Genomic DNA, 58,853 nt, shown 5'->3' with positions numbered 1-58,853 from the left:
TGACATGATAGCCGCGTTAGATATGGATATTGAACTTACCGGGCACAGTTCCTTCAGTCGACCAGATTTATCCATTGCCTCATTTGCATCAAAATTACAGTGCTGACATATTAGTCCAGCTATTAAGCACAAACGAATTAGGCGAGTTGACGCCGTAATTGGCTGAAGTTGTATAACACTGTTCTTGTCTTGACGGAGTTTTCCTAATAAAAGACATACTCAGTGGCCGCAGGCGGGTAAACTCAATCCATTGTTGATGCTTACCTAAACAGTTGTACATAATGCTTGCTAACTTGTCATAATTTTTGGTCAGCTTGTGAGCTATTGTAGACAGACATGATACAGCGGCTGTCAAAACCTGGGTCACCAAACAAGGTGTTGTTCAGTTAGTAACGACATAAGGTATAGCGAAACAACGTCTAGGGTAATTGAACTCACCATAGCAGGGCAACCGATCAAAAGCTTTGTCAGGGTAAGTTCTGAGTCGGCCAGGAACATTGGATCTGGTCGTTTCATAGCAGGAAGGACGGTATCGTAGATTTTGATTGCGTGATATAATGCTCTGTGGTCGCTAGTCTCACTAGATTTCAGGTAAGGTTCTAACATGGTCATGAGGGTTTGAGTAAAGAGATGTGGAGATGATCTGGCGAACGAGTGAATGAGGCCGATGCAGTTGGTTATGGATGTATTGTCACCTGCATCCTCTAGTAGAAGCAGTTCTGAAAATAGGCAGTCGATGATGAGCTTGAACATGTTGTTGATATTTACACGATTTTTGTCGTCCAAGTTTTCGATTATCTACCGAGGTAAGTGTTAGTTTTAGCCATTTCAGTACGTTACTCTATAGCTACTTACCAAGAGAAGAAGTGTTTCAACACTGGAACTGCAGCCCACTTTATCCAGACTGGAAAATATTTGCAACAAAATATTGCATCTTTGAATAATCTCTTGCTTGAAATCTGGTGGAAGGTATTCGAATTCAGCATATCCGTTTTTATGGTGGCGCGTGTAAGAAGAAGCCCATGGCCGGAATACTGTTTCCATGGAGATCTTCACTGCCGTATCTCGAACGGCTGTTATTTCGTCTGCCACTCGCTCTATAATCCTAGTTCCTATGTCTACCCAGATCATCACATCGCTGGTATTGACATAAACATTCTTCAGAATACGCATTACGCGTTTACGCACACTGATACTTGTATCCTAATAATTTTGTTAGCATTCACCTAAGCCGACCAAGACGAAAATACAACCAGAAATTACCATTATTCGTTCACTGATAGCAGTTAGATACTTCTGAGTTCCTTCAGGGTGTGATGCAAGGTAGTTTCCGGCTAGTTGTATTGCAGCATCACGAACTGACGGAGATATGTCCTGCATTCTCCTAATAATGGCCATTTTCACTTGTTGCTGTGGGGGCCCTTTGTGAATTTCCAACACGCTTCTTTGTATACATTTCTATAGACATACCTTTTCCATGAATGAAACATTTTTTGATGACAGATTAATCAGCGCACGTAAAGCTACTGCTCTACTTGACACTGATTCAATGTCAAGCGATGAGAAAATCCGCGACAGCATCGCTTGATAGCTTTGATACAGTGGTCTCTCCAACAATAAGGTGTTCACGGCAGCCTTTATGTCTTGTATGTCGTGCAAACTTTCAGAACACCGTTAGCTTCAGATTGTCAAATACCTACAATTTCCAGATATTTCTTTATATACCTCTTCTCCAGTACAGTTCCTGTCCGCCTTTCTTCAAGCAATAGGTCCCATATGAACTTCGTATGTTGGTAGACCATACTCTGTGTTTCTCCTCGTCCTTGGGAATGATCTGCATCATTCTCGTCCAACTTTTTGTTCATTTTTTTCCACAAAGAGGCGAAAGCATATCCCCACTGACAAAAGTAATAATGGATAGCCATCTGGTGTATGTTATGATTAGTTGGTACGTTATGAAATAGGGCACAGAAGCATCTACATAAATGACCAAATATGAACACTAACCGTAGAGATAGTATCAGTTTCAACGCGACTTTCCAAGTAGTCAATGATCATCTTATGATACTGGGCAATTTCCAAACTTCGATCTGGCTTAATGTGGCTGGTATTGATCTATGAAATGCATTAGCAATCGTCAAGGGCTTTCTATTCATTTAAAAGTTAGCTTACCTCATCGTCTAGTAAAGGAAAGTCGGTCTCAGAGCGATTTGTTGGAAAGTGCTCGTAAACGTCGTCTTCGGCAGTTGCATGACTGTAAACATGTCCTGCTAGTACTCCTAAGTACTCAAGCGCAATGTTCCTCTTCTGAACATCCTTCGTCCCAGCATCAATATAATTAATCTAATGGAATCAATATCAGAAATGGAAACTGCGAAAAATGTAGCTTATTAAGTAAGTAACGTACCAAAATCGTCGAAAACACTCGAGCAATTGCTTCCGCTGCTGGCCACTCCGGTTCATCTAATACTTTTAGGGAGTCCATAATGATCATATCCAAAATCTTTCTGTATTCCACCGATGACTGATCTTCAGACGGTTTTTTCACGCTCCTGTTGTGATGATGAATAAATGGATGAACGTTTGGCAGGGCTAGTTACATTTTATACTTACTTGTCCAATAATTGTTGTAATAGTGTGTGGCAGATATGTATGCACGCTTCGATTCCTGATGTGCTGGTTGCGAGAACCTAAAACCAAGCTAGGGATCAGTACTCCAATTCTTAGGTAGTTGCAGCTTATGATGTGGCATACCTTGTTTATGAAGGACTCCTCCAGTTTAGCTGATTTGTCGTTACTCTTTTGGTGCTTTAGTTCCCATTTTTGCGTCCAGCTTCTTTCATTGGATCGGTCAGTGTCGGTACAGCATTGAACAGTCTGTAACAAAAGCGCACTGATAGCATGTATGGATTTTCCGCTCGCTGTACGGTATCGATTTTTAAACTCTCCATCGGTCGAAACATGAATGATATTAGCCAAAATTTCATCGAGAATCCAGTTCCGGTGCCTAGGGTATTTGCTAAAGACGGAGTGCAGAACATCCATTGCACTAACTTTGATGGCATCTATGAAGTTGTCCTCGGTTTCCGCCTGCAACAGCGACATCCTACTTTCAATCGTGCTCTCCGTGTCAAAAAAGAAGGGGGGTATGCTTATATAGCTGATGGTAATAATCATATCCTCAGACAGGTCCTCTTGCTGTATAAAGCGATAAATTTGGCGATATATTGCGGACAAATGCAATGAAAACTTTGCGACCATTTGGCGGTGATGATCATGAGACTCGCAATGTTCATTGGAAGCTGTCCCAGCTGAAACGTAGTGTTGGTTCTATGGCTTATAAAAATAACATTCCGAGTATTCACTTACCAAAATCGTTATCGACATTATTCCAGCTATCATAAGCAGGGGAAACTATGTCCGTAAGTAATGCCTTGGTCAAAACTAAACATGATGTAATAACTTCTTCGGCATATAGCTGTAGACAATGTAAGTATGAGCGGTTTTTTATGTGTTGTAAGATGATATCCGAGATCAAGTATTATTCCTTACCTTCTTGTCCAGTTTGGTTGACGTCAGTATACTAAAGACAGACAAGGTGCAGTTGATGGCGTGCTCCAAGCTAGGAATGTCCAAGTCGTCCATATGTCTATAATGAACTTGTTCCTGGCTGGAATGATTTTCTGCTTGTAAAGACGTCCAGCCGATACGAACATTCTTCTCGAGTTTCTTTAGTATCCACCCTAAATCCTCGCCTTCGACATTTGGTAGCTGGTTGTGCTTATTTGCTCTTCGAACTAGTGTGGAAATTTTTCTAGTAGCGGCGACCGAGAGCAAAAGTTGGTCGCCTTCGCGTATGAAGTACGCGATATCTCCAAATGATGAATTTGTATCACTCAGAGAGATTGCAATGTCAGGATGTAAATCTTGCATTAGCTCGTTTTCTTTCCTCTGAAGGAAGCTTATGAAGTCGTTCAGATAGTTCAAGGCATCTGTGTACCAGAAGCAATAAGTAAGAAGCCCTTGCATGCATGTGTATCATATCAAATGGGTATAATACCTTGTCCTTGATCCTTCCAGGTTATCACATCATGCTCAGATATGATAATCTGATCTACCTCATTTGAAGTAGTATGATCAGTATGGCTTTCTTCCAAACCTTCATTATTGCTCTCGTCCATCATGGCCATTGTGGTTGGAGCCTTTGGAAAACTATCTTTCATTGTTTCTGTCGAGTCCTCGTTCAGCGTATTAGCGATGGTATCTACTTCGACAATCTCATGAGTTGTGAATGAATTCTCAGCTGGAACGCTGCTGGCCGGAGGAGATATAGGTTTATAATGCGAGCCGGCAGGTGGCTGAGTTGGATCCGCCTCTTCGGTCTCAAGGGCGACCAACGACTTCGCTTCGCTGACTTCATTCTTCTGTTGTTGGCTGGTATGGTCCTCCAATGACAAGTTCTTCTCACTATGTAGTGTTTCTTTTGCATTGATGGAGATAAACTCATTGTTATTGTTCAAAGAAGACATGTCTTTGTCTACTGGAGTTGCAGCAGTGTTGGTGTCATCATTGGGTATTTCCTGTGTATGAACACATTCTTCTGATATCATTACGCAGTCCATTTTTGAGTCGTCTTGTGCACTGATATCTTCGTCTAATTCTTTTGAAAAGGTAGGGGTGTCATCAGGCCTATTAGAGACAATGGCAGAAGGCGATGGGCAAGGATCCGGCACATCGTCTATAAGTTTGGCTGGTTCTTCTTGATCTTCGGCATCAATATCAGCCATTTCTACGTCAGCTTCTGACGGCCCAGCTGCATTAATATCATCGTATGACCGCTCCTCCATCTGAAGATCAGAGTGAATTAATTTTTTGAATCCATTAGGTTGTTTGATTTCGATGACGTTGTCACTTCCATCTTCAGCTTCTGTGACATCCAGGTTTCGATCAGCAAAGAGATTCTTCCTTTGAGACGAACTAGACGTTTTCTGCTTTTTCGATGACATAACATCGGTTTGCTGCAAGCTAAATAAGAAGTTATAAGAGAGTTATGCAGAACTTCCATCCAATTTAAATGGCACGAACGTACAACGCTGATATCTCCTTTCCCTCAATCTTTGATCGAAGCTCTAGTAGTCGGTGTTGGCTACTACTCAATTGCGTCGACCCATGGTATCCATTGAAGAGAAATGACTTTATTTCGTCATATTTCTTGGTATCAAATTGTTTTTCAGCTTCTTCTCTCTCAATGGTTAAAGGCGGAATGCAACTAGTTGCTGTGGTACAAAAAGACAAAGGTTAGTAAGATCATTAGAGAGAATGTTAGCGATGCGTTGCAATTACCATATGACGGCGCTATAACGGTTGACAATGCTGTGTGTTGTAAAGCTTTGCGTATTTTTTCCAACACATTCGTGGCTGGATCGTGAGCATTACTTGATCGAGTAGGCATGAGGACGACACGTCGCGGTCACCAGAAAAGCGAAAGTTTTCAACGCGAACTGTGAAATTGCCCAAAATTTCGGATCGGTATCAGTTTTTATCCTTTCCCGGGTTGTTCCCAAGGTTGCTGAGCTGCTTCAGAAAGAGAAAAAAAAAAAAGCCGACACTGCCGCATTGCTTATAGTACAAGAAATCAGTAATCTTATGCTTAAGACAACATCATTTGCCAGTGCTATCAAGTCATGCAACTCACTACGAACGTTTCCAATAAGAACGTTATCTTACCATCCCGCTTATCGACCCTTTTCTCTCCATCTTTCAACCCCACTCAGGAACACAAATAAATCAGCTCGAATCTCAACTGTAAACTATAGAAACTTCCATACAACAAGCCCACGGAATGTTCCAATTATCCCAATACCAGCAGCTATACTAGCCTTACTGAAGTCTGGAAAATTAGTCAGTTTTGTGTCTCTTTCGTCCAAGACCTCACTCACATTGCTACCACACTCTATCTTTCGACGATACAAATTCAGTACCAAGGTGTTCGCTAGCGTACCCCTTATTGGTATTGCTCTCTTACTTACTGTGGGGCTGGATCAGGTAAGTTGAGTAGAATTGAGTAGGGCTAGACAAGCTACAATCTTCTAATTCTGATGTGAGCAGGCTCCAAACACCGACCGACTGCGTCTTGTATACCTTAGTGAAGAAGAAGAAATGGAAGTGGTCACTTTGGAAGTGGATCAGCTTCTTGGATCGCAATCAGGATTGATAGCTCCCAAGGAAAACGAATATGTACAGTGGCTTCAGAACATCGCTGATAATATTGCTCGAGTTTCAGTTGATGATATCAGGGATCCTGTCCGAGAATATGATCCACAGGATCCGAAAATCAAGAGCTATGACGTTAATATCATATGCGACAGTTCAACTCTCAATGCTATGTGTGCTGGAAATAAGATTTTGGTATACGATTTGATGATTTCTTATCTTGGTTTCGACACTGATATGATGGCGGTAATCATGTCACATGAAATAGCGCATTCGATCCAGCGGCACTTTGTTGAGACCCACGGCATTGCCAGCTTTATGCTAATGCTTGGAGATATAAGTAGAGGACTCCTATGGACTGTTACTGAAAGTCTAGGACCGTAAGTATCTGTTCTCTATAGACTGTCATACTGGGAGCTGTCTACTCACTTCTGCTATAGTTATGTCAATCAAAAGTTGAATGAATGGATATCAGGCTTTATCACCATGGAAACAGAAACAACCTATAATAGAGGACTTGAGAAAGAGGTGAGATTCAGAAGGAATTCGGCTTGACTAAGGCCATGGAAATTGTGCATTAATCACCTGATTTTAGGCGGACTTGGTTGGCTTAATGTTGATGGCTAAAGCAGGGTATGATCCTAGAACAGCATTGACAGTTTGGGCTAAGGTTCGTTTATTTTGTCGTTTATACATTTATTGAATCACACTGATAGTAACTGGTCGTTATGTCAGATGGCCGAGTTAGATAAACAGAGTGATTCAGATTCGGCAATTGCTGGGCAAGTTGCAAAGGAGAAAATCGAGTTCAACTCTGATGAGATAAAACAATCAGTGGCGGAAGTGACTCAACAGCAACGCCAAGGAGCCTATGACGACCTCAACCTGTCCGTCAAAGAGTTTGTTGAACGGCTTCTAAGCTCATGGTTTGGGTCAACACATCCTCCCAGCGCAGAGCGAGTGGACTATATGCGAGAACATCTACCTGCCGCTATCGAAATTTATGAGCACTCGATAGCGATTAATGGAAAGCCTATCGGTTATGAGGCACCGAAGGAAGAAGCACCAAGGGAAGAACCAAACCGCAAAAATTCCTACTTAGATAACACATTTATCCAGTGGCTCACTGGTTATTTTGTTCATAACGGTAACCAGACTGCTGAAACATAGATGATATCAGGTGTGAATGAGCATGTACTTGAGTAATACACCTCCAGCTCCGTCCTTTGTATGTAGGTATAGACAAGCCAATACAGTATATACAGTCTTTCTCAAAATAATTGGCGCAGATCCTTTGATTTGTATACGCAAACTTTAGCTATATTTTGCCTAGGTAGCCTTAAATGCGAATTCAGGTTTTCATAGAAAATTGAATATACGGACTATGAGCCCTTACATAGTGAGCATATGACATGGAAAACAGTAATATCGCATTTATTGAAGGCGAAAACATGATCTTGTGTGAAGCTGATAACTCTACCTCTACAGAGTCCACCATGCAAAATGAGGAGACTATGATGGAAAAACCAAATCAACCGATGGATATCGAGGAGGAAAGGCGGAAATGACGATGACGTTCTGGTACCGTTGAGAACTTTGATGGATATTGATATGGTGGGACCGGACCACACGCTATCCACAGAAACGGCTTCACCCACCTAAAAGTTCTACAGATGATATATCCACTTTTGCTGAATATTCCAATCAATGCATTCATCCAAAGTGAGAACAAAAGTGTGGGACTTCCCTTAACCTCAAAACGGAAATTCGCAAATAACTCTATGTAAAACTCTCGAGCACAATTCGACGTAACATTCAATTCTAGACAGCAATTCCCTTGGTTCTCATTCTTTCATTCATGAAATAAAAAAGTCTGATTGTCTGCTAATTTGTTGAGTACCACGTTGGATCCGTAAGGTATTGATTTATACATGTAACACAACTGTATATTCTAGCCGTAGTAATCCGATCAACGTTGTTTATATTGTCAATAACTCTGACCATGCGATGAATGACATACGGTAAGTAGGTGATACCCAGCCTCATTAACGGAGCATAAACAAATTTGGATATTGGGCGGCGAAACGATACTCGTTATCACAAAGAACAAAGCAGGAGCAGCCAAATACTGACATCTACCACGAGTGAAACGCTAAAGTTCGGTAATGGAATATAGCAATTTTCAGGCATCTTTTGGCGAATATCACCATGTCATAAAGGAGAGAGCACATGAAAGTAAGTGCTCTGCTTCAACACCAATTGGGTCTTAGGGACAGTAACCTTGGTGTAACTACAGGCGTACAGATCCCAATTTCACCAAGAAAGCGCTGCACAAATTAAAGTACCGAAGATGTCAAAGGGGAGATCTTTTACGGCGACACATCAACGATAGTAAGTTATAAGGTAATAGAAATACTAAACGTAAAGTCAGCATCTGATCAAGGAAATTAGATTGCATAACCAAGAGTCGTTTGATGCGAATATTCATTTTACGAGTGGATATTCGTTGACAACAAACCATGTTTAGAATGACAGTTTACCATCTCAACCCTTTTTGAGGAAGGTCTTTTGAAAAAAAAAAAACCACCCCTTTATCGTAAAACCACCACCTTGATTGATTAGGAACGGGCGGCGTAACGGCTATGGACTCGTTAAGGGATGCAATGGGAAATCATGCATTCTCACGCCCGAGATTTGGTGAGAGTAACAAGTTTAGAAGCTGGACATCAAGCTGCACCTCCTCAAGAGTATCCATTACAAATCTCTGCTATCAATTTCCCAAACTCTTCATGGCCTCCAACTCTGTCACCGTTTCTCAAGTCCTCCCAAAGTCCTCCCAAGTCTCCCAAGTCCCAAGTTCCTCCGAAGTATCCAGGGTTGTACAAAGAAGACGGCCGTATAAGTAAGTCATGGTAGAGAAAGTTGCAACGCTAAATTCATTGACCAGTAACATAAATTGCTCTTGTAGGCTCTCAAGCTACTATACCTGTAAGGTCGTCTAACCCGCCGGGATAGTTACCGCTATCCCACCCTTGGATACTTCGGGTAGGTTTGATTTGGAACAAGATTGTAACGAGACTATAGAATCGCTGAACTAACTTCGTCATCCATTTGACCAAATTAAATATACACTTGACGTAAAATTTATTCTAATAAAACAGTATAAGTACAAACAATATTATGTAGATGCCTGAATTTGTCAGCTTTGAAAGTTCAAGCAGGTAATGAAAGAAAATAAAAACAAAGGTATACAACAATTATTATCTACACGTTCCCTTCTTTTTGAGTCGCCAAAACAGATCGAAGAATGTTTGAAGCATTCGTCAATCCAAGAAGTAGACCAGCATCTTGTTCAGTAACCTCGTCTCCCTCCCAAAATGAATGTGCAAAGTCTATAAGTCTAATGGAATACAACTTGGCCGGTTGCTCATCTTCGTCCTCTTCATTCTCAGAGTCATCATCTGCAGCTTGGTTATCCTTTGCCTGTTGTGATGCTCGTTCTTCTTGCAGCCGATCTTCCTCCAACATTTTCTCCCATCCATTTAAAAATGCACTCTGATCGCCTTCGTAAACAATAAGGAGGGATGCTCCGTACATGCGTACATTCGGACAGTTCGCCACAGTTTCCAGAATTTCTTCAATGTCTTCAATCAAACTTCGTATGATCCATCGCATTTTTGCTGCTGGAATTCGACTTCCTTCTAATGGAAGATGTAATCGCTCACGACCTTCGACTATGGCGTGCCCGACTTCGCTGTGTGGAAAAAAGAACGACATAAAGGCGTTCAGTAAACTTGATTCGGTAATTTGCTTGATATATGTCTTTGAGTGCACTATGTGCTGATTTGTAGATGCATCAAACATCTGTGGAATATGAATGATGGGCAGTCAGCTTGTGCGCTTCAGCTAAAAGTGATGGAATTGAAATGAATTACGTACTTGCATGCCGCATATCTTTATCCCCAGCTTGCCAGAAGTCGTCTCATTGGCTTTTTTAATCATTTTTGCTCGCTTTGACGGTGTAGCATCAGGACCATACAATTGTGTGCCTAGCTTGATATCCATAACACATGGTTGTGTAAATCCATACAACAAGTTCTCTATACATATATGGTGTGCAAAGGAATCAAGTCATTCGTGCTACTATCATACCATGTGCACAAGCAAGCAATAACATTTCAAGTAGTAAAAAGGATATCATCTAACTCGGCAGGGTTGAAAGATTCGGTTGGCTCATTAAGTGAAATGGATTTGACGCCGTCTGCAATGTCTTGAGCTTCTGCAATGGTTTGTCGTTCTATCTCAGTCGCAATATGAAGGCTGCCATAGCATTCTGGTATCCATTGAAGAAACTCGGGATGTTGCTGGGAATCCTGATAAAACCTTTGTTCCGTTTGATTGCAAGGTTTGACCACCATGATATCAGACGCCGGGTGTTGTAAGAGGCGATCGTGCCCAGCAACCTGATACTCAAATCGAGTAAAGGATCCGGATGATGCCGATGTTGAAATCGAATCGTTTGATCTCGGCATCGACAGGAGCTAACGGCTTGTAGATTAGTTGAAGGAACAAGGCAAGTGGTAAATAAAAAATTTAAAATTGTCATTTACCGCAATTATAAGTCATTTAAGGCACAAATTGGACGTGTCTTATGAAAGACACCGCAGTGAAAGCTACAGCTCCCTTCCGGACAATAGCTTAAACCAAGCAATTAGTGTGTATATGTAGGATGCGGTATGGTAAAATATAACTTTATACATATATAACTTCAACAGTAATTCTCTCTATTAACGACTAAAATTTAGTCCAATAGACGTTTGACTTGTACGTGTTGTCTCGTTTTGATTTTTAGACTGCTTCAGCCATGGACGACACTGAGAAGACTTACGTTGTGCTTCCCCTCGCAGACCATACACATACGGTTATCTTATTACATGGCCGCGACAGCACGGCCGCCGAATTCGCTGAAGAATTCTTCGAAAGTCAAGCGTCTGATAGACGAACACTATGCGAGATCTTCCCCAACTTCAAATGGGTATTTCCAAATTCAGGGCAACGAAATTCAACTCGGTTCGAGATGGAAATGGCGCAATGGTTCGACATTTGGTCAGTTGAAGAACCAGAAAATCGGAAAGAGTTACAAGTCGCTGGCTTGACAGAAAGCGTTGCTTTCATTCTCAATATCATTCGCGATGAAGCATCTTCCGTTCCACCAGAGCATATTTTCCTTGGAGGTATAAGCCAAGGTTGTGCCACGGCAATTCATGCTTTAATGCATTGTGATATTCAGCTCAATGGGTTTATTGGGTTCTGTGGATGGCTTCCATTTCAAGAAGAAATTGAAACAATCACAAAAAATACAACAACTGCTGGCTCTCTGCAAGAAATTCGAAGTATATTGAAGCCTACATCCAGCGATTCTTATATCTCAGCTCGCGGACAGCCGTACGGGAAATCAAAATCGGCCTTATCGACCCCTGTGTTTCTTTCTCACTCGTTAGACGATCCCATCGTGCCAGTGTCCAATGGAAAAAAATTATATCAAGACTTGAATTGTTTGGGCATGACCGTCATATGGAAAGCATATGAGGACGGAGGCCACTGGATCAATGAACCGCAGGGTGTGGATGATATGGTTGATTTTCTGCAAAACATTGTAACCGTTTAAAACCGTTTGAAGTATACAAATACCAGCAGTCTTGATCCGTACCGTCGACGATTTAGCTTTGACAGATAGCTAGTGGTTACTCACCCTACGTAAATTCATACCCCATCATAAGTAAAGTTAACTTGAGCTTTCGAGAGTGTTTCCGGATCTCCTTTTTCGTTTAAGGGAAGTCAGATTTTATTCGTTGTCATGTTCATGTAAACGGCAAACGTCGACAACTAGCAGATGGCGAATGATTTTGCGGCGGAGACGTCTAGATGAAGTCACTTCCAGTTCACTACTGTGTCTTCTATCTGACCTGGAAGCACTTCTTCATGACAAAGAAAGGCAGTCGCTAACGTCTCTATGATTTTTTTTGGGTTGCCCCTGTTGACACAATTGCAGCACTGGATCCTAAGCTGTGTTTGGAAAGTCGCATCATTGACGTCAATAGTCAAAGCCCGTCACACCAATCATCCGTAATTTTAGATCAGGATTTTTTGCCCTTTTGCCCGTCTTGGCAGCAACTAATGCTAATATAACACAATGCCTTCTAATTTCAATCCAATACGACAAGGAAAACAGCAACAACGACTTCCTCAATACCGATATAGAAAACCAGCAAGAAATGGCAACGAAAGCACGATGAAAAGGCGCGCTATAATTCGAATGTGCTTTATTGCATTTGTGTGCATGTTATTATTACATCAGTTATACTTGATGGTAGAAGCCATAATAGACATCCCTAATACCACTACGCCTGAGAAGGTAGTTTCATCTAATCAAGATATATCAGACACTGTACCTGTGGAGCAAGATGTCCCACCAGAAATTATCACAGCTTTACAAGCCAAACTTGAACCAATGACACAAACCAAGATACCAAAGATTGTTCATTTTGTATACGGTATGAAAGACCGCAACCCAGAACTAGACCTAATACAATACCTCTCCATCAAATCTGCACAAGAAGTCATCAAACCAGAAAAAATTTTATTCCACTATCACTATCTGCCCACCGGCGAATGGTTTGAGCTTATCCGACCCCATCTGACACTTCGACAAGTGGATATTCCAACCAAAGTATTCGGCAACCGTGTCGACCATTACGCACATCGTGCAGATGTTGTTCGATTAGACGCTTTGAAGGAGTTTGGTGGCATATACCTAGATTTGGATGTCATCATGATGAAGAGCTTGGACCATCTTTTGGACGAAGAATTTGCCATGGGCCATGAAGGAGTTGGTAAGTTTAGTACCTCTATTTCATATACTAAATGAAACGCAAACAGACAAACAAACTTAATTATAATCTTATTTTTTCCTTTTTTTTTTTGAAAAAAAAAAAAAAACCAGGTGGTTGGTCTGGCCTATGCAATGCTGTCATTCTATCGCGTGCCAATGCACCCTTTTTGCAGCGCTGGTATGAGACTTACAAGCATTTTGACCAGAGAAGATGGAATCACCACAGCGTTCTGTTACCTCGCCTTTTAGCTGCCAATTTTTCTGATGAGATTCGACAGCTGGAATACGACGCTTTCTTTTGGCCACTTTGGGATAAAGATGGCTTACGACAATTGTACTTGGAGAAAAGTTACGGTTTTGCGAACAATCTAGGTGTGCACCTTTGGGATTCAGCTGCCAACAAGCACTTAACCAAAGACATTACACCCCAAGTCATTCAAGAAGTTGACACGAGCATTAATTGTATGTTAAGAAAGTATCTACCCAATCAAGTAGAGGCAAGACCTGGCGCTTGCGACATTCACCCTTACCCAGTTGGCGAGAATGGTCAGGGTATGTATAGAGATGGTTATGATTAGCATTGTGTAACGGTTAGGGCTAATGAATTGCAAATGAAAATTTTTTATCAGCTGGCGATTGGCCTGTGATGCCACCCTCAAGCAAGCTTCCCGTGACAAACCCTCAAAGATTGGATGATGTTTCTGGCAACCACTTGAATGGTTTGGCACGCAACGCCGAATTCAAAGCCACTCCTGACAATGGCGAGACCATGCTTTATCTCAATGGAAAAGACAGCTACATTTTTCTCCCATTGCCTGCGGAAATGACATTGGATAATTTGACAGTATCCTGGTGGATGACGGTTCCAAAAGGATATCGGAAACGATCTGGAACGGCATTGATGGTCCAAAGTGATTTGTATAAAGTCTACGTTCAAACTCAAACAACCGTGCTCGACATGACACATAATGGAGTATACATATTGAACGGCATTATTCCTAATCTCTCCGAAGACCTTGGCTTAGGCGTGCGCACCATACCGACCGATTATCATTCCTCCAAAGACGAAGCTATCCGCAGTTATTTAAACGTTGACCCATCTCCTATCGAAGTGAGCGATGGCCTAGAACACCACTATACTTTAACCATTAATGTCAAAGAAGGCCGACTTGTCGTGTATCAAGATGGATACGTGCTGATGAGTAATACCCGATGGAGACCGGTCAGTGACGCCAATCATCCCAAGGATGTGCTACGAGGACTTTGGTTTGGCTCGCCTGAACCGGAAGATAGCAAATATCAAGACGCATGGGAGACGAAGCATAGTCTTGCAGGGTGGTGGCGGCGTATCCAAGTTTGGAACAAGGAGCTAACTCCGGAACAAGTTGGAGCTATCTCGCGAAATCCGACCCGGGCCCACGCATCAACAAACACGGAGCAATCAAGCGAGGAGACTGTCATCACTGTTGAAGGCGATAACATCGAAGATAGGTTGGAGGATATCAGCATAGACACCACTGTAGATGAAGAAGAGAACTTGGTTGCAGCCGAAAACGACCCCATAGAGCAAGTTGATGATTGGCTGTCGGAATAGGTGCTGTTGTCAAGTTTGCAAATAACGTATAAAAAAAAAATAACTGTTCAACAAACCCCATCATAATAAAGATCCCCTTTCCCTGTCGTTCTTGACTGAGCTCTTTTTCTTTCACAATGCTTTTCAGCTTGCCATCCTGGATAGCTCTAATTGCCACTTTACTTTGCACATTGCGAGCCATTTACCTCGATAAATGGGCTACAGCGGACCTTCAAGGCACTTCCGTGCACGAATCACCTCGACATGTAGAAGGCCCCAATCGGTGGACGATGAGCGACGGCAATGTGGTCATTGGCACAGAGCCCGACAACATCTTTTATTTTGTACAGGTACTACTTTTAATCCTGACCCCCACTTTACGGCGTGCTCTGTGGACGCCGATAACTAGGCTAATACAATGATTTTGACAGTTATCAGACCTGCACATATCACAATTCCAGTCAAAAGGATACACTATTCACTTCTTGCATTTTCTCAAGTCGGCTCTTCCAACCATCAGGTAGGGTGTGATGGATTCATGTGCCATCTTTTTTTTTTTTTTTTTTCAGCACCACGATGGTTTGAATTGACAAAATTTATTGGCTAGCCCTGAATTTGTCGTCGTAACCGGTGACCTGACAGATGCAAAAGATGCCCGCCGAATAACGTCGTCACAACACCTAGCGGAATGGAGGGTGTACGAGAAGGCACTTAGTGAAGCTGGCGTAGTGGATGGATGGTATGATCTTCGTGGTAACCATGATTGTTTCGACGTTCCCGGATGGTACGATGCTGCCAACATGTACAAGGACTATGCAGTCAGCAGCAGAAGATTGGAGGATGGCCAAGGTGTTTACGAATGGGAAATTTCAAAGGGAACTGGAAAGTACAAATTTGTTGCTTTTGATGCATGGTAAGGAGGTCACCCATTACAAACAATACAGCAGATAGAGAATAACAATTGGGTCCTTTAGCCCAAAACGCGGTCCGTCCAGACCGTTTAATTTCTTTGGCTATATGCCCTCATCAGGAATGAATCGTCTCGCCGATAGTATTATAGGATCCGAAGATAAGGAACCCTATAATCACACCATGGTGGTAAGTTACTAATCTGCCCTACTCTACAAACACGAATGACCAACGCTTACAATTGCGCATATGCTTTTAACATTTAGTTCGCACATTATCCTACCACCACCGTGGCCTTCGGTACCTCGGATGATGGATACACATATACTGATCTCGCCAACCAATTTTCTGTGTATTTCTGTGGCCATCTGCACAAATTACTAGGAGGTAAGTCCTTATCACATGATGCGAGTTCATAGGCTTCCGGTATCACTCACATTTATGCTCGCATGGTAGGTCTTGGAGATTCTCTCAAAGGTTATGACCCCAAGACACATTCGTTAGAACTAGAACTAGGAGACATGAAAGACCATGCTTCCTATAGAATCGTCGCCGTAGACCACGATCTTATTTCCTTCGTCGATGTCAACTTACCCTTACCTCAAATCCCATTTACGGCCCCGCATATACCCAAGGCTATTGACGGGGAATCTATCCTACCGGAATCCATTGACATGCCTCCTGTGGTTTTGATCACCAATCCAAAGGAAGCCAAATGGATCCTTCAATACAAGGAGCCGGTAGCACGTATTGCCCAGAGCGAAGCCCTTCGGTTTTTGGTCTTTACTCAAGAGCAAGATCCTGATTCACTTCGCGTTGAAATCACAATAGACGGCATACAACACCCCTACCCAGCTCAATACAAAGGTGTAGGCGACGCAAATGGTATTGGCCAAGGCTATACACCGTTGTGGATCAGTGAATGGGACCCACAAAGCTTTAATGACATGGAAGAACATACCCTTCGAATTACGGTGACCGACAGTGCTGGACGGCAAGGGGTGGATGAGAGCGTTTTCAAAGTCAATGGTGCTAGAATTGATATCAATGGGGGGCCTGGAGAATGGATCATCTGGACCAAGTTGTCACTCTCGGTAAGAACATGTCTTGTATCACTTTCGACCCCCCAATTTTGGTATGATCCATCCTAATTAGAAAATCAGCTCAAGCGATGCTGTATCTTGGTTATAGGCTCTATTCTTGCTATTCTGCTCATACCCAAGCTTTATAGTGATTATACACCCATTGGATCACCCAGGTACACGGCGGCTCGCGATCCCATTTTGAAGCGCATTCATACATTATCAAAGGAGCCACATACATTGGCGAACCGTACTCGCTATCATGTCTGGCTCTGGACTCTTCGCTGTATTGATATGCCTCGCAATATGCCCATTGTGTGGGCTGGCACCCTCATTTACACCTTGATGCTCATCTCCTTGCCGTGGTTCAAAGGGGAGTTCATTCCAGTGGCTCAGAAATCTGAAGACCGATATGGCCTCTTTTACCTTTTTGGCATCCGACTTTCAGACGAATGGGTACCACTGGCTGATACATGGATGTTTGCTTTATTCGAAGTTCCGTTTGGATTAGCCGCTTTTGTTGTGGTCTGGATATGGCGCGCCACTGATAGTGCTGATCTCCACTGCAGCGGAACAAGTCGTATTCGAACCCTGAATGAACGAGCGTGGTTCAAAGCCCTCGTTGTCATAATGTGGTTATGGCGAGTGTCGGAGGTACTGGCGTTAGGAAGTTTCTATGGCGGAGTCTGGCCAACGCTGGTCCAAAACTCCATCATTTGGTGGTTGCTGTTTGCTGGTGTGGCCATCGCTGCTGGCAAAGATGGTATCTTTGTCAGACGATCAGTCAAGGAAAGGAATAGCTCTATTTGGGGACGATGCATAGTTTGTCATAAATCAACAACAGGACAGGAGGAGGATGATACGCGCCGCAGTCTTTTGGACAACATGGATGACGACCCTGGCTCCCATAGCTCCAGCTCTTCTAGTACCACAGAATCACTTCAAGGCCTTAATGTCGTTAAAGTTCGAAAATCCAGAAAGTAGACAGCTATCTAACACAACCTTTTAAACATGTTTTTCTTACCCCAATAAAGTAATCACGCTTGTACACCTTTTGCCAAAATGATGTCCGCAAGATAAAACCATAAAAAAATGTCGCGTATGCAGTTTAAGCAACGTTAACGGCCGCTATACTTCTGAATCTACTTAGCGATGCTTCGTTTTGCGATGACAAGAAGAACAAACCCTTTATTCCCTCAAAACGGCCATTCGATAGCATGATTATTGAGCCGCTTTCTGTACCATTTTAGCGTCATTGTTCCATCAGTCTCTTCACCAAACAAAATGCTTTCTGCCCGCTAATGTTTCAAATTAGACAAACCGACATCATCCTTTCTCAAGAAAGGATCAACGCATGTATCACATGTCAAGTTTGGCAGTACCCGGTTTGAACAGGCTCGGTGCGGGGTGAATGGCAACAACGGTGTGGCCGCTCTTGCCAACACGGTAGCTACAAATGGACGTACCAAATCAATGGACATGCACCAATAACAGGCTGATTTAGCAACTTCGCAATCCTCAAAACCGCTTCAGAATATCCGAATCTTTAAGTATACAGGCAGAGTAAAAAGATGGTTCCATACCTGGGGAGGGTGTTTTGAAATTAATGCGAAAGCGACGTCGTCAATAAAAATTTGATCCACTGTCATACTTGCTTCTGGACTTTGTCTCGATAATCGCGTATTTCGCTTGAGTAGTTGAACTTTCCAAGTATGACGGCATGCTATATGTAAGCCTATGGATCAACGCCTTGCACGATATGCAAACAATGATACACTTCCTTGTGCGACACTCCTGTCCAAAAATATCTGATATTGATTTTTTGGGTAAATGGAGACCGCAGCACGTCAAATTACTGCGGTCATTGTGACTGTTCAAGCTGCGGTTCATTCAAAAAGCTTATCGTTCAACTTTTCGAACTTTTTTTTTGCATACGTGAAACGACGACCAATTCCACCTTCCCGTATCGTTAATGCCGATACCAAGCCTGTTCTGGTCAGCAATTGTTGTTGCAGCAGTTGCTGTCATCAGCGCTTTAGTTCTGTCCATTCAAAGAGCTATTAGCCATAGCAAGGCCTCCATTGAGTATGGACAAATCTTCAAATCAGATAAACGTAGAGATGAATCGCAATTTTCCGACGATGAACGGCAAAAGAGACTGGTGCCCGGAACCATTATTCTGACCGCTTTGGCTGTATATCAACTGATCTTGTCTGTCCAAGACTTTAAAAATACTGCTGAAGAACCTAACCCATTCTTATTCAATGTTTTGGCTGCCATCTTCCAATTGGTTTCATGGTTATATGCCCTATCACTGACCATCATGTGCAGTCGGTACCGTTTGCCAGATACCTGGGGATGGGTTCTCAATGTCCATTTGTGTATTTTCTATTTGGCCGCTTTCGGAGATGCTGCTTACAAAGTAGTTTCCGCTATCTACAGCATGTCCGAACAACCGCTGTCATACAGCTTGTATCTTTTCGCGTGGCTCTTCATCTCTTGGGACTTATTGTTTGTAACTGGAACCACTCCAAGAGGTGCACCCTTTGTGGATGAGGAAGGCAAACCTGTTTCTCCTGTCACCGTATCTTCATGCTTCGGCTTCATCTTCTTCTCGTGGGTCTCGCCTTTGATCAGTATGACCTACAACAGAAACCAATTAGAACTTGATGATCTTCCTATCTTGCCTGCAACCTACCGTGGACGTAATTTATTCTATGCCTTCAAGAAGAATCGTGGAGAAAGACTTTTCCCGCGACTAGTCAAAGCCAACGTCGCTGGTCTTACTGTACAAGTGTCCACTGCCATGATTGGCGCAGCGCTTTTCTATGCACCTCCATTTGCTATGAATCAGCTATTGGTTTTAATTACAGACATCAAGAATGACCATGCCGAACATGATTCCAGTCGCGTCTCACAAGGTTACTACTACGTTTTCCTACTCTTTATCCTATCCCTCCTTATTGGCTTAACCACTGCCCAAACGTGGTATTGGGGTAAGAAAATGTGGATTTTTGATGCATTTTTCAACGCAATGTCGGCTGATGGTTTATTTCATTTTTTCCAGGTGCGTCTTCTATTCAGGTGCGCACTAAGGCTATGGTAAATATTGAAATCTATGCAAAGACTCTCCGTCGTCGTGAAATCGCCAGTGCAACTGGTGAAGATTTAGCCAGTAGCGGCGAAGGCGAAGACGCCAAACAGGATGATAAAAAAGAAGACGATAAGAAGGAGGACGTCAGTTCTTCCACCGGCACCATTGTCAACCTGATGTCCACTGACTCTAACAGAATCTCTGAATTTTTCACTTGGTGGTTTACCTTTTTGGAAGCCCCTGTTGAGCTTGCAATTGGTATCTATTTCTTGTATGTTCTGCTTGGTGTCTCATCCTTGTTGGGTTTAATGGTCATGGTCATTACACTTCCCTTGAACCACTTCAATGCCAAGGTCTTCTCTGCTACCCAAGATAAGCTCATGGAAACTAGAGATAAGCGTATCGCTTTGATGAATGAGATTTTGCAAGGTGTCAGACAGATCAAATTTTTTGCATGGTGAGCGCTCAATCCTTTTAGTCAATCTTTATTTTTCTCCAATGCAACGGCGCTCATATTTGTATCACAGGGAGAAGAATTGGGAAGAGAAAATTCTTGCTAGACGTAACATGGAACTTAAGCAGCTGAAGACTACCTTTTTACTTGAAGTTGGCTTCAATCTTCTTTGGCAAGGGTAAATAGTACATATAGACTGCGAATATCACTTTTTTTGGTGCCGGCTCTCATACAGAACTCTTGATAGATCGCCGCTGTTGGTTACCATCATTTCTTTCTGGTCTTACACTAAATTGCAAGGAAATGAACTCACGGCCGCCACAGCATTTACTGCCATTGCCGTCTTTGCCGAGCTTAGATTTGCTCTAAACGTCTTGCCAGAGTGTTTCATCGAATGTCTCCAGTTCTTTATCAGGTAACATGCCGATATACCAGTCACAAATCAAAGGGACCCTGACAACTCATGATATTCTGTTTGATATAGTATCAAGCGTGTACAAACTTACTTGGATGAACCAGAAGTTGAACAGCCTCCACCCATTGACGTCTCACAACCAGCCCAGGTTGGATTGAGCAATGCCACTATCACTTGGCCGTCTAACAATGTTGAATCAGTGTCGGATGCACAGAATGGCGCTGGCTCTTCTGCTTCGTCTACCACGGCCAAGAACAGCGAAGGATTTATCTTAAAAGACGTGTCTATCGATTTCCCTAATGGTAAACTCAGTATCATTTGCGGTTCTACCGGTGCAGGAAAGACTCTGTTGATGCTCAGTCTTCTTGGAGAAACGACTGTTTTGAATGGCCAAGTTTTCTGTCCTCGACAGCCTATTGCTGATGATGTAGATGAAGCAGGCAATGGAGATATTGAGATTCCCGACGAAGATTGGATATTAGAACACTCTGTTGCTTTTGTTTCTCAAACTGGTAAGCATTTAGTTGGTTTCATCGATACCATGGTCAGACAGGCTTTCTAATCCAATTGCACAACGATCAGCTTGGTTGCAAAATGCCAGTATTCGTGACAACATTATTTTTGGCCTTCCCTTCAACAAGAAGAGATACTTTGCTGTATTGAAAGCGTGCGCTCTTGAAAAGGATCTTAGTGTCTTGGAAGATGGTGATGAAACTGAAATTGGTGAAAAGGGTATCACTCTTTCTGGTGGCCAGAAAGCTCGTGTTGCCCTTGCCAGAGCTGTCTACTCTCGGGCCAAGAATGTCTTCATGGATGACGTTTTGAGTGCCGTTGATGGTAAGTCATGACGTTGATTGATGGTACGCTACTGCTTCCTTTACTTATGGTTCACTGCCAACATAGCTCACACTGCTCGCCATTTGTACGATAACTGCTTGACTGGACCGTTGATGAGAACCCGTACTCGCGTTTTGATCACCCACTATGTTCGATTGTGCGCTACTGGTGCTTCTCAACTCATCTTCATCAAGGGAGGTGTCATTCAGCTATCGGGTGACCCTGCCCATTTGAGACAAACTGGTGAATTAAATCAAGTCTTTGAAGAAGAGGAGAAAGACCATAAAGAAGAAGCATTAGGAGAAACATCTGCAGCGGCGACTGAGACTGTGGAGGAGATTGTCGATGAGGAAGTAGACGAAAACGCTGATCTCAATAAGAAAAAGCCTAAAGCCCTTGTTGAAGAGGAAACCCGTGCAACTGGTATGGTCAAGCTTCGACTTTATAGCCTTTACTTCAGTTCTGCCGGCAGCATCTTCTACTGGCTCGGCGTTTTCTTTGCCTTCATTTTCCTTCGCGGTTTAGTGATTGGCGAAGCATGGTGGGTCAAGGAATGGACCCAATCATACGCTGCTGAACAACTTCCTGATGGAAATGTATCGGACGCAGTTTCTGCTTTGAATATGTCACCCTTTGGCTTCCATGACCTCAGTAATAGCGCTAGAGCATTTGCGTATAGCACCCAAGATATGGCATACAACACATTTTCCCGTCTTGCCCAACCACAGCACAGTCTCGATTACTACCTCGGTATCTATATTTTGATTACCAGTTTGCAGATTGTCTTCAGCGGTTTACGTTTTGGCCTTGTCTACTGGGGTTCACTACGTGCAAGTAAAGTCTTGTACGTCGAGCTCCTCCGACGTGTCTTCAGGGCTCCTCTTCGTTTCTTTGGTAAGTTGACATTTAGCATTCGAATTCCCAGAAGTTTTTTTCTGACCGATCTACATGCAGACACCACTCCTGTTGGAAGAATCCTCAACCGTTTCTCAAAGGACTTTGAAACCATTGACTCATCTATCCCTAACGACTTTGCTTGGTTCCTGCAACAAAGTTTGACTGCTCTCTCCATCGTCATGTTGATCTCCTATTATCTCCCAGTCTTCGCCTTGCCCATGCTCGCCATCTCGGTTGTTTATATCTTGATTGGCAAGCTGTTTGTCAACGCCTCAAGAGAGTTCAAGCGTATGGAATCCGTCACTCGTTCCCCTATCTTCACACACTTTACTGAGGTATGCAACATAACTCGTGAAGCAACACTACTTACCTATACTAACAATGCCACAGACTATTGTTGGAGCAACCACTATTCGTGCTTTTGGAAATAGTAAACAGTTCTTGCAGAGAATGGTCAAGTTATCTGATATCAATTCTAGACCATACAATAACGTGTGGGTTGTCAATCGATGGGTCAGTGTTCGATTCAACGTCTTGGGTTCAATTATCAATGCTATGACTGCCCTTGTCATCATCCTCAATTTGGATTACGTTGATGCTTCCCTCGCTGGACTTTGTCTTAGTTTCACTTTGAACTTCACTGATCAAGTAAGTTTTGTCAACCCATTTTATAGGCTTGCCACGAAATTCCTTACTCACGTATGTTTCGCTATAGATGTTCTGGGCCGTCAGACGATACACATCGTTGGAACTTAGCTTCAATGCTGTCGAACGTATCGTAGAATTCATGGAAATGGATCAAGAAGCTCCTGCTATCGTTGAACCCCGACCACCAGCTAGTGTAAGTTTATCTTAAAGTACATGGATGGGATATCTTCTTATGATTAACTTGGAGCATCATCATCCTATCAACAGTGGCCACATGAAGGTCAAATTGAGGTGAAGGACTTGCAAATCAGATATGCTGCTGATCTTGACCCTGTCCTGCATGGAATTAGTTTCAACATCAACCCTCGCGAGAAGATTGGTGTGGTTGGAAGAACTGGAAGTGGCAAATCAACCCTTGCCCTGTCATTCTTCCGCTTCGTTGAAGCTTCTCAAGGTTCTATTTCCATCGATGGCATTGATATCTCCAAAATCGGTACAGAAGATCTTCGAAGCAACCTCACTATCATTCCTCAAGATCCCACTTTGTTCTCTGGTACTTTGAGATCCAACTTGGATCCCTTTGATCAGTTTGAAGATCGCGAGATATTCGAGTCTTTGAGAAGAGTCCATCTCCTGCCTGCTTCTGACGATGAGGAAGCATTGCAGGACGAAGAGAGCAACCTGAACGCAAATGTCTTCCGCAACCTTGACAGCCCTGGTAAGTAATGGTTTTGAATGGCTGGCTTTTTGTGGTGCACACATATACTCATTCGTCATCAATAGTCAGCGAAGGCGGAAAGAATTTCTCTCAGGGCCAGCGCCAACTGTTGTGCCTTGCTCGTGCATTATTAAAACGCTGCCGAATTGTCTTTATGGATGAAGCTACTGCTAGTGTGGATTTCAAGACCGATGAAGCTATTCAACATACTATCGCTACCGAGTTCGCTGATTGTACTATTTTATGTATTGCTCATCGATTACTGACCGTTGTTGAATATGACCGAATCTTGGTCTTGGACCACGGCAAAATTGAAGAATTTGCCAGGTAAGCAAAATTTTGGATAACACTGATTAATATGTGAGGATAAATCACTAACCCTGAGCACCATTTCATCTCTTCAAAGCCCATATGAATTGATCACCGATCCTAATTCTGCCTTCTACAAGATGTGCAAGAACTCTGGTGAATTCGATAAGCTGGTTGCATTAGCAAAGAAGAAGCATCAATTAGTTGATGTATGAAAATAGACAACTCCCATTGTAAACAATACAAATAAAAGCATAGGACGACAAGTGTTTTTGCACTTTACAGGATTGTGAGATCAGGTAGTGGTAACGTGTATGTCCTTGTTTCTGGCGATCCATAAGAGTTGTAACAGTTAGGATTTCTCATTGCTGTAAATTGCAAAGCAGACGTGGAGCTTTGAAGGCGTGCGACAAACCAGACTTTGACACGACAGAAAGAGTGGACGCCTTTATTGAACCATTCAAATACTTCGGATCTGCTGGCACTTGTGATAGAATACAAAGATCTGAAGAAGCGAAAAAAATGAAATTACCAATTTCAGAACTAAGCACAGCAAAAATGTTGCGCAGTCAGACTGTGCCACAGGGGCGACACGTTGCAACATTGAAAGCTTACAGGAACAGACAAAAGACGCAGAACTATCCTTCTTCCTGATCTTCTACCATGACTGACTTGTTTTGGAACGCTGTCCTCACTGGCACCGTGCTAGCAGGAAGTGCAATGACGCTTACTATGCAAAAAGTGATCCAGTGCAGAACACAAGGTGTAGAAGATGACGGAACAAAGGATAGAGACGATCCCTACCAAGCATTTTCTGATACAGAGCGTCAGAAACGTTTGATCCCTGCAACTCTGATCATTACAGCTTGGAGATTTTATGCAGTTCTTACTTTTTATCAAAATCTGGGCGAAAATACCTCCAATGAATTGATTGGAGTATTGGTCCTGGAAGCCTGTTTGGTTCTTGGATGGATGTATGCTCTGGTGCTGGCCGTGCTCTGCTGGTACCATCGTCTGCCTGATAAATGGGGATGGGTACTCAACGTCCACCTGTGTGTCTTTTATTTTACAGCGTGGTTAGGGCTTTCGTACACGCTAGGAAGAATGTTGATCTTGCCTAACGGAACTCCTACGCATGAGCTTGTAGCTTTATTTATCATATGGATGCTCAATTTTGATCTTCTTTTTGTAACTGCCACCACTCGTCAGGGACCTTCAAAGATTGATAAGGATGGAAGACCAATACAATTAAGCGAAACAAACTCTGTGTTCGGAAAAGTAACATATCTGTGGACATATTCAATCATTAAGCAAGCTCAAATCGGCCGACAGCTGGAAGATAGTGATCTTCCAACACTACAGTCAAGTCATCGAGCTCACGTACTGTTTCAAAATATGAAGAAGTCCAGAGGAATGAAAATCATGAACAGGCTCCTATTACTCAATTGGCGAACAATTCTTGTTCAAATGATAGCTACCACTGTGGCTTCGGTCTTACGATATGCCGCTCCTTACATTATGAATCGTATACTAGTGCTACTCACGAACATGGAGAAAGGCCAAACAGAAAGAGATCAAGTGGCCATGGCAACTGGCTATGGTTACATTACGCTACTCTTTGTCATATCGATAACACACCAATGGTTTGATATGCGAATTTACCACAATGGTTGTAAAATCGCATTTTATCACCATTTTCATTTTAAAAACACTAACTTAGTTCGTATGACCAGGAATGTTGTACGACATTGGCTCAAGAGGATCCCTCTTTGTGGAGTTGTATTTCAAAGCATTGAAGCGACGTGATATAACAGCGCCACCCAAAGATACTTCACTTGGCGGTTCTAGCAACACTGACAAAGATTCAAATAATGATCCAGCGGAAAAGAAAAATACTAATTCTGTAGGGAGCATCGTTAATTTGATGTCTACAGATACGATTAGAATTGCGAATTTTGGTGGTATCGCATATGAATTTGTTCGGTCTCCTGTGGAACTCAGTGTGGCCATTGCACTTCTGTACCAGCTTTTGGGCAAATCCTGCTTTCTTGGATTACTCATCTTAGTCTTCGCTCTGCCATTAAACCATTTTGCGGCTATCAAGCTCTCTTCGTCCCAAAAAGACCTCATGCAAACAAGGGATCGCCGCATAGGAACGACGACTGAAATCATTCAGGGAATCCGACAAGTAAAATTTTTTGCATGGTACATAAATGCAATACCTGTAATTATAGTCAAGTGAAGGATCGTCATTCAACTAACTCCATTTTAGGGAGAGTCGTTGGGGTGAAAGAATCATGTCACAGAGATCAGATGAACTCAACCAGCTTTGGAGGATAGCTGTTGCTAGGATGGTTTTCAACATTATCTGGCAAGGGTAAGTATAACATAGACGATACGGTCAACCGACTTCACTTTTTCTTTTGTGGTTTGACTTTCTCCCGGCATACTAGTACCCCAATATTTGTTTCCGTAATATCGCTATGGTCTTATACTATCATTGCTGGAAACGAATTGACAGCTGCTACTGCATTCACGGCACTTTTGGTATTTGAAGAATTGAGAGTTGCTCTGAACGTTCTTCCACATTGTATGTCGGACGCCATGCAAGTCCTCGTAAGGTATATATATCTTCTCTAAAGCAGTTGACATGCCTTTCCTTTCAGCAGCATTTAATTTGCTCCCACTTGCTAACGTTAAAAACCAAATAGCTTGGACAGAGTGGATGTATACTTGGATGGAGATGAACTGGAGACCGTGGATGAGTCAGATACCAATGGACCTATTCGCATAGGGATGGAAAACGCTACGGTGTCATGGACTGATATCCAGGATGAGAATGAAGACTTTCGAGCAAGCTCACCTTCCAGCACTGATAAATCTTTTGTTATGCAAAATATCACGGTGGACTTCCCAATCGGCAAGCTCTCAATTATTTGTGGCTCCACAGGCGCAGGAAAGACGCTGTTAATGATGGGACTACTTGGAGAGGCTTACATTCCTAATGGTAAATTGTACTGTCCGCGAACTCCTTTATCTGACGATGTTGATCCAGTAGATATGGATTCTACTCTATCGGATGCAAACTGGATTGTCGAGGACAGTATTGCATATGTTTCCCAGAACCGTAAGTCTGGTCGACAATCTCAAATAATATGGATTGGAATATTATAACATCCTTGCCTCTAATAGCTTGGCTCCAAAATGCAAGTATAATGGAAAACATTCTATTCGGACTTCCTCACAATGACCAGCGCTACCATTCAGTGATAGAAGCTTGTGCTCTAGTGCAAGATCTTGCGCAATATCCTGACGGTGACCAAACCGAAATAGGTGAAAAAGGCATTACGCTATCTGGTGGACAAAAGGCGAGGGTAGCACTGGCAAGAGCTGTATATTCAAGAGCTAAACATGTTCTAATGGATGATGTACTGAGTGCTGTCGATGGTACGTTGTTTGGAGACGGATTTGCCTTTTTTTTTTTTTGCTAATTTTGGTCTGTGCGTTCAGCATATACGGCAAAACATTTATATGAAAATTGCATTATGGGACCACTACTTTCCGAAAGAACAAGGATTTTGATTACTCATCACGTCCGTTTGTGCTTCAGTGGTGCCTCCAACGTTGTTTGGGTTGAAAAAGGAGACATCAAGATGTGGGGTGACCCAGCGGAACTGGAACACAGCGAAAACTTCCAATACATTCTAAATCATGAAGAGGTTGCTGTCGAAAAGATAGAACCTGACTTAGAGGAGCTCGATTCATTGACTACCCCTGGATCGAACTTGGAAACAATTTCCCCAGTCCCTCATGACTTGAAACCGAACGTCAAGCGACCTAAAGTTCTGGTTGAAGCTGAACGGCGTGCTCAAGGATATGTCAAGATGAGACTTTTCTGGAAGTATTGTGTAGCGCTAGGAGGTGTGCTTTATTGGCTCATTTTTGGCTTGATGTTTCTTTCGGCTCGCGGGTTCAACATTGCTGGATCCCTATGGATAAAGAAGTGGACGGATAACCTTGGCCAGGCAAAGACACTAGATGGTCTACAACCTTCAAGTGATGGTGTCATATACTATATCCAAGTTTATGCTATCCTAATGTTCGCTCAACTGACTTTCAGCGTCTTAAGATTTGCTTTGGTGTATGTCGGTGCACTTCGAGCGGGGCGTTTGCTCTTTGCTGAAATGCTTGAATGCGTACTGCGGGCCCCTCTGCGGTTTTTTGGTGAGTCAGGATCGTCAAATTATAGTGTTTTGAAGAGAGAAATGAGTACCTAACTATGCTCCTTAGACACTACTCCCGTTGGTCGTATCCTCAACCGATTCGCTAAAGACATGGAAACCATCGATTCGACCCTCTGCAACTATACTGTCGAGTTTTTCGTGGCATTGATAAACGTTATCACCGTTTTCATGTTCATTGGAGCCATAATACCATGGCTCATTGCTCCCTTTGCTGCCTGCCTTGTCTTTTACATATACATTGGAAAGCTCTTTATGAATTCAGGATTGCAGTACCGACGCTTGGAGTCTATAAATCGATCACCAATGTTTACCCACTTTACAGAGGTGAGACACCACTTTCCTATATATTTGATACGTTTGAATCCCCTCATACTCAACATCAAGATAGACCATTGCGGGAGTATCCACAATTCGCGCATTTGGTAGAACCAAACTGTTCATGGCAAAGATGATACATCTAGTTGATAACAATCTCCGACCTTGTTACAACGTTTATGTCCTTAATCGCTGGATAACGAGCATACTCTCCTTCATTTCCACTTTGATTACCTGTATCATTGCGCTAATGTGTCTGTGGTGGCCAGACCAGTTGTCAGCAGCGACTGCTGCTATTTGCATGAGCTATTCTCTCACATTTACTGGACAGGTAACTGTACTAGCCCTTGTATGAAACGATCTATTGTACTGGCTAAATCTACCTTCCAATAGGTTTTTGATCTCATCAGGAGGACTACGTCTATTCAGTTAAGCTTCAACTCAGTTGAAAGAGTTGTAGAATACACTGAACTTGATCAGGACCCACCTGCAGTAGTCCAGCCTCGTCCACTCTCAACTGTAAGTATCTGAGGTATACACTTGCGCACATGTACATACACTCATCATCACGTATTGACTACAGTGGCCCGAACAAGGAATCATCGAATTCAAGGATTTGCATGTGAAGTACGCACCAGATTTGGAGACAGTCCTTCGCGGTGTGTCCTTCAAAGTCAAACCTAAGGAAAAGGTTGGCATTGTCGGCCGAACAGGAAGTGGAAAGTCAACCGTTGCATTATCGCTTTTTCGATTTATTGAGGCTTGTCAAGGCAGCATCTTGGTTGATGGTATTGATATAACGAAAATTGGAACTACCGATTTACGCAGCAGCATGAGTATCATTCCCCAAGATCCTACTCTGTTTACTGGCACACTGAGGAGTAACTTGGATCCTTTCAACACTTTTCAAGATGCTGATATATTCCTTGCATTAAAACGAGTTCATTTGTTGGCGGGTGAGAACGAAGCGGAAACAGAAAGTACCTCTAATGGTAACGTCAATGTGTTTTACGATTTGGATACTCCTGGTAAGACATTTCCCTCACTATTTGAAAAAAGTAAATCCTTTAAAAACGTCAACGATGAATGACATTCTTTCATAGTGAGTCAAGGAGGACTCAACTTCTCGCAAGGTCAGCGACAACTATTGTGTCTTGCTAGAGCTTTGCTACAACGACGTCGTATTCTAGTTATGGATGAAGCTACTGCCAGCGTCGACTTTAGAACCGACGAAAAGATCCAGCGCACTATAGCCCAAGAATTCAAAGATTGTACGATTTTATGCATTGCTCATCGTTTATTGACAGTAGTTGAATACGATCGTATTCTTGTCCTGGATCAAGGTCAAGTGGTTGAGTTTGCAAAGTAAGGAAAAGTTGGTCTAATAATGATCTGAGTTTCTGCGCTTTCAGCTTAACCGATTTCTTCTCTCTTCACGTCATAGCCCGTATGAACTATTGCGCAACAAAGATTCAAAGTTCTATCAAATTTGCAAGAACTCTGGAGAATTCAGAAGGTTAATGAATATGGCTAAGCTTAAGCATCAACTAATAGATATATAAAATAGACCTCACTTTGCGATATTTCGCTTATATTATGTATTCGGCTTTGGCCATGAAGGGAGTGTGGGGTATCGGCCCGCGAAATGTCCCAACATCATAAAAAATAAAGTTCACATTGGGTAATCACACCAATAAGAAGACCGCATCCCATACGCTCTATAAAGAATTACGTTCATGGCTTTTTTATTATCAAGGCAATTGTACAAAGTGGTAGAGAAAAAATAAAACCAACGAGCCGTAGGCGTTATTTGAGCTATTTAGAAGTTAGAGAAAGACGAAATAGATGGCCTTTATGAAAATTCGAATCTATGCGAAATATATGATTGCACATGATTGGCTTGAAAAAATGAGATGGAGGTGGAGGGGGGTCTTTATGACTGGTGAATCTTGCCAGTAGGGAAGGTATAGTCCTCAATGGATTGCTTCTTCATGGTAATGCTGTAGCCTGGAGCACGGGGAGCGGTGTATCTTCCGTTCTTCATGACGACAGGGTCCAAGAAGTGTTCGTGAAGATGGTCAACATATTCAAGGACACGACCTTCGGTAGTACCAGAGACGCAGATATAGTCAATGAGGGAAAGATGTTGGACGTATTCACAGAGACCAACACCGCCAGCGTGTGGGCAAACAGGGATATTGAACTTCTTAGCCATCAAAAGGATAGCAAGGATCTCATTGACACCAGCGACACGGCAAGAGTCGATCTGGCAGAAATCGATAGCCTCAGCTTGGAAGAGTTGCTTGAAGATGATTCTGTTTTGAATGTGTTCACCAGTTGCAACACGGGTGCGAGGGTACAAAGCCTTACGGATAGCAGCATGGCCGAGGACATCATCGGGAGAAGTGGGCTCCTCAATGAAGAGAGGATTGAAAGGAAGAAGATCTTGCATCCAATCGATAGCCTCTTGCACATCCCAAACCTGGTTGGCATCCATCATCAATACACCATCCTCGCCAATTTCCTCACGAAGAAGAGCTGCACGTCGAACATCAGAAGCCTTGTCAGAGCCAACCTTCTGCTTGAAGATAGTGAAACCTTCTGCCTTGGCTTCTCTTACCAAGCGGCGGACTTTATCATCTGAATAACCTATAAGCCAAATGGGGTAAAGTCAGTTTATGTATTCACACACGGCGGGGGTAAAACATTTTACACATCGAATAGTCAATAACTTACCGAGCCAACCAGCGGAAGTGGTGTAAGCAGGGTAACCCTTCTCAAGCATCTCAGCTTCACGCTCATGCTTGGTAGCTTCATTGGCCTTGAGAATGTCCAAGGCTTGTTCGGGAGTGAGAGCATCAGTGATGTAACGGAAATCGATGCAACGAATGAACTCTTCGGGAGTCATATCAGCGACAAGCTTCCAAACGGGCTTGCCAGCAGCCTTAGCCCATAGATCCCAGATAGCGTTGATGACAGCGGCAGTAGCAAGGTGAATGGCACCCTTCTCAGGACCGATCCATCGAAGTTGGGAGTCTCCAGTGCAGATGCGGTGGGTATCGGCCATGTTGGCTGTGAGTTCGCTAAGACGCTTGCCAACGAACTTGGGAGCAAGAGCCTCAATAGCGACTGTGCAGACTTCGTTACCACGTCCATTGGTAAAGGTCATACCACTGCCAATAAGGTCAGAGTCGGTATAGAAAGTAACGTAGGCGGCAGAGTAATCAGGATCCTTGTTCATGGCATCAGAACCATCGAGACTTTTGGAGGTGGGGAAGCGAATGTCACGGACTTCATAGGAAGTGATGGTGATGTCTTTTGGAACCATATTTGATGTGTTTTACGAGGAGAAGCTTTGAAAGATGGAGTAGTTCTTTAGACGAACGAGAAGCCAGCCGATATTTATACCTGATGTCAAATTTCGCTATTATCCCCGCTTCCAGGCAGTGCTTGTGACGGTGTCTGTGAGTACGGAGACTTATTAACTCAAATATTCCGGAGACAAAATAGTGTTTTCCCCAGTTCCGCAATTCAGCTAATGTGGAAAGGCAAATCTATCCCAAACAGTGCATGCTGGGAACACGCCTGCATACCATTTTGGTACTTTTACTGTTTTATTGGGTCTTGTCAAAAGTCTGCCTCTGCGGTCCAGCCGAAGTGCCCACCCCACTTCGTAGTTCTAAAACTATAATACCCATACAGAACTCCTATTTTCCCGATCGAGTGTTGCCCACCTTCTGACCTGTGCCACACTGGCTGCCTCAGGGCCAACTAAATATTACGGAAAATATTTTCTTTCCTTTTCTCCGTTTTTAAGTAAAATTAAACCGCCAGGCTCTTGAGAGCATGCTATTTATTACTTTTACTGAACTTTCTTTGTACTAGCTACCGAAACACCACCCATACGCTTAACCAAGTCGGTTCCAAGGACAACAGTAATGATGGCGGGAACAACAATCCACACACCGTTAGGGATCTGAAAGGGGTTAAAGCAGTATTCGTAAGTACACGCAATCCAAAACTAGGCCCACAACGTCAACTTACCACCCAAAGTGTGATAAAAGTTTGGAGATCGTTGTGCTTTGTATGAGCCCAGCCAGAGCAATGATCGTTGAGCCAGTACAGAATGGTCTTTGAGAGAGTCATAACGGCACCGCTGAATCCGACCAAGTTAGCAAAGCCAACATTGATCTTGGGGTTGGTGGCGAGATAGACATAGGTGAGGTTGACGATGTTCTCCACAACATTCATGACGGACTGAGCACTTGTAAAACCATCGTTTGCTGCAATTGCCTCAGGTCCATAGAAGTAATCGACCTAGTATAGGGAAAGGTGGAACATTTCTTAAATTTTCGCTAGGAGGGCAAACAACCTAGTACCTGAAACAATATGCCCCACTTACAGTAGCATACAGATTATAAGGACGCCAAATCCAATTGTACTTTCCACCTGCCATACTGAGGGGTCTGAATGATATACAAGTGGTTAATAGGAGTGATCGGCATGGAACGGCCGCAAGCCATCGCATTACCTCAAAAGACAGTAACCAGCATCCTAGAAGTCGGGAGGTTAATCAAGAATGTACGAGATCAGCATTCCTTAATAAGCTCGGTTGAGTCATTTACCCAAAACACCACCAAGCTTGAAATAAAGAACCAGCCAACGATCCACTTTGGAGGATTTGAGTTGACGATTGTGGATGCCATAATATTGGAGGTAGAGCAAAAGAGTGTGGAGAAGCAGAGTGTCACAAAAGATCAGACTACAAGTAGGCCCGGCCGTGAATATCAACTTTACCGCGCAACTGCGTACGACCTTAACACCCCGTTACTCTCATTATTTTTATGCTTTTATTTTATTGCTTTTCTCTCTTGTTGTGAAAATTATACAATGGAAAAATAATGATGGGTTCTGTACAAATTCTCTTCGAATTGAGTCTATCTATTTAATCATCTTCATCACTCTCTTCTTCCTCAAGTTCTTTCAGGTAAGCAAGTAGCCTTCTCTTGTGTATAATTCCTAGATATTTTCCAGATGGATTGGTTACGCAAACATAGCGAACACCAAGCTTGATGAACAACTCCATGACAAGTTCGACCGAAGCATGTTGATTAACGGTTAGTGGCGCCTGTGGATTACAGAAACGTATTTTTTTTTAGCAATCATAGACCACAATGAAATCACCATATAGGAAAATAAACTTGAAACATGGCACCAACCTGATCGACATATTGTGAAAAGTCACCAAGTTTCTGCAGCTCGGTTCCATTTTCAGTGAAAATGGCACTTCCACTGGTGCTCAATGTCATTGGAGTAGATGAAAACTCGTCGGCAGTCGTCCTCTTGAAATTGCATTTAATATTGCCTTCGCCACCGTCCGGTGTACGCTTGGTGACGACATCAATAGCGTGAAGAAGTTCACTGCATGCAATATATCCAACCAGAGTACACTCCTCTGTAACAATAGGAAAGCCGCCGTCTTCTGCATAGCCAAGGGCTTCGAGTCTTTCTGTTGCCTTGCGCAAGTCATTCACTGTAGATGGTTTCTCGATATCAATGGTTTCCAGGTATTCAGTCAATTCTGACACGCCGCTTTTGTGAATATATTCTCGCTTTGATTCTAAGTATGGGTATTCTTGCAGATCAATGACAAGGTCGTATATACCGCTGGGGAAGAAAGCATCTGCCACCCACTTGGCAATCATCACTGCTGCCATAATTGGCACAGCGTAGGTTAGAGAATGGGTCAACTCGAACATAATGACCACCAAGGAGACAGTGGTCCTAGTAACGCCTGCCAGACTAGCGGCGGCTCCAACCATAGCATAAACGCCGGGTATAACACAACGCCCATGAGTTTCAAAATCCGCTGGGCAAGCTGCAAAGATCCAATTGTCGTGGTACTCCAGTGTCAAATATTGCATCACCAAACCGATGGCACGGCCAAAGATGGCTCCAATAGCCAAAGACGGTAAAAAGACACCTCCTGGAACGCGAATACCGAACGTAATTATGCTCAGGAACAACTTGATGACCAGCGTTGACAAAAGGAGGAACACTAAGGGTGGAATTTCGCTTGCCGTTTTTCTATAGACCATTGTCAATGACCAGTAGATGTGAAATCATTACACAGCAGAAAAAGTGTAAATACTACTTACGCACACAGTCCTTCGTTATCATCTTTGGGCAGACACTCGGAAAACAGATTAGTGACGAATTCGGTCAAAGACATGCGAGCGTAAGGGCTCCAAAAGCTGACGAGAACGGTCATAGCCATGATGCCAAGAGCTTCTAAGACTGGGTATTTTCCTATAATCGTAGTCTTGCGGAGTCGTTGATAGCGAATGTTGCAGTATGAAAACAAAGCGCCCATCAAACCCTAAAGACGGATAAGTGATGCTGATTGGACAAGCAAGAGAATAAAATGGATATGTAAACTTACACCAAAAATACCACATAGAACAAATCCGAACAACTCAAAGATATGATATTCCTTGTCATATCGAACTTGGAACATTACAATCTTTCCAGTGCCGAATGGGTTTAGAATCTGTGTATGGATTGGCAAGGTATATGAGTATGAGATAAAGGAGGGGGTTTGCATGGTCTCTCACGTACCTTCAAAAACATAGCAGCCACTAGAGCACAGAAATAGCTACGGATCATAGTTTTGATGGGAAAGTAGTAGCTCACTTCTTCCAGACTGAACAATACGCCACCAATGGGAGCGCCAAATGCTACTGATACACCCGCAGCAGCGGATGCTGATAGTATCTCTCTACGTTTGCCCTCATTTTTGTTGAACTTGTTGAACAATCTGCACGCAATATTTCCTACACAGCATCCGATATGGACGAATGGCCCTTCTTTACCACAGTTGAGACCAGACGACGTTGACAAAATCTATACATCGTCATTGTGTGTTAGGCTTGAAAAATAAAGACCGCATTTGATGTTCAATGACCAATCTATCATAAGACCTACCAGACCAACGCTCTTGACAAATAAGGTCTTTATACCCAAAAATCCTTTGATGACGAAACCACCTAGAATGACCTTGACTTCAGGAATACCAGATCCGGCACAATAATAGGCCATTTTTGTTTTGGTAATGATCAAGGGTGATGCTTGCGACTTGGCGGCAGTGTTTTCATGATCGAAGTTTTCATGTGGTGGTAAAAGCGTCGAGGAAGTACGAGAGAATGAGCGGTGTGTAGGTGCAACTGCAGGCACACGGGAAGTCACACGTTCAGCGGAGTATTTGACCAAGAGAGCAGCTGCACCACAAAAAACAAGCTAAGAGGACATGTTAATAAGACTTCACAAGACTGGAAGAATATGATCAGCAAAAATTATTACCCCAAACAATAGATACATGCCCATAGCTGCATAGTATCGACGTTCATGTGATTGCGCATCCAATATATCAGCCCAAGATTGCCAAGCTGGACATGCTTCATACTCTGGTGGTTGCGGAAGACAATAAATATCAGCAGACAATAAACATGCAAATACTAATTAGCATCTAGGGAGTCCTACCTTCTTTACCCCAGCAGCAAAATTTGTGATTATAGCGCCAGGTTTCAACACAAAAACCATCTTTCCAATCCGTCAAAAGTTCTTGAATGATGTCGATGAGCCAGGCCATGACGGCTACAACCAGTCCAATGATGGTCACTAGAATCCAAGCTTGTGCACCGTCAAACATATTTTTCATATAGCCCCTAACGCCACGCAGTGATCTCAGCTTTCGCAGCCGCAACTTTTCCTTAATGTGATCGTGGATCCAATCTGAAACAGGTATATCAAAACATGAGCAAGTTATCGGCATGCGATTGGTGAACTGGTTAAATTGCTTGCTATCCACAACATTACTTACCTATACTGGAGTAATTTTCATACCACACTCTAATACCAGTGTTCTCGTTGATAAGGCCTTGAGAGTCTTCGTCATAAGCTCCTGTCCGTCTCTTCATGAAGTGGAATGAAGATCGTCTTGATTGTAACACCCGAGAATCTTGACGGGAAGGTCGGCCCGAGTCATTCAGAGAGTCGTAATCAGTGTTACCCGTGGTACGCCTACGGACGTGATGCAAGATTGGGGTTGTTTCATCTGGCATGGAATGAAAAAATAAAGAACGAACAGTAACCCCTTCTCAATAGCAATTTTATATTTTTTATACTTTCGACCTGATTGGCCCTGTGTGTTCCCATGACCATCACACAATATTGGTTGACCTCGCGGGCATCCAATCTTTCACAACTCTAAACGAGGGCAATGACACCATTCTACCCAATTTTCGATTTAATAAAAAACATATTATAGGTCTTTAAAGCGGCAAAGCAAGTCGATTTCTGCTCAATGGGAAATTTGTTTGGTTGATACATTTTTGACATTTTTGCAGTCTAAGGACAGCTTGTTTTCCTATGAAAACATTAGCGCCAAGTAAGGAAACTGTGCAAGGTATGATATTAGCACTATCGTCGGAGAAGACAGGGTATGCCCTTGTAATCAAACAATGCACGAAATGTTGACGTTTCCATCCCTACATTGTTGCAACGGTCCGGAATACATTCTCAGTTTCTATGCAGGGAATGAAATCAACCGTTTGAGACGTAGGTGAAGTCTCATTTTGTTGATACAGCATATGGAAAGCGAAGTTTTGGGATACTCTAAATATTATTGAATTATATACATTACAAATGATGCAATCTATCATGGCATGCAGGTGTATTTACATCAACATAAACATACTTTGTAATATACTGGAGTTTTTTAATAAAAAAAAAAAAAAAATTGGAACACAATATTAGCATCCAATGTAAAGAATCAATTGTGCACATTTAAAGCCATAAATAAAATAAAAAAATATTCGTAATAAGTACTCTGGGTTGCCTGGGCTGAAACTAACGTGGATCGGTCGGCACTGTATTTGGGAAAAATAGAGATAAAAGAGTACTGCATTTTCAACAGCCTAATATCCAAATAATTCATCATCGATTCCAAGTTGATGTTCTTTCCATCCATGACACAAGCCTTCCCCTGACAAGCAAGATAATGCATGAGCAATGAAGCAATATGTTTATTTGACATTTTTTTTTATCTTCTAATTTACAATACAATGGTCTTGCCACCCTCGTCGCTGCTCTGGCGAATGACTTCAATCATGCGGATGGTGTCGTAACCTTGTTCAGGCTTGACAGCCAAGTGGCTGAGGTCGCCCTTCAAAATGGTTTCTGCAACATTGTTGTAGAAATCCAAGTACTTTCCAGACAAGGTCTCAACCTTACCAACAACGTGAATTCCGTTGACTTCGGTGTTGATTGTACCCCATTGGCTCTCTGGCTCCACACCGAACCCAGCATTCTTGGGAGTTTGACCAGACTTCAATTGATCTTCTTGAGGGTCAAGGTAGTGCTTGATATAGCTTCCATCCATACCACGTAGAGAGAATCGAAGGACGGGGGTTTGGCGTGCAAGCATGCTGGAACGCAAAAGGACCTTCAATCCAGTCTTATAACGGAAGATGATAGTAAAGTCATCGTCGATGCTAGAGTCTTTCAATTGACGTTGGTTTTCAACTACGCCATAGACAGAGTATGGCTTGCCAAAGAGATGGAGAGCTATGGAAAAAATAAGGATGAGTCTAAATTCTCTCACATACTCTACTACCATCCCAAAACCAGTCACTTAAATTGCCGCCCCCCAGCATGTTTATGCTTGCTTACCTTGATCGATCAAATGTGCGCCGAGATCATAAAGCATACCACTTCCGGGAACATCCTGTTCGCGCCATCCAGCCTTGACAAAGTTACGGAAGCGGTCAAAGTGACTCTCGAACTCAACCAAACGACCAAGCTGTCCGTTCTCAATAATCTTCTTGGCCGTCAACAAGTCTCCGTCCCATCGTCGGTTTTGGTAAATACTGCACACCAAACCAGTGCGCTTTGAGATTTCAACCAACTCAGCAGCTTCTTGAGATGTAACTGTGAATGGCTTCTCGACAACAACGTTCTTTCCGGCTTCCATGGCTTGCTTGGCCAGTGGGAAGTGAAGTTCGTTGGGGGTTGTGATGACGACAAGCTGGACGTCCTTGGAAGCAAAGAGGTCAGCAGTGGTGGCAACATGCTTTGCTTGTGGGTAAACCTTTGTGCAGGAGTCGTTGCTTGAAACGATCGAGTGAAGAACAAGGTGTGGTGACGAGACGATCAATGGGCAGTGGAAAGTCTTGGAGGACATACCTAATGATGCGGTCAGATACATCGTACTCAGGAAAGTGAGTCACTCGAAGATAGGGTACTTACCAAATCCAATAACACCAACGTTGATCTTTTGTGCAGCCATAATGATTCCTTCTTAGTTGTAGCTGAAAGAGAAGGTAAAGTGTAGTTTTCAGCTTTGGAAAATAAGGCATATTTGTAGTTGGGTACCAAAACTCCGGATACGTGACTGTTAAAAACGTCAAGTTCCTATTTGAGACTGACGGTTAAGTTTTTTTTTCATGGACCGAGCTTTTATATTGCATTTCTATACAATGGTGTAAATTTTATTGTTGATGAACGACATATCACATATTGAGATGCTCTCTGGTTAGTATGCTAGGTTAAACATCGACTATGGAGATGGGCGGGAAAATGCTGGATAAACCCAAAGCAGACAATTGGAACTGGTAGAAGCCGGGAAGCTTACAAACTCTAAATCTTCCAAACCACGATCCTTCCAATCACGCACGATTCTATTTCCGCTTCAAATGTTTCTTGAATAAGCTATGATGCTCTTTACTAGCACCTGGGTTACCTCTAGGATTCTTCGCAAACTGTCCACCAGAGCTACGAGAATACTCCATGTATGCCATGTTATCGCCACCGGCCAATGATTTAGAAGTAGTCATAGTTCGTCTGACTAATCCAGGTAGACGATTCTTAGCTGCAACTTTGCGGTCGGTGATGCGGCCAACGTCATCCATTTCATGAAGATCCTCATCTTTCAGGTCCGCCTAAATCGGAGAAGGGGTTAGCTGTGTGTCAGTTGGCTGCTATTCTTTGTATGTGGCAACGTACCTCATTAGTAAGCAGTACGCTTTTCAAAAGATCCAACTGCTCATTCTTAGTTTTAAACACAAGGGTCGGGTCACTGTCGATGCCTTCCAAGTTGGTAATAACTTTGAATGCGTAGCCTTGATCGATCAAGAACTGTTGTCGTTTAGTTGAGTAATACATTTCTTGCGTATCTTTTGAGACAAGTGAATAAAAGAACGCATTAAAGCCTTCGTCGTTCCTTCTCTTCGCGCGAAGGATGCGTCCTAATGAGGTGATTAGAAGAACGGGACTTCAATGACGCTCGCGCAGCAACTGTACTTACCTAATCGCTGGGCTTCTTGTCTTCGAGAGCCATAATGAGACGAAATTTGGATCAAGCACGTGGCTTCAGGCAGATCAATGGAAGTATCTCCAACCTTGAATGCGTTGCGTAAGCAAACACATCATGCGACTGCGGTACCTTTACAATAAACTTACCTTAGACAAAAAAATGGTATTGACAATAGGGTTATACTGGAAATTTTGAAGAATGCGCATTCGCTCCTGTTGGCCTGTACCACCATAAATGTAAGGTTTCTGCAGCTTTTTGGCATATTCCTATTTAAAGCAGAAATGTGTCAATTTGTAAAGACGTTGAGCAGTTATGTCATGATCAACATGATACATACTACAAGAGCATGAACATTATCTGAAAAGACAATGATCTTGTCGCCTCTTTCCTCGTGATATCGGATCAAATATTGACACGCCTGGAACTTTCTGGGGTTCATGACATAGAGCAATGTTCTTTTGCGGGTATTCTCGAGCAAATATTCAGCATAGAACTCTGGAGTCATTGGACACCAAACCTCAGCACACTATGGTTGCGAATTGTTTAGCTATAAAATCTTATGTACTGCACCTGGCATGGTACTTACCTGCACATTTGCAATATGTCCTTTACTAGCAAGGTCCATCCAGTTTGCCTCGTACAACTTGGGGCCAATCAAAAAGTTCAGATCATCAATCTTCTCATCCTCTCTGACAAGTGTAGCTAGGAACCCAAAAAGTTTGAGTGATGAACGACAAGTTTTAAAGTCTAAGCTTTCACAGTCAAAAGAATTTCTTACCAGTCAAACCAAGCTTTGCATGCGCAGCAATTGTAGTCACTACCGTTCTAAACATATTCGCTGGAACGACATGGACTTCGTCTAAAAGAAGGAAGCCCCACTCTCTTGATTCCAAAAAGTCCATCATCTTTTGCGCGTCGTATGATCTCTTCCGCTTGTTAGCTACCATGGAATAAGTCGAAATGACGATGCCAGCATCGCCTGAAAAGCGTTCCTTTTGATCCGAAGTGAAAACAGCAATCTGGTTTTCTTTGATATTACTCCATTGCAAAAATTGCTGTTTCCATTGCATGACAGACACCCTAAAATTTGTTGAATGAATAACTACACCACAGTATTCATTAGGTTGCGCAATACAGTACTTACGAAGATGTACAGAGGACAAGACAGCTTTTCTTGATGGTACAGGCGGCCGTAATGCCAACCAGTGTCTTACCAGCACCGCAAGGCAGCACAATAATTCCAGAACGGGCACGGCTAGAGGGTGAGGTTCGTTAGACACAGTACACACATGGGCAAGTCTGGATATACCCTTGAAATGTCTTACCCGTTACCAAACATCTTGGACAAACTCTTTTCTTGGTATGGTCGAATAACAGTGATTGGTTTGAGATCAATTTCGAGATTAGGATTGACAGTGTCGTTTCTGAAATCATATTCCTCTAGCATTGGGTAATCGATTTCGTTACATCTCTTTTTTATGTTCTGTTGAACCACATTACACTTAGTCATTCCGATTGATCATTCACGGGAAATGCCTCATAACTTACCTCGACATGGTCTGCCTGAATCTCGAATGCATGCACCTGTTCTGCTTCGTCGTCATCGTCTTCGTCCTCTTTATCAATTGCAACTACAGCACCGAATAGCTTTTCATCTTCCTTCTTTTGCTCCTCAGCCGTAAGCTTTTCGTTGAGTCCATCAGGTTTGGTATCTTTTCCTTTTTGTATACCGGGAATCGTCAAATCTTTGCCGGTAGGTTTACTGCTGACCGTAAGCGCAGAGTTTTGCTCGGTAGTAATTTGATCGTTCTCATCTCTGTATACGCGTCCTGCACCTATTACTGAATCTTTCAACAACATTTGTAGCGTCTCTGGATGAGCCGATTCGACATAGTATCGATTGTGTTTCAAAACAAGCTTCACTTTTCCGTAAGAAAGCGTACACTGCCGTATGAACTTTGTGATTGATTCGGGGACTGGAACCTTTGAAAGTCGATTCAACACTTCGATGATATCTTCGGTTTCGAGTCCAACTGAAACAGCGGCATACAATGAGTATGGTGTCAACTTGTACTCATGAATATGAGCCGGTCTGCAGATGAGAGGATCGGATTTGTCAATAAGTTACAACCTTGCTATACCTTATATTCTCAAACACACACCTGCTAACGGGTTCACTGATGGCAACTAAAAAGTCTTGGGCTTGCTCTGCAATCGGAGAGAAGCCTTCGAGAATGATGTGCCCATTCTCTGGAGATATCCAAAGTGGGCGAGATTTATGGTCATTTTTCAAAGGTAGCCAAGTATAATCCTCGTTTCCAAAGATATGAGATACAAAGTCCTTTTGGCCCTCAATACCGATACCATGGTGCGTGCTATTCAAGCTTGACGGATCCAAGTTTGCATGACGAGGAACTAATGATTTTTTTCATGGACGGATATGAGCAACAAAAGCATGAGAATGATAAATATATAAAATGTTAACAAAGTGGCATAGGCTTCATACCGTAAAGCTTGTTTTGCAAATTCAAGTCAAGCTGAACATCGCTGTCTTCGTCTGAGCTTTCGGCATCTGTGTATCGTATTTTTATTGAGCATGAAATGGCTGCAGGTACTACAATAATCTAACAATTCAAAGGACTCTCACCACTCAACTTTCGCTTTTTTTGAGAAGCGGCAGAAGGACCACTTGAAGTCATAGCAATGGTTCGTGGTAAGAGATTGAAAACGAACGAACAGGACTGCGGCGTCTTTAATTTTTATAAGCAAATTGACGGCTGGAAGTTTGAGACTTGCGCTGACTGTGACCGCTGTCAGGTATATGCCCTTTTACCCAGCAGTACCATGGTGAATGACAAGAACACATCCAATCAAGACCAACCATTACGCACACAACCAAACATGCCTTTGGTTCCACCGCTGAACTTCGCCATGGTGTCTCCAGGAGTATACAGATCTGGGCATCCCAATCGGCAAAACTTCCCATTCTTACGAAAACTAGGTCTCAAGACTGTTATGTAAGTTTCTTTGGCAAGATGTCTCCAAACATAGTCAGAACTGTTGGAGAATTGCAATAAGCAACACAATCATGAAAATAATTTCGGCTTGTCGCTTACTTATACTTATGGCTATTTAGGTACTTTGCAATGGAGGATTTGACACCGGATATGGAACAGTTCATGCGAGAAGAAGGCATCCAAACTTTCCACTACAGAACAGAAGGAAACAAAGAGCCATTCCAGGAAATCAGCACAGAAGATATCAATCATGCGCTTGTGAAACTTTTAGACGAGCGAAGTCATCCTGGTAAGCATCTTCATAGTACGCTGGTTCTGAAAACACTTTGCATACAAATGCTCATACGTCGATTTTTAGTTTTGATCCATTGTTTGAAAGGGAAGGTGGGTTAGAGTTATTCGTTTTGTTCATATTCCCGGTGATGTTCTAATGGCTCTTTTTCAGCATCGCATTGGTTGTCTCGTTGGATGTTTACGCAAGATACAGAGATGGTCAAAAACTTCTATATTTGATGAGTATCGAAGATTTGCGGATACAAAAGTGTTGGCAGACTTGGAGGTAATTGCAATTTTCGATTGGATTAGCGGATCGATCAACCTTGGTAACAGTGGCTGTCTTCCTTGTCTTAGTTTATAGAGATTTTTGACGAAGAGTTGGTCCCATATGATCGCGCCCATAAGCCATTCTGGCTTTGAGATAGCAACATTAACTAAGAACAGAAAAGAATGTCACTGACTGTATACCCCAGTTCCGAACTATATCATGCCGATAGGCTTCTGGTCAATTCATATCGTTTTAGTTTCTCTCTCTCTCTCTCTCTCTCTCTCTCTCTCTCTCTACTCTTCTACTATTAGACATCTAGCTTGATGCTTTGATTTTCAACTCATTCTCATGTTTTATTCTTTTTGTTGTTGGCATTTTAATAGACTTGTATTATTGTGACATTGCTGCTGGGGGGATTTTAATTTACATGAATTTGAATACAATTCAAAATTGGATCTAGGGAAGTGAGTCTTGCTCGTTTGGTTTTTGAGAACTAATGTCATCCTCAAGGTCTGGCTTTTGTGGGGTCATAGACGAGTGCAGCTGAGAATGTAAAGTTCCCATTCGGATAAGTTCTCGAATATCTTGTAGGTAGTTTTCAGAAAGAACATTGTCAAATGCTTCGGACTTTCGTTGACGGCTTTTTGTTCGATGATAAGATATGATGTTACCGATCAAACAAATTAAACCAATTATCTATGTATGTGTATGTCAGCGGATGAATTCAGCATGTATAGACTGCTATTTACACTTACCGCTAAGGCACTGGCCAAGATGATCGAGCCGAATAAAGCTTTGGTGGCTAATTCAGCCTGTAAAGACATTACATGTTGATTGTTGGCTCCAGCCGATGAGCCCATACTCTCAGTATCCTTTGGCTCATCATCGTTTATATCATACTGGGTTTTCCAACTCCAAGTTGATGTATCCATAATGTGAACATCATTGTATGCGCTGTCTTCACCGTTGTTTCCGAACATGATGAGCATTGAATCTTTGACCAGAATAGCTGATAGACATATTCGTGTAAGACACGTTCTCCTTTAGTAAAGCCCTATCCATACCTGACATTTAAAACACAAGATGAAATACGGTACCTTGGTGGGACTTTCTTGGAGGAGGTGGTTCATTTGAGGTTGATGGCGAGCTCCACAGTAAAGATGTCAAGTTGAGAACAAAAACATCGTTCATATTAACATTATTAAATCCTATAATAGACTGTATGTTGGCTATTTGACACAAATTGTCGGACATGTAGCGAAAGAAGACTTACTTGGATCCCCGCCTCCGAATACAATTATTGAAGAAGAATCACGACCTACGAAGGCAACAAAGCTTAGTATGACAAATTCGGCCGCATAGAATAATGTGGTAGTAATTATTTACTCAATACTGAAGTATGCTCCCGTCTAGGAGCGGGCACATTTCCACCGGCAGTTAGATTTGTCCATTTTGCGGTGGCCATATCAAATAGAAGTAGGTCGGCCATTGAAACAGGATTTAGTATTTGCCCACCCAGCGGGTCCGTTACATTGCGAGAATAAGTTAAACCGCCTATGATGATAATTTTACCATCAGGAACCATAGTTGCAGTATGCTGTATTCTAGGACCAGGTGCGTTTGGTATTTCTGGGTAGCTTATGCTCCAAGTCTGCAATGTCAAGGTGTATATTAATAATGCTGATATGGCCTTATCTACATTTAACCACCGCTCTTACTGTGGTATCCATTACAGCCCAAGTGTTGTAGTACTGTTCGGTGCTAAAAGTGAACAATAAGCGTCAGAAAGCTCAGTCTCACTTATTTTCGTCTTCGTCCATTGATGTACTCGACAAAACTTACTCTCGCCCTCCCCATATCCAAATTCTACCTTGACCATCTGACAAAAGCGAGTGATAATATCGTCTACGAAAGGTTATTTTAAATGCATTGTAGATTTTACCACACACCAATACTAAACAGAGAAAAAATTGACATACGATTGTTTCAGCGACCGATCTGAAATGACTGGCACAGACCATGTGTTCGTTCTGGTGTCGAATTGAGCTGTACTACTGGAAACAGCGGTCAGGTCTGGAGCAGTCGATCCACCGTTTACTAAAATGTTACTGTGGTCTGATAAGGTAGAAGCTCCGGCAAATGCTGAATTTATCGCTGGGACCGTTGTGCTGGAATTGGAATCCGACAAATCTGACCATGGTGGTGCGGTAGAATCCCAGGAAGTTGAGATGTCTAAATGATACATCTTCGTGGAAATGGTTGGGCCTGGTTGCAAACCTCCAAAACAATAGATACCTCTATTGGCTCGGACACAATCTGTTGTATAAATTTTTAGACGTTACACACAGTTTATAAAGTACCCAAGATATGCCAACGGGGGTGGTACTTACTATTTCCCCATATCGCATCCGGAGTTATAAAGGCGGTTACCACGGGGAGTGCTAGAGCAAGAAGTGCCGATAGCATAGGTCACTACACTGGTTTGTTTTGTTGAAGTCGGGGAAATCGGATAGCTGCAAGATATTTTTCTTAAAGCTTGGCGGTGAGAGGGAAAAAGATGTGAGAAAGAGAAAAGCCGTTGGTAAGGTTGTCTACAAAAGGATTTTAGGAAGAGATCACATTTTCATCATACAGCACCTCGACTTTTGCTTCGGCTTTGTTCGGCTGAATGCAATGACAAGTGGGCCAATATTTGAATTACCATCTAATTTCCCTTTCCTCTGGATCTTTTACATTTGTTAAAAGTGCAATTCTTCCATGCCCCTACGGACCCGGAACTTGGCTCTTAACGTGGCTTTCACAGCCCGAAGCAATACAACATTAAACATATCATAAACAGATTTCGACGATGACAGATTATCATAGCCTGGGATAGATGTATTGTATCAGCTAAACTTACAACTTTCATGTCTTGCGTTTATCTTTCTTTCCATGGTGCACTGTGATACAATTCACACAACGAGCCTTTCTTGATGGAAGGTTCGCAGTCAGCAATTTAATCATTATCTCTTGCTGACATGTGGTGTGTGTTACGATATCGCGTTTTTGCTTGTCACATTTATCAATATCGCATAGTGCTTTCTAAACGCTCCAAGCCCGTTGACGCACTGTAAAGGATGAGGTGAAATTTATAGAGTCCAGGACTCCTGTATATTAGCTTATGTTTATATAAACGGCATGATTTGATACTGGTATAAAACGTGTCGGTAAGGCTATACATATCGGAAAGCATAGGCTGTTTACCAGCTCGTTGATACTACATTGTCCGAAAAAGATTAATCAACCAATCATTTGAGGGTAAACTTTAAAAATTGTGGAGGAGGTTTTCTATCGCACCTATAGGTTCAACACCGCAAAAGGAAATCGAAGATAGGCGTTCATCTTATCAGCACCACTTTCATCCAGTATAAATATTACGCCTCTGTGGTTTTGTTCTACAGAAGCAACTACTCGCATCAGTATGGAAGCACCTATAGAGAGTCATCAGGAGACCAAAGATATGGTCCAAACCGAATATGTTGAAAACACACCAACATATGAACGCAAGACTATGAGCGAAAGACTCCAATCTCTAAAGCACTCTGTCACCACCAAGGATGGTTGGCTAGGCGATTATGACTATGGATTTCTTTGCATGCCCAGAATCCCATTTCTTACAAAAAGAACCAACACCCCTCCATTTTTTGGCCTGAATACAAATCTCCCAATCTTGTTGGCCATCTTTTTGGGCTTCCAGCATTGTCTTGCTATGGTCAGCGGTGTTGTTACAGTGAGTGCTCTGCGCAATGTCCATGCTCATACAGGGGCCCGTGTTAACGCTGCGTTGTTTTCTATAGCCCTCCTTGATTCTTAGTGGCCAAGGTACTGGTAACTTGAATTTGCCTGAAGACTATCAGCAGTACATGATCAGTTCTGCTTTGATTGTCACTGCTATTGGTTCAGCCATTCAAATCACTGCTTTTCGATACCGAGGATTCCAACTTGGTACTGGTTTACTGAGTGTTGTTGGAACTACTTTTACTATTATCCCTCTTGCCCAATCTGTTTTCGCCGTAAGTAACATCTTTCGTGGAAAATTTTTTCTTTGGGGGGGGGCAGCCTCCTCTCGCTTAGTTCAGCTTATCATTAACGTGACTGCACCTGCAGAATATGTACAAAACCGGTTATTGCCCTACCTCTACCGCTGCAGACGGAACAGTTACCAATCTTGCTTGTCCAGCCGGCTATGGCGCTCTATTGGGTACCTCCATGATATGTTCATTGTTGCCAATGGCTCTCTCGTTCTTGCCTCCCAAGACTTTGAAGAAGATGTTCCCTCCTATTGTCACTGGTACCACTGTCTTCCTCATTGGTCTTTCTCTAGTCACTTCTGGCTTCCAGAGCTGGGGTGGTGGTGCTGGTCCTTGTGTTGCTCGTCCTGACAGTGGTTTCTTCAGCGTCTGCTCCGAACTTGGTGCCCCCAATGCTGCTCCTTGGGGAGACCCGCGCTGGATTGGTTTGGGATTCTTGGTATACGTTTCTATTATCCTCATTGAATATTTCGGATCTCCTTTCCTCAAGAACATTCAAGTGGTTGTTGGTTTTGTCATCGGTATCATTGTCGCCGCTGCCACTGGATACATTGACCACTCAAAGATCGATAGTGCACCTGTCATTACTTTCCTTTGGGTCAAGACTTTCCCTATTTCTGTTTATGGCCCTGCCGTTATTCCTATGCTGATTGTCTATCTTGTATCTGTTGTGGAAGCTGTTGGTGACATTACCGCATCCTGCGACGCATCACGTGTCGCTGTTGAAGGACCTGAGTTTGAGAAGAGAATCAAGGGCGGTATCTTGGTCGATGGCATCAACTCTTTGATCGCCGCCTGCGCCACCTCTACTCCTCTCGTCACTTTCGCTCAAAACAACGGTGTCATTGCTCTCACAAGATGTGCTAATCGTGCTGCTGGATATTGGTGCTGTCTTTTCTTGTTCCTCATGGGTATCTTTGGAAAGTTCGCTGGTGTCTTCTTGGCTGTTCCAGATGCTGTACTTGGTGGTATGACCACTTTCCTTTTCAGCACTGTTGCCGTTGCTGGTATTCGTATTCTCAGCTACTTGAAGTGGACCCGTCGCGAGCGTTTCATTGTGTCCGCTGCTATGACCATCGGCCTTGGCGTCAACCTGGTTCCTGATTGGTTTAACTATGTCTTGACTTACTCTGGAAGTAACCTTGCATTGCGAGGTTTCTTGGATTCCATCCAAGTTATTGTCAGGTATGCATATATTCTTGTCATAATGATGTGATATAATGCAGATACTCGACAGCTAACATTTTTGTGTAATAGTACTGGATTCTGCATTGCTGCCATCATTGCTACTCTCTTGAACGCCACTCTTCCGCTTGATATTGATGTTGAAGAATTGGAGCATCTCAACGCTGAACACAGCAGTGTAGATGCCTCATTGTAAATTATGCCCTCTTTTCTTGTACTCTTTTAATTGTATTTTTAAAATGTAATGATATCTGTCGCATGTTCAATATCTTGACTGCGACCCCTCCTTTTTCGCTTACTATTAGCCATAATTAAAAAAAGATTTATTTTTTCAATTCTTAAACCACCCTTTATGACATTATATGTGGGTTGAAGCATGCTTTTGTTCTTTTTAATTGTTGTTGTTCCATGCACGCTAGGGCTGCAAGTTGCCAACATCTCGCTTTGTCCGCAACTGGCAAAGAGAACGAATCCTCCGCTTGGAGCGTATGACTTGCGTCCAGATGACTTTACCATGATTATGGCTTTGGGTGACAGGTTGGACCAAGCATGCTTCTCACTGCACTATTCGCGTTTCTTAACACGTCATTCATGCTTCATAGCGTGTCTGCTGGCTTTGGCATTGGCGGCATACAGGGTCAGTTTCTTAGTGATAACAGCTTACAAGAATATAGAGGTTCAAGTTTTTCAATTGGTGGTGTAGGTATCAGGAACTCAGTCGTTACCACATTTAATTTTGCTTGACTTTACCCTTTATCTCTTTAGGATCCCAATGCTACCACGGTAGCAAATATGGTACGCTATTACTCCACCAACCTTGTAGGTCCCTCGGTCGGTACAAACCTTATCACATTATGCTTCCGTAAGTTGGGGTTAGAACTTATATGCAACCAGCCAAGGACTTATGCCGCCTTTAATCATCAACAGAAAGCTTTTGTCCCGATTTTCAATACCAGTGAGTAGTTCTCCTCATGTATGAAGATAAAAACAGTAAGAGCTGATCAAAGTGAATTGCTGCCTGAAGTGCCAATGATTACTTCAACGCTGCACAATCTGGAGCTCACAGTTCTGATTTGGATCACGAATTGGATTATCTCATACCTACTGTGCAACAATATGCTGGATTAAATCAAAGTGGTTGGAAAATGCTTAATGTTTTTATTGGATCTAATGACCTTTGTGCCATTTGCGAGGGAGGCTATCGATCGCCAACGGAGTATGGACAAAACATTCTTGCAGCGCTGGAAAGATTTCGATCTAGTATGAGCAACGTCTTCGTCAATTTAAGCAAGAATCGTTTTCCAATCCGAGATTCCAACCTGCAATATAAGTTGTTTACTAAACAATTTTTTATGCAGTCGGCCTTATACATGTTGAGGATATCTATCAATTGACCATGAACTCAAGCTACTGCAAACCTTTTCAAAATAACGCCTTCGTGGTCCATGATTATGAATGCCCTTGCGCCCATAGTATGGCAAACCAAACGGCCATGGCAGCCAACGTTGAATTTTACAATCAAGCACTTAAAAGCGTCTATTCGACATATGCAGCTCAAAATTTTCCAACTTTTGGGGTAGCTTACCAGCCTCTTCCTGTCAATATTATGTCCTTTCCCATCGAAGCTATCAGTAATATAGGTAAGTGTACGGTGGAAACATAATGCACTTGGCATTGCTTATTGCTCAAAACGATTATTATTCCACAGATTGTTTTCATCCAGCCCTAATGGCACACGAATGGTTAGCGAAAATGATATGGTAAGAATAGGCTATCGTATTTTGTTGCATGAAAGCATTTTATCGATATTGTTTAAAGGAATATGATGTTTGTACCTCAAAGTCAAAAGCCATCCACACTTACCTTTAACATGGCGGCGACGACTTACTGCCCAACAGAATCCGACAGGCTACAAATTTTTTAATTGATATAGGCAATTGTATCGTACTTTGTGTTATTTCATCGTCTTGAGGTTGAACCCCTTGTATATTAGAAGTTACAATGTATGAACCATCTTGCAGCGAGACTTATAAAGAGATCTTTTCTGATTTCATTCCTCTTATTTTATTTTCGAGCCTTAAATTTTTTCCATCGTTCTATCAAAATAAGACCCATTTCGTCTGTTACAACAAGTGGGTGATTCTGTGAGTCAAACTTCGTCCTTCATACTGCGACACCCCTTTTCGGCCACTTGCTAAAATTTTGATTCAAGCAGCGCAAACTTTTTTTCATAAAGCTTTCACCTACAAGTACTGAGACGTCTGCACAACTGGGCAATCAACCTGAATTGTCCATGATCTATGCCAATTGTGCTAATTAAACCGACCAGCAGCATATTCTATAGACGATTTGGTCTGATCTCGAACACTTGTTCCAAACTCCTTGTCACCTCTCCACTACCACTCCAATTCAAGCCATTCGGCTCAAAGTTTCACTGCCAGCAACACAGAGGCATGAAAGCCTATCTACAGGTCATTGGAGGTGTCAATAAGGAACGAGCACCTTCATTGATATTACACTATGATAATCAACGATACATGTTTAACTGTGGCGAAGGTACTCAGCGACTATGCGTCGAAAACAAGCTCAAACTCGCCAAAATGAAAAATATATTTTTATCAAGAGTCGATTGGGATTGTGTTGGTGGTCTTCCTGGTAAGTTTGTGTACATGAGGGTATATAGCAAGTATAAGCCGCTCATATTTGCAATCGCAGGTATGCTGCTCACTCTAGCGGATGGGGGCATCAAAAATATTTCGTTGCATGGACCTAAAAATTTGACACATTTTATGGTCTCAACGCGACATTTTGTGTATCGGTAAGAGACCGATTGACTTATCAATACTTGCAAACGAGCAAATTTATTAATAGCAATTCTTATGAACAGCACTAGCATGTCTGTGGAGACACATGAATTCCAACATGATAGCGACTTGTTTCAGGACGAAAATCTGAGAGTTGTACCCGTCATTGCATATCCAACCTCGTATGTGCCCGAGCTTGAAGATAAGGATTCCGTCTTAAAGAATCAAGAGCCCTCTCAGAGAAAAAGAGCTTTGTCAAAATCTGGCTCCTCAAGTGACGAAAGTGATTCGGATTTGCAACAATTGTCACCACGAGCGCAACAAAAGTACAGAAAGAAAGTTTTGACAAAAATGTTCGTACCTTCATCGCCAGGAAATAACGATCATCTGAGAAAAAAAGGAGCTGGCTATATACTCCAGGAACAAAAGCAGAGTGAAGACTTAGCGAACGCTGCTAACGCGAAAGTCTATCAACCGGCATCAGACGAATCTCAAGCAATTGTTCAAGAAATAGGCGAGGATGTCCAACCTCCTCGAAAAAAGCCTACTGTGCAACAACAGCAAAATGCAAACCGAACGCGGTATATGAATCGAAGGCTACCTAGCACCAAGCCCATACCAGCTGCTATATCATATATTTGCCGTGGACCAGAAGTGAAGGGAAAATTTAACAAGGCTGCTGCGGTTGCATTAGGCATAAAACCTGGCCCAATGTACGGAAAGCTGCATCGTGGTGAAAGCATTACTTTAGATGATGGTACAGTGGTCACTCCAGATCGAGTTTGCGACCCACCAATACCTGGTCATGTAAGTTATAGAGAGAGGACGCTAGCTACAAGGACACATCCAGTGAGGGTTAATGCTAATTATTTTCGTAAAGGTTTTCATCGTCGTGGATTGTCCTTCCCCTGAATACATCCGATCACTGACTTCTTCTAGCCTCTTTTCGGAGCATCAAGGCGCAGTAAATGGTAGCAGACTTTCTGTCATTGTCCATATGTTGGGTAAAGACGTATTAGAGAATCAGCAGTATCAAGAGTGGATGAATACATTTCCCTCAAATGTTCAGGTAAGGTTTTCAGTTCAGAACGGAAAAGTAATTCAGTACACATCTGAAACTTAAGGTTTTTTTTTTCACGCACACAGCATATCATCGGTAATCAAGAATACAATTCACATCCAGTGTTGTTCGACAGCCATGCATTGAGTCAATTGAAATTATCAAGGCTCAACAATGAGATGTTCCCAATTCCTTGGTACTCCAATTCGCCTGAAAAAGATCTCACTGAGAGTAAGTAATGTTGGATGACTGTACGCGAAATTTCAGGCTCTAATGTGTATACAGTACCTGCTCTTCCAAAACTTTCTCATCCAATGGAGAATTTGTTACAGTTTGATTTAGAGCCAAAGCCCAAGTTGCAAAAGTTGCAAAACAAGCTTTTTGACCATATCGACCCTAATAGCGAAGCAAATCAAGCTGTGGAAGGCTTAACAGAATATCTGGCTGACGCCAACGAGGCCAAGCAAGCTATCATGGACGTAGATAGCGCAGATGATGCTCCTGGAGCAAATGTAGAAATCACCACTCTAGGAACCGGTAGCTCTGTGCCTTCCAAGTACAGAAATGGTAGGTTGACTTGTAAAGCCAAATTTTTTAGTCATTTAAATCTAACTATATCGTCTTTTGACGTAGTGAGTGCAACATTAGTGGAGATTCCAGATAGTGGGTCGATCTTATTGGACGCTGGCGAAAATACATACGGGCAGATGCTAAGGATTATGGGACGAGACGGCATCGACAAGGCTGTCAATAACTTGAAGGCTATCTTTGTTTCTCACTTGCATGCGGATCATCATCTTGGCGTTGTTCATATATTGGCGAAGTGGTCTGAGGTATGTGTTGCCCAAAAAGTTTATGCCAGTAAAATTCATTGATTTAAACTTAACTCTTCCTTCAGCTGAACCGAGGTAATGATCAAAAAATGTATGTCGTGTCTCCATGGGCATTCAAGCTATGGTTGGAAGAATATAGCGACGTTCAAGATTTTGGGATCAAGAACATAATCTTTATCAACAACGAGGATGTACTATACGATAAAGAAGTCGAACCAAGAGCAAAGCAAAGGTAAGCCAACGAATATATTATGATGTTTCTACTTGCCACTCGATATGATGTTGACGATAGTATTAGACTGGAAAACATGCAGGGTGCGCTAGGCTTAGAATCATTAAAGACAGTACATGTAATTCACTGTCGGTGGGCATATGGTGTATCGCTGAAGCACAACTCAGGCTGGAAGCTTGTCTACTCTGGTGATACTCGACCATGCCCGAAACTTGTCGAGGTTGGCAAGGACGCTACAGTTCTGCTCCATGAAGCTACCTTAGAAGACGACATGGTTGAGGAAGCCCTTGCCAAGCGACATAGCACGACGAAAGAAGCGGTTCAAATAGGGCAAGAGTGAGTTTTTTTTGGTTATTTGTCTGCTTTATGCCCGTATCTTTTTATTGTATCTAATGCATTGTGCGTTTGATTTAGAATGAACGCCAAGTATACGCTTCTCACTCATTTTAGCCAACGCTATCCGAAGATTCCAGTATTTACAGACGCTCATAATCAGGTTGGAATCAGCTTTGATATGATGCGCGTCAAGATAAGGGACCTGCCTACGCTACCAAAGTATGTCAAGGCGCTCCAGACTTTGTACAAAGACACCGAAAAGGAGGAAGTAGAAGATTTAGGATTATAAAAGCAAAAAAATTCAGTTTAGACGGCAGATGATAAAATTTTCCATTGCCAAATTCATCAACCTTGAGACGTTTGTCATGCCAGTACTTTTTTTTTAAACAATGAACTGATGTGCGCTTTATCAGGTGCAGCTTAAAAGCAGCGATGTAATTACATGATAAAAATTCATAAAACAACTGAAATTTTGGCCGCACTATGGGTGATGAAGGCTGCGTCATAGAAGATTTTTTATTGTCCGACCTGAGCCTTCTAACAGTTGTTATTCTCGCATTTTGGGAGATTCATAACTCTGAGCCAACACCGAAAAGCTCAACGACATCGTTCACTAGTATACATTGTATTTTCAGCATCTGGCTGGTCCAGCAATTGATGACAAGCACTTGATCCTGGATTTGACAATTAACAAAAATGGAAAACGGTCCAGAATTGATGGATATACCAGCGCCCAATCCTATGGATTCTACAACAAATGCAATCATGGAAGATGAACACATTGTAAGCGACAGCACATTTTATCGGTATTAAGCTCATACGGGGTTTTATTAATTGGGCCGTAAATTTATTTCAATGTAGGATGCTGAAGTTCAAGCTCTTCGGACAAAGGCTGAAGATATCCGAAAACGAGACTTACAGTAAGCTAAAAAAAATTCAGAAGGCCATTTGTATGCCCCCACTATCATAGAGTAGATTCTAAACTTTTCATCTTAGGCATTTAGCGGCTCAGAGGCTAGAAATGTTGAAGCAGTTGTTTTTGATGACAGAGAATCAAGAACGTTACATCGAATATATCGAAAACTTCGACGTGTCTGCCGACAATATCGCCAAGCTAAACGAATACCTTGACGAGCACAAGTTGAGGTAGAGTATTTGACGCGTTTTATCGCGAAATATAGAGTTATGAGCTGACATGTTTGTGCGTTTCCAAAAGACCAACCTCTTTCGAGAGCATCCTACAAGAATTAGACAACGCATCCGACACAGCAAATGCTGATATTCTTTCGCCTACGTACCTGGACGATCCAAAGTCTGATAAGCGACTTACGAAGCGAGTTCTGCCACCACCCGAACGTATGGTTACAAGAGGAGTCAGCGGAGCTATACGACACAGAAGTGTAGACGAAATTCTCTCAGCTGCCGAGGTATGTCATGTTTAACATCTACCTAGCATGGAGAGCTTTCAGCCAGAATTTACCATGTGCTTTTTATTTTTACCAGAAATCTATCGGAGTGTATCCTTCGTCTGATTACATGTCCACCGACAACGGCAAGATACCAATAATATCTCTGTCAGGGGAAAAATCCGTAGCAAAGCGAACGAAAACACCAGCATCTCGAAAGGCTGACCTGTATAACCCGTATCCTATCCAAACATACAATGGTATCAAATTACCAAATCAGAGCACCAACCAAGGCAATGGGCTAGAGTTATATGCATATCATTTGAAGGTCAATGCTCAACCACTTTACAAGTCATTACAAACTGCGCGAAAAGTTCTGATGACGCAGGATTGGAAGGTACTGTATCAAATGATTGTGTAATAGAAACTTGCCAGCATTGTGTTGAATGTTCTTTCATAACAGGTTGGCAGAGATGAATTGAAGGCATCAAGAGCTATCCAAAAAATCGAAGAGTCAAAACAGAACGGATTGTGGAGTATGAAACAGCACAAAAGGCACCGTGCTGTTGCGCGCACCAAAACTCATTGGGATTCACTTATTGATGAGATGGTTAGTTATGTCAAATTTTGTGTAGCTTTTTGTGATTAGGAGGCTGATGATTTTCCCTTATAGAAATGGATGCGAACGGATTTCAAAGAGGAGCGCAAGTGGAAGATAGCAACGGCATATATGATATCCAGAGCTGTCATGGAATGGCATTGGGCCGATGATAAGCAATCTGTTTGTGTCAAGGTAAGCTCTTCGCATCTAGTTCTATTTCCTTCTAGTATAACAGTAAGGGAACTCATGACATCTTTCTATAGGCACGCCCACATATTCCAATTGACGAACGCCAAGTGATAGATACTATGGAGACAGATGAGCCTAAAATCGAGGGATCAGCAGATGTTACGCTTCTCGAAGCACTGAAAACAGAAGACCTTACTGACAAGGCCGATTCATTGTTAGCGGTGAAGGAGAGTGATACGCCTACAACGACTTCGGCTATGCCACCACCGCCATCACCGAACTTGTGGAATGAGTTTAAAACTTCTATACTGAACCTTGATATTGACAATCCTATATTCGTTCTACCTATTGATGCACTGGTTGACATGGACCTTACTACCTTATTCCCAGAGCTGCCATTATATGAAGCTCCTCAACCAAACGACGCCGATGCTTACATTGATGAATTGGAATACGGAAGAGTCGTACCTATCACCAAGTTCATATCACAGAAAACAGTGATTAAGAAGAAGTTGCCACCTACTCGTAAGCGAACAGCAGAAGAAGCTTTCATGCAAGTGGACGCCGATCAAGAGGAAGTTCCACAACTTCCAAAGCATGACAAATACGACACTGCTCAATATCTTTCCCGTAAGAGATCGATGCTTATTTTCATATATTTTACTTATCGTCTTACTAAGCTTTCATTTGCTGCTGTCTTCTTTAGCATTGTTTGCATTACGCAAAGTCAAGGATACACCTGCCACCCAGCCGCCGACTCCACAACCGCCAAATCCAGCCATCAACAGACATTCAGCAACTTGGTCGGACGATGACGATGTTTGCCTTATCACCCTCATTGTACAATATTCATTTAATTGGTCACTTATATGTGATGCGTTCAATTCCATACGGCGACCGATCACTGGTGAGCAGCGAACACCTTATGAATGTCATGAACGATGGCGACAGAATAACCTCACGTCTCTATCTGGTCAAATCAATGCTGGTAAGTTTTTGTTTTTTTTTGTTTTTTTTGTTTACAAGCCATCTGCGTGTAGGCACTTATCTTACTATTATCATTCCCAGCCTATGCTATCAAGATGAAGCGAGACAACGCAAAGCGAGTGTCCATTGTGAAATTAGATGGACCCAAGAAGCGTCAACGACAGTATAATATTTTCGAAGCTATTAAAAAGACCCAAGTCAAACGGGAGCAAGCACAGAAACCTAATTGTAAGAAATTGCCATTGGATATTTGCTATATTATCTTGTCATTGTGAACTAACACAGCGTCTACAGCATCGGCACCACCTCCGAGATCAACGATAGAAACGCATGGTGTTGGGTTAAATGGTCAACGACTGGCTACCCCGATGGAATTGAGCATGGCAAAAGCTCAACGTGATAGATCGCTTGCACAGGCTTTGCTTGAATCCAGGCAATTGTCTGCTGCATATGGTCTTGCTGCTCAAAGAACACATGTAAGTAAAGGAATGCCTAGTTCCACTCATCAATTCTGCAATTTTATTGACTAATGGTCATTTTGCAATAGACTATACAGCGTGCCAGCCATCCAGGAGCCATTCCAATGCCACATCCACAATTACCAGGTCAGCCACGACCACCTGCAGCAGCCCAAGTCGCACGACCTATGGCACCTACTTCACCTGGAAGTCAGCGACCAGCAGCCCCCGTTGCCAATATACCAAATGCCAACAATATACAGCAGATAAATCAATTCCCCCCGAATGCTCAGCTGCAATTGATGCGACAACGACAAATGCTACTAGCTGCTGCTGCCGCCGCCCGACCTCCTGCATCAGCACCATTACAGCAGTTTCCAAGTATGAAGGATTCTATTCAATGAAAATATTGAAAGTCCAAACTGATATCTAATCCCTTGTCTCCTTTTCATTAGATAATGCACAACAACAATCCTCACCTGTACAACAAGCGCAAGCACAAGCGCAGACGCAGTCCCCTCAGATCGGAATGCAGTCCGCCGCAGCTACCAACACACTATCGGTTGCAGCTCAGTTGGCTCAAATGGGATACCCTCTACCACAACTGGGACAGGCTCAACAAGCACAGCTTCAACGATACTTGCAGCAAATGCAACTTAGAAACCAAGCGACGCAAGCTGCAGCAGCAGCAGTAGCGGCAGCTGCTTCTAACCCCCAACAAGCAGGACAAATGATGGCGAATGGGGTCGGGCAGAATATTGCATCTCCACAACAAGGTGCGGTTCCTACCACCAATGTTAATACGACGGCTGCCGCTCTAATTGCTGCTCAGCAAGCCCGACTTCAACAAGTCCAAGCCGCTCAACAGCAGCAGCATGTTGCAAGGCTTCAACAGCAAGCTCAACAACAGGCTGCAGCTGCAGCTGCCGTAGCCGCGGCACAACAGCAACAACAGCAACAGCAACATCAATAGTCCCCCTCGTACCATGTATTATAAACCCCAGATAAAACTTATAAATTGAATGTTACAAGTAGCAACGTTATTTTTTCTTTTATAAAAAAACCAAAAAAAAAAGTGTGAATTGAAAGTTATATTTTTTATTTGTAATTTAATTACATGTAACATGGGAAAGCAATAACTTCAATATTGCTGATATTGG

The 58,853-nt window shown here is 42.6% G+C and overlaps 23 protein-coding genes across 23 annotated transcripts in view; 13 read left to right on the top strand and 10 right to left on the bottom strand.

The window, feature by feature from the left end:
* Window positions 1–5,452, bottom strand: part of K450DRAFT_274906 (uncharacterized protein) — a gene marked incomplete at both ends in the record, with an annotated part of 7,341 nt that extends 1,889 nt beyond the window's left edge. Inside the window, 17 exons of the mRNA XM_051593149.1 lie at window positions 40–203; window positions 265–358; window positions 439–798; window positions 856–1,203; window positions 1,264–1,410; window positions 1,471–1,660; window positions 1,726–1,925; window positions 2,008–2,115; window positions 2,173–2,343; window positions 2,408–2,552; window positions 2,614–2,690; window positions 2,755–3,311; window positions 3,370–3,478; window positions 3,553–3,992; window positions 4,061–5,025; window positions 5,090–5,276; window positions 5,344–5,452. Of these exons, the coding sequence (XP_051441243.1) occupies window positions 40–203; window positions 265–358; window positions 439–798; window positions 856–1,203; window positions 1,264–1,410; window positions 1,471–1,660; window positions 1,726–1,925; window positions 2,008–2,115; window positions 2,173–2,343; window positions 2,408–2,552; window positions 2,614–2,690; window positions 2,755–3,311; window positions 3,370–3,478; window positions 3,553–3,992; window positions 4,061–5,025; window positions 5,090–5,276; window positions 5,344–5,452 (4,371 nt within the window). The remainder of the gene's footprint in view (window positions 1–39; window positions 204–264; window positions 359–438; window positions 799–855; window positions 1,204–1,263; window positions 1,411–1,470; window positions 1,661–1,725; window positions 1,926–2,007; window positions 2,116–2,172; window positions 2,344–2,407; window positions 2,553–2,613; window positions 2,691–2,754; window positions 3,312–3,369; window positions 3,479–3,552; window positions 3,993–4,060; window positions 5,026–5,089; window positions 5,277–5,343) is intronic.
* Window positions 5,453–5,549: 97 nt separating this feature from the next.
* Window positions 5,550–7,220, top strand: K450DRAFT_257775 (uncharacterized protein). Its single transcript, XM_051591731.1, has 4 exons — window positions 5,550–6,045; window positions 6,109–6,593; window positions 6,654–6,741; window positions 6,809–7,220. The coding sequence occupies exons 1-4, from the start codon at window positions 5,647–5,649 to the stop codon at window positions 6,914–6,916; spliced, it is 1,080 nt and encodes a 359-aa protein (XP_051441242.1). The 5' UTR covers window positions 5,550–5,646; the 3' UTR covers window positions 6,917–7,220.
* Window positions 7,221–7,504: 284 nt separating this feature from the next.
* Window positions 7,505–8,010, top strand: K450DRAFT_257772 (uncharacterized protein). Its single transcript, XM_051591730.1, has one exon. It carries the CDS (start codon window positions 7,626–7,628, stop codon window positions 7,779–7,781), a length of 156 nt encoding a protein of 51 aa, XP_051441241.1. The 5' UTR covers window positions 7,505–7,625; the 3' UTR covers window positions 7,782–8,010.
* Window positions 8,011–8,096: 86 nt separating this feature from the next.
* K450DRAFT_257770 (uncharacterized protein) lies at window positions 8,097–8,281 on the bottom strand (the record flags this gene model as incomplete). The annotated part of the gene is made up of 1 exon (XM_051591729.1): window positions 8,097–8,281. The coding sequence occupies exon 1, from the start codon at window positions 8,257–8,259 to the stop codon at window positions 8,098–8,100; it is 162 nt and encodes a 53-aa protein (XP_051441240.1). The 5' UTR covers window positions 8,260–8,281.
* Window positions 8,282–8,886: 605 nt separating this feature from the next.
* On the top strand, window positions 8,887–9,228 carry K450DRAFT_274904 (uncharacterized protein; the record flags this gene model as incomplete). Its single annotated transcript, XM_051593148.1, has 2 exons — window positions 8,887–9,115; window positions 9,182–9,228. The coding sequence occupies 2 exons, from the start codon at window positions 8,887–8,889 to the stop codon at window positions 9,226–9,228; spliced, it is 276 nt and encodes a 91-aa protein (XP_051441239.1).
* A 72-nt stretch (window positions 9,229–9,300) lies between these two features.
* K450DRAFT_257767 (uncharacterized protein) lies at window positions 9,301–10,784 on the bottom strand. The gene is made up of 3 exons (XM_051591728.1): window positions 10,412–10,784; window positions 10,153–10,328; window positions 9,301–10,077 (listed from the first exon to the last, which is right to left on the bottom strand). The coding sequence occupies exons 1-3, from the start codon at window positions 10,743–10,745 to the stop codon at window positions 9,478–9,480; spliced, it is 1,110 nt and encodes a 369-aa protein (XP_051441238.1). The 5' UTR covers window positions 10,746–10,784; the 3' UTR covers window positions 9,301–9,477.
* A 168-nt stretch (window positions 10,785–10,952) lies between these two features.
* Window positions 10,953–12,194, top strand: K450DRAFT_257763 (uncharacterized protein). Its single transcript, XM_051591727.1, has one exon. The coding sequence runs from the start codon at window positions 11,078–11,080 to the stop codon at window positions 11,879–11,881; it is 804 nt and encodes a 267-aa protein (XP_051441237.1). The 5' UTR covers window positions 10,953–11,077; the 3' UTR covers window positions 11,882–12,194.
* A 179-nt stretch (window positions 12,195–12,373) lies between these two features.
* On the top strand, window positions 12,374–13,722 carry K450DRAFT_257762 (uncharacterized protein). Its single transcript, XM_051591726.1, has 2 exons — window positions 12,374–13,106; window positions 13,217–13,722. The coding sequence occupies exons 1-2, from the start codon at window positions 12,407–12,409 to the stop codon at window positions 13,681–13,683; spliced, it is 1,167 nt and encodes a 388-aa protein (XP_051441236.1). The 5' UTR covers window positions 12,374–12,406; the 3' UTR covers window positions 13,684–13,722.
* A 722-nt stretch (window positions 13,723–14,444) lies between these two features.
* Window positions 14,445–17,762, top strand: K450DRAFT_257753 (uncharacterized protein). Its single transcript, XM_051591725.1, has 7 exons — window positions 14,445–15,028; window positions 15,110–15,198; window positions 15,286–15,591; window positions 15,653–15,776; window positions 15,854–15,974; window positions 16,044–16,681; window positions 16,751–17,762. The coding sequence occupies exons 1-7, from the start codon at window positions 14,816–14,818 to the stop codon at window positions 17,651–17,653; spliced, it is 2,394 nt and encodes a 797-aa protein (XP_051441235.1). The 5' UTR covers window positions 14,445–14,815; the 3' UTR covers window positions 17,654–17,762.
* A 798-nt stretch (window positions 17,763–18,560) lies between these two features.
* On the top strand, window positions 18,561–24,353 carry K450DRAFT_302879 (uncharacterized protein). The gene is made up of 13 exons (XM_051593784.1): window positions 18,561–19,665; window positions 19,737–20,220; window positions 20,291–20,395; window positions 20,465–20,632; window positions 20,702–21,144; window positions 21,215–21,469; window positions 21,536–22,363; window positions 22,424–22,701; window positions 22,757–23,014; window positions 23,082–23,207; window positions 23,282–23,732; window positions 23,798–24,059; window positions 24,139–24,353. The coding sequence occupies exons 1-13, from the start codon at window positions 18,642–18,644 to the stop codon at window positions 24,254–24,256; spliced, it is 4,800 nt and encodes a 1,599-aa protein (XP_051441234.1). The 5' UTR covers window positions 18,561–18,641; the 3' UTR covers window positions 24,257–24,353.
* Window positions 24,354–25,956: 1,603 nt separating this feature from the next.
* Window positions 25,957–30,289, top strand: K450DRAFT_192932 (uncharacterized protein). Its single transcript, XM_051584472.1, has 12 exons — window positions 25,957–26,246; window positions 26,314–26,418; window positions 26,495–26,662; window positions 26,753–27,168; window positions 27,234–27,488; window positions 27,552–28,265; window positions 28,332–28,609; window positions 28,674–28,931; window positions 28,994–29,119; window positions 29,184–29,628; window positions 29,704–29,965; window positions 30,045–30,289. The coding sequence occupies exons 1-12, from the start codon at window positions 25,966–25,968 to the stop codon at window positions 30,160–30,162; spliced, it is 3,426 nt and encodes a 1,141-aa protein (XP_051441233.1). The 5' UTR covers window positions 25,957–25,965; the 3' UTR covers window positions 30,163–30,289.
* Window positions 30,290–30,332: 43 nt separating this feature from the next.
* Window positions 30,333–31,954, bottom strand: K450DRAFT_302877 (uncharacterized protein). The gene is made up of 2 exons (XM_051593783.1): window positions 31,337–31,954; window positions 30,333–31,249 (listed from the first exon to the last, which is right to left on the bottom strand). The coding sequence occupies exons 1-2, from the start codon at window positions 31,926–31,928 to the stop codon at window positions 30,534–30,536; spliced, it is 1,308 nt and encodes a 435-aa protein (XP_051441232.1). The 5' UTR covers window positions 31,929–31,954; the 3' UTR covers window positions 30,333–30,533.
* A 455-nt stretch (window positions 31,955–32,409) lies between these two features.
* On the bottom strand, window positions 32,410–33,409 carry K450DRAFT_257735 (uncharacterized protein). Its single transcript, XM_051591724.1, has 5 exons — window positions 33,226–33,409; window positions 33,132–33,154; window positions 33,003–33,066; window positions 32,645–32,917; window positions 32,410–32,576 (listed from the first exon to the last, which is right to left on the bottom strand). The coding sequence occupies exons 1-5, from the start codon at window positions 33,304–33,306 to the stop codon at window positions 32,463–32,465; spliced, it is 555 nt and encodes a 184-aa protein (XP_051441231.1). The 5' UTR covers window positions 33,307–33,409; the 3' UTR covers window positions 32,410–32,462.
* Window positions 33,410–33,427: 18 nt separating this feature from the next.
* K450DRAFT_257728 (uncharacterized protein) lies at window positions 33,428–36,846 on the bottom strand. Its single transcript, XM_051591723.1, has 9 exons — window positions 36,480–36,846; window positions 36,140–36,391; window positions 35,960–36,063; window positions 35,585–35,896; window positions 35,219–35,503; window positions 35,043–35,150; window positions 34,759–34,979; window positions 33,820–34,687; window positions 33,428–33,728 (listed from the first exon to the last, which is right to left on the bottom strand). Exons 1-9 carry the CDS (start codon window positions 36,718–36,720, stop codon window positions 33,546–33,548), a joined length of 2,574 nt encoding a protein of 857 aa, XP_051441230.1. The 5' UTR covers window positions 36,721–36,846; the 3' UTR covers window positions 33,428–33,545.
* An 810-nt stretch (window positions 36,847–37,656) lies between these two features.
* Window positions 37,657–38,978, bottom strand: K450DRAFT_257723 (uncharacterized protein). The gene is made up of 3 exons (XM_051591722.1): window positions 38,906–38,978; window positions 38,330–38,842; window positions 37,657–38,224 (listed from the first exon to the last, which is right to left on the bottom strand). The coding sequence occupies exons 1-3, from the start codon at window positions 38,943–38,945 to the stop codon at window positions 37,713–37,715; spliced, it is 1,065 nt and encodes a 354-aa protein (XP_051441229.1). The 5' UTR covers window positions 38,946–38,978; the 3' UTR covers window positions 37,657–37,712.
* A 135-nt stretch (window positions 38,979–39,113) lies between these two features.
* Window positions 39,114–42,684, bottom strand: K450DRAFT_257720 (uncharacterized protein). The gene is made up of 13 exons (XM_051591721.1): window positions 42,619–42,684; window positions 42,478–42,543; window positions 42,134–42,386; window positions 41,520–42,063; window positions 41,297–41,454; window positions 41,116–41,226; window positions 40,750–41,051; window positions 40,558–40,673; window positions 40,309–40,497; window positions 40,118–40,237; window positions 39,963–40,056; window positions 39,662–39,903; window positions 39,114–39,597 (listed from the first exon to the last, which is right to left on the bottom strand). The coding sequence occupies exons 1-13, from the start codon at window positions 42,668–42,670 to the stop codon at window positions 39,337–39,339; spliced, it is 2,508 nt and encodes an 835-aa protein (XP_051441228.1). The 5' UTR covers window positions 42,671–42,684; the 3' UTR covers window positions 39,114–39,336.
* A 30-nt stretch (window positions 42,685–42,714) lies between these two features.
* On the top strand, window positions 42,715–43,836 carry K450DRAFT_257713 (uncharacterized protein). The gene is made up of 5 exons (XM_051591720.1): window positions 42,715–42,988; window positions 43,108–43,277; window positions 43,347–43,372; window positions 43,434–43,547; window positions 43,619–43,836. Exons 1-5 carry the CDS (start codon window positions 42,816–42,818, stop codon window positions 43,682–43,684), a joined length of 549 nt encoding a protein of 182 aa, XP_051441227.1. The 5' UTR covers window positions 42,715–42,815; the 3' UTR covers window positions 43,685–43,836.
* Window positions 43,828–46,063, bottom strand: K450DRAFT_283624 (uncharacterized protein). Its single transcript, XM_051593484.1, has 9 exons — window positions 45,923–46,063; window positions 45,512–45,848; window positions 45,375–45,437; window positions 45,251–45,293; window positions 44,919–45,183; window positions 44,806–44,850; window positions 44,630–44,740; window positions 44,288–44,541; window positions 43,828–44,228 (listed from the first exon to the last, which is right to left on the bottom strand). The coding sequence occupies exons 1-9, from the start codon at window positions 45,996–45,998 to the stop codon at window positions 43,989–43,991; spliced, it is 1,434 nt and encodes a 477-aa protein (XP_051441226.1). The 5' UTR covers window positions 45,999–46,063; the 3' UTR covers window positions 43,828–43,988.
* Window positions 46,064–46,963: 900 nt separating this feature from the next.
* K450DRAFT_257710 (uncharacterized protein) lies at window positions 46,964–49,130 on the top strand. Its single transcript, XM_051591719.1, has 3 exons — window positions 46,964–47,301; window positions 47,369–47,584; window positions 47,679–49,130. Exons 1-3 carry the CDS (start codon window positions 46,993–46,995, stop codon window positions 48,816–48,818), a joined length of 1,665 nt encoding a protein of 554 aa, XP_051441225.1. The 5' UTR covers window positions 46,964–46,992; the 3' UTR covers window positions 48,819–49,130.
* Window positions 49,131–49,163: 33 nt separating this feature from the next.
* On the top strand, window positions 49,164–50,722 carry K450DRAFT_214495 (uncharacterized protein; the record flags this gene model as incomplete). The annotated part of the gene is made up of 7 exons (XM_051584828.1): window positions 49,164–49,324; window positions 49,390–49,486; window positions 49,553–49,659; window positions 49,812–50,083; window positions 50,146–50,427; window positions 50,496–50,547; window positions 50,606–50,722. The coding sequence occupies 7 exons, from the start codon at window positions 49,164–49,166 to the stop codon at window positions 50,709–50,711; spliced, it is 1,077 nt and encodes a 358-aa protein (XP_051441224.1). The 3' UTR covers window positions 50,712–50,722.
* Window positions 50,723–50,895: 173 nt separating this feature from the next.
* K450DRAFT_214494 (uncharacterized protein) lies at window positions 50,896–54,483 on the top strand. The gene is made up of 11 exons (XM_051584827.1): window positions 50,896–50,931; window positions 51,003–51,442; window positions 51,503–51,605; window positions 51,675–52,398; window positions 52,472–52,660; window positions 52,738–52,882; window positions 52,937–53,218; window positions 53,285–53,484; window positions 53,550–53,716; window positions 53,783–54,052; window positions 54,131–54,483. Exons 2-11 carry the CDS (start codon window positions 51,088–51,090, stop codon window positions 54,339–54,341), a joined length of 2,646 nt encoding a protein of 881 aa, XP_051441223.1. The 5' UTR covers window positions 50,896–50,931; window positions 51,003–51,087; the 3' UTR covers window positions 54,342–54,483.
* Window positions 54,484–54,614: 131 nt separating this feature from the next.
* K450DRAFT_257700 (uncharacterized protein) lies at window positions 54,615–55,043 on the bottom strand. The gene has a single exon (XM_051591718.1). It carries the CDS (start codon window positions 54,832–54,834, stop codon window positions 54,622–54,624), a length of 213 nt encoding a protein of 70 aa, XP_051441222.1. The 5' UTR covers window positions 54,835–55,043; the 3' UTR covers window positions 54,615–54,621.
* Window positions 54,862–58,304, top strand: K450DRAFT_257698 (uncharacterized protein). The gene is made up of 11 exons (XM_051591717.1): window positions 54,862–54,972; window positions 55,049–55,198; window positions 55,269–55,479; window positions 55,556–55,855; window positions 55,922–56,068; window positions 56,132–56,251; window positions 56,323–56,878; window positions 56,955–57,236; window positions 57,317–57,463; window positions 57,530–57,711; window positions 57,783–58,304. Exons 2-11 carry the CDS (start codon window positions 55,074–55,076, stop codon window positions 58,095–58,097), a joined length of 2,385 nt encoding a protein of 794 aa, XP_051441221.1. The 5' UTR covers window positions 54,862–54,972; window positions 55,049–55,073; the 3' UTR covers window positions 58,098–58,304.
* The last annotated feature ends 549 nt before the right edge of the window (window positions 58,305–58,853 follow it).

Source organism: Umbelopsis ramanniana, assembly GCF_025399195.1.
Source record: "Umbelopsis ramanniana AG unplaced genomic scaffold K450scaffold_68, whole genome shotgun sequence".
NCBI lineage: Eukaryota > Fungi > Mucoromycota > Umbelopsidomycetes > Umbelopsidales > Umbelopsidaceae > Umbelopsis > Umbelopsis ramanniana.
Note: the sequence above shows the minus strand (reverse complement) of the source record. Positions and strands in the feature narration are given on the sequence as shown.

Excerpts from the sequence above, each read along its gene's own strand:
- K450DRAFT_257720 (XM_051591721.1), bottom strand. The coding sequence starts at position 42,670 with ATGACTTCAAGTGGTCCTTCTGCCGCTTCTCAAAAAAAGCGAAAGTTG. Across the intron at positions 41,052-41,115 it reads CTTGTCCTCTGTACATCTTC|GGTGTCTGTCATGCAATGGA; the intron begins GTAAGTACTGTA and ends AACAAATTTTAG. Across the intron at positions 39,904-39,962 it reads ACAAGAAGCCCAGCGATTAG|GACGCATCCTTCGCGCGAAG; the intron begins GTAAGTACAGTT and ends TCACCTCATTAG.
- K450DRAFT_214494 (XM_051584827.1), top strand. The coding sequence starts at position 51,088 with ATGCCAATTGTGCTAATTAAACCGACCAGCAGCATATTCTATAGACGA. Across the intron at positions 53,219-53,284 it reads GCCTTCCAAGTACAGAAATG|TGAGTGCAACATTAGTGGAG; the intron begins GTAGGTTGACTT and ends CTTTTGACGTAG. Across the intron at positions 53,485-53,549 it reads TATTGGCGAAGTGGTCTGAG|CTGAACCGAGGTAATGATCA; the intron begins GTATGTGTTGCC and ends CTCTTCCTTCAG.
- K450DRAFT_192932 (XM_051584472.1), top strand. The coding sequence starts at position 25,966 with ATGTCTACAGATACGATTAGAATTGCGAATTTTGGTGGTATCGCATAT. Across the intron at positions 27,169-27,233 it reads TGCATATGTTTCCCAGAACC|CTTGGCTCCAAAATGCAAGT; the intron begins GTAAGTCTGGTC and ends TGCCTCTAATAG. Across the intron at positions 29,966-30,044 it reads CAAGTGGTTGAGTTTGCAAA|CCCGTATGAACTATTGCGCA; the intron begins GTAAGGAAAAGT and ends TTCACGTCATAG.
- K450DRAFT_302877 (XM_051593783.1), bottom strand. The coding sequence starts at position 31,928 with ATGGTTCCAAAAGACATCACCATCACTTCCTATGAAGTCCGTGACATT. Across the intron at positions 31,250-31,336 it reads CACTTCCGCTGGTTGGCTCG|GTTATTCAGATGATAAAGTC; the intron begins GTAAGTTATTGA and ends TTTGGCTTATAG.
- K450DRAFT_257723 (XM_051591722.1), bottom strand. The coding sequence starts at position 38,945 with ATGGCTGCACAAAAGATCAACGTTGGTGTTATTGGATTTG. Across the intron at positions 38,843-38,905 it reads CGTTGGTGTTATTGGATTTG|GTATGTCCTCCAAGACTTTC; the intron begins GTAAGTACCCTA and ends CCGCATCATTAG. Across the intron at positions 38,225-38,329 it reads CGCACATTTGATCGATCAAG|CTCTCCATCTCTTTGGCAAG; the intron begins GTAAGCAAGCAT and ends TTTTTTCCATAG.
- K450DRAFT_257735 (XM_051591724.1), bottom strand. The coding sequence starts at position 33,306 with ATGGCATCCACAATCGTCAACTCAAATCCTCCAAAGTGGATCGTTGGC. Across the intron at positions 33,067-33,131 it reads GCTGGTTACTGTCTTTTGAG|ACCCCTCAGTATGGCAGGTG; the intron begins GTAATGCGATGG and ends TATATCATTCAG. Across the intron at positions 32,577-32,644 it reads CTTTTATCACACTTTGGGTG|ATCCCTAACGGTGTGTGGAT; the intron begins GTAAGTTGACGT and ends AACCCCTTTCAG.
- K450DRAFT_257763 (XM_051591727.1), top strand. The coding sequence starts at position 11,078 with ATGGACGACACTGAGAAGACTTACGTTGTGCTTCCCCTCGCAGACCAT.
- K450DRAFT_257698 (XM_051591717.1), top strand. The coding sequence starts at position 55,074 with ATGTTGAAGCAGTTGTTTTTGATGACAGAGAATCAAGAACGTTACATC. Across the intron at positions 56,069-56,131 it reads ATTCACTTATTGATGAGATG|AAATGGATGCGAACGGATTT; the intron begins GTTAGTTATGTC and ends TTTCCCTTATAG. Across the intron at positions 57,237-57,316 it reads ATCTGGTCAAATCAATGCTG|CCTATGCTATCAAGATGAAG; the intron begins GTAAGTTTTTGT and ends TATCATTCCCAG.
- K450DRAFT_257753 (XM_051591725.1), top strand. The coding sequence starts at position 14,816 with ATGCTTTTCAGCTTGCCATCCTGGATAGCTCTAATTGCCACTTTACTT. Across the intron at positions 15,592-15,652 it reads TTTGTTGCTTTTGATGCATG|CCCAAAACGCGGTCCGTCCA; the intron begins GTAAGGAGGTCA and ends TGGGTCCTTTAG. Across the intron at positions 16,682-16,750 it reads GGACCAAGTTGTCACTCTCG|CTCAAGCGATGCTGTATCTT; the intron begins GTAAGAACATGT and ends TTAGAAAATCAG.
- K450DRAFT_257700 (XM_051591718.1), bottom strand. The coding sequence starts at position 54,834 with ATGTGTTCATCTTCCATGATTGCATTTGTTGTAGAATCCATAGGATTG.
- K450DRAFT_257728 (XM_051591723.1), bottom strand. The coding sequence starts at position 36,720 with ATGCCAGATGAAACAACCCCAATCTTGCATCACGTCCGTAGGCGTACC. Across the intron at positions 36,064-36,139 it reads TTGCTGCTGGGGTAAAGAAG|AGTATGAAGCATGTCCAGCT; the intron begins GTAGGACTCCCT and ends CGCAACCACCAG. Across the intron at positions 34,688-34,758 it reads GATAACGAAGGACTGTGTGC|AAAAACGGCAAGCGAAATTC; the intron begins GTAAGTAGTATT and ends AATGGTCTATAG.
- K450DRAFT_302879 (XM_051593784.1), top strand. The coding sequence starts at position 18,642 with ATGCCGATACCAAGCCTGTTCTGGTCAGCAATTGTTGTTGCAGCAGTT. Across the intron at positions 20,221-20,290 it reads CAGATCAAATTTTTTGCATG|GGAGAAGAATTGGGAAGAGA; the intron begins GTGAGCGCTCAA and ends TTTGTATCACAG. Across the intron at positions 22,364-22,423 it reads GGCTCCTCTTCGTTTCTTTG|ACACCACTCCTGTTGGAAGA; the intron begins GTAAGTTGACAT and ends ATCTACATGCAG.
- K450DRAFT_257772 (XM_051591730.1), top strand. The coding sequence starts at position 7,626 with ATGGAAAACAGTAATATCGCATTTATTGAAGGCGAAAACATGATCTTG.
- K450DRAFT_257775 (XM_051591731.1), top strand. The coding sequence starts at position 5,647 with ATGCTTAAGACAACATCATTTGCCAGTGCTATCAAGTCATGCAACTCA. Across the intron at positions 6,046-6,108 it reads TTACTGTGGGGCTGGATCAG|GCTCCAAACACCGACCGACT; the intron begins GTAAGTTGAGTA and ends TGATGTGAGCAG. Across the intron at positions 6,594-6,653 it reads GTTACTGAAAGTCTAGGACC|TTATGTCAATCAAAAGTTGA; the intron begins GTAAGTATCTGT and ends CTTCTGCTATAG.
- K450DRAFT_283624 (XM_051593484.1), bottom strand. The coding sequence starts at position 45,998 with ATGCTATCGGCACTTCTTGCTCTAGCACTCCCCGTGGTAACCGCCTTT. Across the intron at positions 44,851-44,918 it reads GGAGCATACTTCAGTATTGA|GTCGTGATTCTTCTTCAATA; the intron begins GTAAATAATTAC and ends TTGCCTTCGTAG. Across the intron at positions 44,542-44,629 it reads TCCAAGAAAGTCCCACCAAG|CTATTCTGGTCAAAGATTCA; the intron begins GTACCGTATTTC and ends TATGTCTATCAG.
- K450DRAFT_257713 (XM_051591720.1), top strand. The coding sequence starts at position 42,816 with ATGGTGAATGACAAGAACACATCCAATCAAGACCAACCATTACGCACA. Across the intron at positions 43,278-43,346 it reads AGACGAGCGAAGTCATCCTG|TTTTGATCCATTGTTTGAAA; the intron begins GTAAGCATCTTC and ends GTCGATTTTTAG. Across the intron at positions 43,373-43,433 it reads TCCATTGTTTGAAAGGGAAG|CATCGCATTGGTTGTCTCGT; the intron begins GTGGGTTAGAGT and ends GCTCTTTTTCAG.
- K450DRAFT_257710 (XM_051591719.1), top strand. The coding sequence starts at position 46,993 with ATGGAAGCACCTATAGAGAGTCATCAGGAGACCAAAGATATGGTCCAA. Across the intron at positions 47,302-47,368 it reads TGGTCAGCGGTGTTGTTACA|CCCTCCTTGATTCTTAGTGG; the intron begins GTGAGTGCTCTG and ends TGTTTTCTATAG. Across the intron at positions 47,585-47,678 it reads TTGCCCAATCTGTTTTCGCC|AATATGTACAAAACCGGTTA; the intron begins GTAAGTAACATC and ends CTGCACCTGCAG.
- K450DRAFT_257767 (XM_051591728.1), bottom strand. The coding sequence starts at position 10,745 with ATGCCGAGATCAAACGATTCGATTTCAACATCGGCATCATCCGGATCC. Across the intron at positions 10,329-10,411 it reads CAACCCTGCCGAGTTAGATG|ACCATATATGTATAGAGAAC; the intron begins ATATCCTTTTTA and ends ATTCCTTTGCAC. Across the intron at positions 10,078-10,152 it reads TAAAGATATGCGGCATGCAA|ATGTTTGATGCATCTACAAA; the intron begins GTACGTAATTCA and ends CATATTCCACAG.
- K450DRAFT_257762 (XM_051591726.1), top strand. The coding sequence starts at position 12,407 with ATGCCTTCTAATTTCAATCCAATACGACAAGGAAAACAGCAACAACGA. Across the intron at positions 13,107-13,216 it reads CATGGGCCATGAAGGAGTTG|GTGGTTGGTCTGGCCTATGC; the intron begins GTAAGTTTAGTA and ends AAAAAAAACCAG.